This window comes from Heptranchias perlo, chromosome 20 (assembly GCF_035084215.1).
Source record: "Heptranchias perlo isolate sHepPer1 chromosome 20, sHepPer1.hap1, whole genome shotgun sequence".
NCBI classification, from domain to species: domain Eukaryota; kingdom Metazoa; phylum Chordata; class Chondrichthyes; order Hexanchiformes; family Hexanchidae; genus Heptranchias; species Heptranchias perlo.
In genome coordinates, this window is record NC_090344.1 from 21,072,423 (window position 1) to 21,144,511 (window position 72,089).

The 72,089-nt window shown below is 43.3% G+C and overlaps 12 non-coding genes across 12 annotated transcripts; 8 read left to right on the forward strand and 4 right to left on the reverse strand.

Annotated features, from left to right (window-relative positions):
* The first annotated feature begins 5,027 nt into the window (after positions 1 to 5,027).
* On the forward strand, positions 5,028 to 5,101 carry trnat-agu (transfer RNA threonine (anticodon AGU)). Its single transcript has one exon. It is a non-coding gene; the product is annotated as a tRNA-Thr (tRNA).
* A 2,932-nt stretch (positions 5,102 to 8,033) lies between these two features.
* On the reverse strand, positions 8,034 to 8,115 carry trnal-caa (transfer RNA leucine (anticodon CAA)). The gene has a single exon. It is a non-coding gene; the product is annotated as a tRNA-Leu (tRNA).
* Positions 8,116 to 11,945: 3,830 nt separating this feature from the next.
* On the reverse strand, positions 11,946 to 12,030 carry trnak-uuu (transfer RNA lysine (anticodon UUU)). The gene is given in 2 exon segments: positions 11,946 to 11,981; positions 11,994 to 12,030. It is a non-coding gene; the product is annotated as a tRNA-Lys (tRNA).
* Positions 12,031 to 21,264: 9,234 nt separating this feature from the next.
* On the reverse strand, positions 21,265 to 21,356 carry trnar-ucu (transfer RNA arginine (anticodon UCU)). The gene is given in 2 exon segments: positions 21,265 to 21,300; positions 21,320 to 21,356. It is a non-coding gene; the product is annotated as a tRNA-Arg (tRNA).
* Positions 21,357 to 26,407: 5,051 nt separating this feature from the next.
* trnaf-gaa (transfer RNA phenylalanine (anticodon GAA)) lies at positions 26,408 to 26,480 on the forward strand. The gene has a single exon. It is a non-coding gene; the product is annotated as a tRNA-Phe (tRNA).
* Positions 26,481 to 28,790: 2,310 nt separating this feature from the next.
* On the forward strand, positions 28,791 to 28,863 carry trnaf-gaa (transfer RNA phenylalanine (anticodon GAA)). The gene has a single exon. It is a non-coding gene; the product is annotated as a tRNA-Phe (tRNA).
* A 1,677-nt stretch (positions 28,864 to 30,540) lies between these two features.
* On the forward strand, positions 30,541 to 30,613 carry trnaf-gaa (transfer RNA phenylalanine (anticodon GAA)). Its single transcript has one exon. It is a non-coding gene; the product is annotated as a tRNA-Phe (tRNA).
* Positions 30,614 to 31,545: 932 nt separating this feature from the next.
* Positions 31,546 to 31,618, forward strand: trnaf-gaa (transfer RNA phenylalanine (anticodon GAA)). Its single transcript has one exon. It is a non-coding gene; the product is annotated as a tRNA-Phe (tRNA).
* Positions 31,619 to 46,922: 15,304 nt separating this feature from the next.
* trnac-gca (transfer RNA cysteine (anticodon GCA)) lies at positions 46,923 to 46,994 on the reverse strand. Its single transcript has one exon. It is a non-coding gene; the product is annotated as a tRNA-Cys (tRNA).
* Positions 46,995 to 57,473: 10,479 nt separating this feature from the next.
* Positions 57,474 to 57,545, forward strand: trnac-gca (transfer RNA cysteine (anticodon GCA)). The gene has a single exon. It is a non-coding gene; the product is annotated as a tRNA-Cys (tRNA).
* Positions 57,546 to 61,323: 3,778 nt separating this feature from the next.
* On the forward strand, positions 61,324 to 61,395 carry trnac-gca (transfer RNA cysteine (anticodon GCA)). The gene has a single exon. It is a non-coding gene; the product is annotated as a tRNA-Cys (tRNA).
* Positions 61,396 to 65,259: 3,864 nt separating this feature from the next.
* trnac-gca (transfer RNA cysteine (anticodon GCA)) lies at positions 65,260 to 65,331 on the forward strand. The gene has a single exon. It is a non-coding gene; the product is annotated as a tRNA-Cys (tRNA).
* Positions 65,332 to 72,089: the final 6,758 nt, after the last annotated feature.

Genomic DNA, 72,089 nt, shown 5'->3' on the forward strand with positions numbered 1-72,089 from the left:
CTCAAAGCTGCACATTGCGACTGAATTCAGTTGATTTGTGAGAGATCATTAAAGGACCCTGCAGCGCTGCCTCGGTTAATAACTACAGTTCTAAACTACATTGCAGCCGCGGAAACAATCACTTCAGTTTTTCAATGTTCGATGTTCCCCAGCTCCCGGATTGAGTGAGGCCACGACAGCAACAACATTCAGGCAGCCTGTCCCGCCCCACTCTCTCGAATCACAAGTTGCTGGCGGAAAGCAGCAAATGCCGCTTCAAACAGCGCAATACCGCCCATCCCTGGGAAACAAAACAGCACAGAAGCTTTGACAGCACATCGCAGGCAGCGTCTGTCCCGCAATTGTTGCTCCGCTGCAAAGACAGAACTTGCCAGTTGTTTCAAAATTCACAGCCTGAACAGGGGCTGCAACCCTGGACCCTCAGATCACCACCCACTTTAAAATTCTGAAGTTCTACCGACTGAGCTAACCAGGCTCGCTTTCGAGCAGTTTCCATTATATAGATTCATAGTAGAACTCTGAATTATTCCTCGTCGAAATCGAAACATGGTGAAGATCCCTTTTTAAAATTCTCAGTAACGTGTTGAGGAGAATCCTTGTTCCTGTTGAACATGATGTAAGAAACATGGACAGTGAACTCGTGAGTTTACAATTCTTCTTGTTTGTGCCAAATGTCTTGTCATTCGTTGTCACCAATTAAAATTACACTTTGCCCAGTGGCCCAAAAGCTGAACTTGTCCCACACGGGAGTTGGAAAAGGCCTCTCTACCTTTAAGCGTATTAACATCTGTAAGCTGAATAATTTCACCCGTGACACAGTGACACCAGGCAGCATATTTCCCTTCTAAATTTTCCCCACACGAAACTTCCAACCAATGATTATCGGCTGAACGAAAAGAAGAATTGTGTGTTTGGTTCTTTAGATTTGAAGATCCCGCACTGGCCCCTTTGCCATATAAGCTGCCGCTAAAAGCCCCCTCTCCACCGATAAACAAGTAAACTCACACCTGCTGTTGCAAGACGGTAGGCCAGAGGAACCCAAGTGCCCACATGGGAAAACTAACAAATAGATGCGTTACGGAACATACCAGTTGAACCGTAAACTCCGTTCAAAATGTTCGGAGTGAAAGGTTCGACTGTTGAAGGTGAGGCTTAAACTTACAACCTGGGCATTTCGGGACCGATTGCCCCACAACAACGACTCTCAATGATACGGCGACGGAGGATCAATGCTCCCGTCAAACACCTTCATCCTCGGTCTCTCAATTATCGCTTGGTGATCTTTCACAAACAGAAGCCTCCAATCAGGATGCACTTCGTCAAATATCCGCAAATGAACTTTAAAAGCCGTGGAATCTGAAACAAAACCCCAAAAGATAAGATCATTTATTCATATTATTATTAACTGAAGGATATTTTTTTCATGGTACTTTAAGAACGATTTGGGCAAAGTGGGAGCTGAAACTAAGAAACTCTCTATGGGCTGTCGTGACTGAAGAGATGGGCGTGATTTCATTTGAAAACTGAGGCACGGAAGTTTCTGATGGAGAAGTGTGACAGAAGATTGTGGTTAGTGGCAGTTGCCGGGGAGATCTAGAGGAGAGGGAGAAAAGTCAAAGTCACAGCTGTGGCAGTTCAAGTGCTCTGCTTAGCTATAATATTTAAATGTACAATACAGGTAAAAACAATTTGGTATCGGTTATCAAAAATATTTAAAAAAAACACGGGTCCAAACGCGGATTTGTGAAGAGGGAACGGATTTAACGGGCAGACCGAAATCATTCCACATGAATCTGAAGCGTCTTGCGGAAAACGGCAGTGCGAACTGTTATGATCGTGTCATGACTTGAAAGACCCTCCAATTACCGACAGTATATTTGAACGAGTTGTGCAGCAAAACCGTGATTGAAGCCGCTTTGCATTCGTCAAACGTGTAGGTTACGATATTGGGGTAGATAAGGGTCGATTTCATTTTTTTGAAATCTCACCATGTGACCCGAAAATCGACTGTAAAATCGAGTTTTCCTTGTGAGTCGTGAATTGAAGGGAAAGACGCATCAAACAGATCAGGGAAATGAAGAGCAGAATACGTGGATGAAACTTGCACGAGTGAAAATCCCTGTTTTCGGAAGACTCAGTCCCCAGTGGTGGAGAGGATTGATATTTCGAGCTGTTATTCACCAGCCTCAACTTCAGTAATTTCCTGTTTGCTGACAATGAGATGAGACGAAATGAACAGGTCTAACGAGCCGGTCTGTAACACAGGACAATGATTCAGTGCAGCTCGTTACCCAGTCACTGGCCTCCGTTATAGCCGCTCCTGTCAGTAACACAGAAAGAGAAATTGTAAATCTGTAACAGAAAGCGATAATGTATAACACTTTATATCAACCTTCAGTTTTTCCCTCTTTCCGGCTTTTAGAGCAATCTCTTTCACAGTTTGTGAAGCCCGAAACAGTCTCTGGGATTTGCTGATTCAGAATTTCAGTGGAAATTGGGACCTTCACTGAGTATCGGAACAAATATACACGCTGAGGTTTCGGGGTTGTTACTGGTTTATTTATATCAGTGAGTGACCGATTTTAAACTAGGTGACGGTCTAAACCTAAGGTAAGAGTATGGGATAGACAAGAGATTCTTCAATGTATCAGGTTAAATTACACTGATTCCACCAACACTGTACATCACATCCCTGAAACACTGTTACCTGTTACTATATAAAACTGGTGAGGGTGGAAATGGGAAATAAATGAATAAAACTCCATTGTATCAAACTTAATTCTGATCATTATTATTATACAAACATTGTAAAGCCTAGTCCTTAAAAACGACCAATAAAAAACCAGTCGCCAGACCCTGAGGCGCTGTGCCCATGGTGTGATTTGCACCCGCTTCTGACTGACTTGGGACCAGACACACTCACGTCAAAAGTAAACGGATGGAGCCGGATTCATATGAGAAAAATGAGGACCGACCTCCGCGGGTCTCCCAGAGTGCGGGAGGCGGAGTAACAGCAGCAGACAGAGTGATCTCTCTGAACCAGCCGCTGCCGCCGGAGAGAAGCGAGTCCCGTTCCGAGCCGTGTCTGCCAGGTGTCTGCCGACCCTCTCTTCACTGAAGGGGAGCGATTCAACACCAACTCATACACACACCATTGGATCATTTAATCACCTTCAACACCTAAATTACTTCAACACTTAATCTTCTATGCACAAGGAAATTCAAGCCTTGTCCACGCAACCTGGCCCGTGATCATTCTGGTCTTTCTGCGCTGCACCCCCTGCAAGGCCAATATATCCTTCCTGGGGTCAGGTGCCCAGGACTGAATGCCGTACTCTAAATGTGGTCTCAACATAGTTGATATAATTGTAACATAACTTCCACCCCTTTGAATTCCAGCTCCCTTGAGATAAAGGCCGACATTCCATTCGCCTTTTAAAAATATTTTTGCCCTGTTTGCCAACTCTTCGTGATTTCCCTCAATATCACTGCTCACCCACTGTTCCTAGCTGCTCACCATTTCGAAAATACTCTGATTTATCTTGCTTTGGGCCAAAGTGGATGGCCTCACATTTCCCCATATTGAAACTTTGAACAGTCTGGGGCTCTTTTTTTATAGAAAATAGAAGGCTGAGGGTGACCTGATATTGGACTTTAAGATTATGCAAGGATTTGAGAGGTCAGATGTAGATTAGGCGTTTGTACTTTTGGGAGTGGGGACGTCAAAACTTAGGGCCATGAATATAATAGTCATCAATAAATCAAATATCGCATTCAAGAGGAACATATGTATCCAGAGAGTCGTTAGAATGTGCAACTCGCTACCACAAGAGTAGTTAAGACAAGTAGCATGGAGACATTTACGGGGAAGCTAGACAAACAGCCATTAACCCGACTCTCTGTCTCCTACCTCCAAACCAACTCCCGCCCCATGTCAATGGGCTGCTTTGAATTCCACATGTTCTCATTTCTGTGAACAGTCTCTGATGCTAAACCTTAACGAATGCCTCTGGAAGGCAATATACACATAACACCCATAGACACTCCATTATTTACTACGTTAGTTACATTTTCAAAAAGTTCAACTAGTTTCGTTAGACTTGACTTACACTTTACAAATCCATGCTGGCTCTCTCTGATCAATTCATGTTTATCCAAGTGCTCAGTTATTCTTTCCCGAATGACAGATACTGGTAACTTCCCCACAAGAGACGTCAGACTAATAGGTCTATAATTTCCTGCGTTATCTCTCCTACCCTTCGTATATAATGGAATGACATTAGAATTTTTAAATCCGTGGAGCAATTCCTGAATCAAGAGAGTTTTGAAAGATCATGACTAAAGCATGTACAATTTCCTCACCGATTCATTTTAATCCCCTGGGGTGGTAAACATCATGTCCTGGAGATTTGTTTATCTTTAGTCTAATTATTTTCTCCATTACCATTATTTTACTTACACTGAATCTCCTTGATTTATTTTCAGTTTTCCTCTGTCTGTGGTATATTGTCCTCATGCCTTTCTGTCAGTATCAGCAAGTCTGCCATTTCCTGATTTTCAATTACAATATCACCTCCATCTGTCTTTAAGGGGCCCACATTACTCTTAGTCACCCTTCTTTCTCTTAATATACGTGTAAAAACCTTCAAAGTTGTCCTTAATTTCAGTCACAAGTTTTTCTCGTTTTCCCTCTTTGCACCTTTTATGATTTTTTTTTAGTTTCAGCATCACAATAAACAACACTTCGCTGTGAAATTTGCTTAATTAGATCTTCAGTGTCAGAGCGAGAATTGCCCATCACTAATTTATTTAAAGTAACAAACAAACACAAGCACACATATGCATTCGTTTATCAAAGCACTGATGGACACAGAAAGATAAACACAACTTGAAATGCAGGCAGTATCGGGATTCACAGGTAAACTGGCAAGCGAAATCGATAAAGAGAAAACAGTCTGAACCCACAACAGAATGTGACGTGTAGCTGATAGATATTAATGAAGAGGTGGGAAACAGTCCCATGAATTGGCACCGTGGCTTAGTTGGTTAAAGCGCTTGTCTAGTAAACAGGAGATTCTGGGTTCAACTCCCAGCGGTGCCTTTTTTTGTAATTCATGGCGTTCAGTGAATTTGAGAAGCACACAGTGCTGGATTTTGTTCAGGAGCCAACACGGAACTGATCAGCAAGTCTCTTCAGAAATGCCTTTTCATCATACGGACAGCCCTCTCAGAGAATGTGTCCGTGACACGTTCTTGTTTCTGCGCTCGTTAAGGTCGCGGTATAATTATTGATTCGATGGTTCATACCCCGGAGAAACCCTAATTTAGCCCTAGATTTCGGATCTTGAGCTGCGGTTCAAACTTTTGCAAAGTGGGAAAAGGAGTCCCCAAATCACTCCACCTGAATCTCAAGCGCTTTCGGAAGAAGTTCAGTTCAAACAATCAGGACTTTAAAGGCACCTCAATGACCTGCACCTTCATTGAACGAGCTTTGCTTACAATTGCATTCGACCCTGAAACCGCTCTGGGCTTTCATCTCACTGAAGCAGAGTGTGGCCACTTTGTATCTGTGAGCATGTCGATGACGAGGTTAGCTTTGGTATTGGTCGCTTTCAATTTTTAAGATCTCTCCAAGCTCAGGAAAAAGAAACCGAGAATCGAATTGTCCCTGTCAGTGATGAAGTGAAGGGATTGGTGCTCCAAGCGGATCTGGAAATTGCGCAGTGCGGTCGCTCAGGAATTCCAAATCCACCAGCCAGCTACTCGGCGATCATATTAACTAAGCTTTACTCTGGCCCAGTGTCACCGCGCTGAAATCGAGTATTTCTCCGGCACGTTTTTCTTAACTTCATAGTTGCTGGTTTAAGAGTGAAGACCGGCTCGTTGGATTTTCATTCTTGCAAGCTTCAACTATTGATTTTGCAAAAGTGAACTGACATTAACAGCTGTCATATAGGCTGTTGCCCCCTCAAGGTTTATCTCAGTGAATTACGCATTTAGCAAAGGGCTTTTCCGTCTGTTTCGGTGATGCGAAAGTTTGATGTTTGAGTCCTTATTTTCTTTTTCCTCAGGATTCATCGCCTCAAAATTCCAGGGTTTCAATGTGTGTTTTGTCTGCAAGAAAATGTACCGTGATCATTGCCAGCTGAGCAGGGCTGATAGTCCGCCATTTACCCTGCGGTCGGAAATCAGGCACATGAATCATAAAAAGGAATGGAACATTGGCTTTACGGAAATCACAATTCATCTTGAGGGACAAGCCCCCGAAAGGCCCGAAGGGAGGCCGCACGAGCTGCAGGAGAGACGGTTCGTTGTGACATAGAGATTTCTGTGATGAGCGAGACCAGACTCTTTCTATGTTCAGAGAAGAAATTTCACACCCTTTATTTTGGAAAAGCAAAACGGTGGAGATTTTTGTCATCGCCCGATGCCACTCCTGTTGTACCAGATGTTCCTGTTGCGTTACTTCCATCTTGATTGTAGAACCGGTTCGGGCGGTCCTGTGATAAACGGCGACAATTGCCTGTTAATTTGAAATTTAACAACGGCTGCACTGAGCTTATAATCGCACTCTTAAGATTCAGTCTATAAAATGATGAAATTTCATCGCATGCAAAGCACAACAATCTTATTAAAGTTTTGACTGTCTCTCGGTAATCAGGTCAGTATCTCCTTCAGTCTGAAATAGAAAGTTATCCGTTGATTAATGATGATTAAAACAGTCATTCAATTACGAACAGGGTTTAATTCGCTTCATGTGGTTAATTTAATACGTTCATAACTCTTGTTGAAGTTAATTCCCTGATTGGGAATGGAACCACGCGGCGTTGGGTGCACTGAAATTTAACCACCAGTCCATCGGGGAGCACCCAGGATTGCGCATGAGATAAAGTGGAACTGATGAAATTTATTTTTCTTTCACTCTTCCGTGATTCATTCAGCTCTGTGTTTTTTCTCAGACCTCTAATCTCTCCCTTCTTTTCAGCTTCTGATTGCGGATATTCCTGTCGTTAAATATGAATAATATAGAATATCTCACATCCCCGGTATATTTGCTCCTTCACTGGACAGTTCTGTACAAAATCAAACTGTACGCGTCTCTCCTTCACCCCCGACAGGAGCAGCAGGAAATGCCACTTTAAACTGCCAGTTGCTTCAAATGATGCACGATGGACCTGCGTTGCCTTGCCCTTTTTCCATTGATTCGGTGCGTGAATTTTGGAAATGGAAACATGTCCATCAGCAGCTTGTGGGAGTATTTTACCTCACTTTCCATTTCATGTACATGCCGACTGGCACTTGGTGCTGTCATTGCCTGAACATCACCTTCTGTCGCGATAGAAGTTCGAACAGAAAATGCCATTTTGTGCGAGCAGCTTGTCTGCCACAAAAATGACCTGAATTACAAAGGGGCAAGTGGGAAAGGCCGCGTTGGTCTGCTTGTTCGCAGCAAAGAATTTTCATGCGTTTCCTTGCGGTCCAGTGTTTAGGATTCGGCGCTTTCATCACCAAGGCAACGGTTCGATTGGTGTCTGTCTCAACATCCGCATATTATACACTCTACCATTAGTGTACTGTAATCAAATTGCTGATTTTTTCTCTGTGAGGGCGAAGAGACATAAATGTGTGGACATTAGTAACGAATTCATCAGCTGGGTTGCACCTTTGCTTCTCCCCCCGTCTCAGTCTTTCCATCTTTACCCTTCACTGCTGGTGTTCCAGGTTCAATCATCCGTGGCCGTTCAAGGAAGCCTGCCATGTCCATGAGGGGAAAACACAGAGAGTCAGAGACAGAGACAAGGTGAGATCAAAGTATCGGAAGAAATCGTATAAATGTCAAGTTCTGCGAACGGGCAGAATTTAAGATGGAGCTTGGGAGAGATTCCTTCACGTGTCTTGCAATTTTGCAAGAGACCATTGGGGTCCCAATTAAAAGCATGTGCCGTGCTGAAGCATCTCTCTGAGAGAGGGAATGCGATTCGTCAACTCCAGTTCATATTTATTTGTGCAGTAAACATAACTTTAAGAAGTTGCACTGCGAGCAGGATTCGAACCTGCGCGGAAAAACCCAATTAGACTTTGAGTCCAACGCCTTAACCACTCGGCCATCGCAGCCACAAATGTCTGTGATGCACGGCTGTAAATCAGAATGCGTGGGTTTATCACAAGCGATCTGTGATACTGTGTTCTCTCCGACAGGTTTCCCACTCGATCGTTGGAGCTTGTTGACGAGCGGGCATTGCTGTTTTTGTGATGGAAATCCTCCTCTGTCACGTGGTGAGGTTGGGCTTCGATTTCCGCTCAATTCAGGATTATTTTCATTCTCCATTCATAAGATCGCGTGAATTGGGATCTATTTGCACTCTGCTTCAATCTGCTCACCATTCTGAAATATTTTCCTTTCTCCACGTGTGTTGCGTCGAAGCTGGGGAGGAAAATCACATTGCGAATTCCAACGCCTTAATCTTTGGGTCATCGCAGCTGCAAACGACGAAGCCTACACGGCTTCAGATCAGAATGAGGAAAGTTATCACAGGAGATCTATGAGACTGTATGTTCTTGAGGCAGGTTTCCAGCTGGACAGATGCAGCCGACTCCCGTGCGGGCATTGCTGTTTCTGGGGTAAAATTCTCGCCTGCCATGCGGGATATCCGCGATCCTTTACCGGCCAATGGAGGAGCATTTTCATTCTCCATTCGTGATGTCAAGTTAATTGGGATACAGTCACATTCAGTTTCAATCTGAAAACCATCGTGAGACATTTTCCTTTCTCTATGTGTGTTGTCGTCGACAGAACCTTTGCATTATGTCCTCCTCCATGCACTGGAATTAAGTCAATCCTGCCGACTACACCGCTGACAAGACATGAGAAGCCAATTAGTGATTTTGCATTAAAAATGGGAACACCGCAGGGCTCGTCTGGGTTATCTCACATGTCAATCAGCAAATCCCTAGAGTGAGAATCAGAGCCCAAGATCAACGAGCCACTGATAACAGAGGGGTGCAAACAATGCAGAATTCGCTGACACCCACATCCGACAGGTCCATCCATTCACGTTTTCTAATCCAATGTACAGCAATGTCTAGTTGTAGGAACATAGGAACGTCGGAACAGGAGTAGGCCATTCAGCCCATCGTGCCTGCTCCGTCATTTGATCAGATCATGGCTGATCTGTGATCGAGCTCCATATACCTGCCTTTGGCCCATATCCCTTAATGCCTTTGGTTGCCAAAAAGCTATCTATCTCACATTTAAATTTAGCAATTGAGCTAGTATCAATTGCCGTTTGCGGAAGAGAGTTCCAAACGTCTACCACCCTTTTTGTGTCGAAATGTTTTCCAATCTCACTCCGGAAAGGTCTGGCTCTAATTTTTAGACTGTGCCCCCTACTCCTAGAATCGTCAACCAACCGAAATAGTTTCTCTCTATCCACCCTATCTGTTCCCCTTAATGTCTTACAAACTTCGTTCAGATCACCCCTTAACCTTCTAAACTCTAAAGAATACAACCCCAATTTGTGTAATCTCTCCTCGTAACTTAACCCTTCAAGTCCGGGGATTATTCTGTAGCAACACAAGATAAACTGTTTTATGTTCATTCAATGCAGTCGAAACAGTTTTCTAGATCAATATGTCGAAGAACCAACAAGGGAACAGTCTATTTTAGATCTAGTATTGTAAAATGACACAGGGTTAATTAGTAATCTTATAGTAAATGATCCTCTGGGGAAGAATGATCATAATATGATAGAATTTCATATTGAGTTTGATAGTGATGTCGTTGAGTCCGAAACTAGGGTCTTAAATTTAAACAAAACCTATAAGGTAGTTATGAGGGGTGAGTTGGCTGAGGTAGTTTGGGAAATTAGATTAAAAATATGATGGTAGATAAGCAATGGCGAACATTTAAAGAAATAATTCATAATTCTTCAACAAAATAACATTCGCTTGAGGATTAAAAAGAGGCTTACAATGTTACCAAAAAGAGTAGTAAGCCTGAGGATTAGGAGGGTTTTTAGAAATCAGCAAAGCATGACCTAGGAATTGCAAAAATGCGAGAAAATAGAATGAGGGTAAATCAGCAAGAAATATAACAATGGATTGTAAGAGCTTCTGCAAGTACGCAAAAAGGAAGAGATTAGCGAAAATAAACATGGGTCCCTTGGAGTCAAAGACAGGAGAATTAAAAATGGAGAATAAGGAAACGGCAGAGACGTTAAACAAGTATTTTGTGTCTGTCTTCACAGGAGAAGACACAAAAATCATACCAGAATTATTGGGGAACCAAGGTTCTAATAAGAGTGAGGAACCGAAAGCAATTAAGATTAGTCAAGAAAAAGTACTGTCGAAATTAATGGGAAAAAAAGCTGACAAATTCATTGGACCTGATAGCCTACATCCTATGGTTTTAAAAGAGGTGGCTGCAGAGAAAGTGGATGCATTGGTTTTATCTTCCAGAGTTCCCATGATTCTTGAAACATCCCCTTGGATTGGAAGATACCAAATGTAACTCCGCTATTCAAGAAAGGAGGCAGCGAGAAAACAGGGAACTACAGCCCATTTAGCCTGACAATAGTAGCAGGGAAATTGCGAGAATCTATTACTAGGGACTTGTTAACAGGGCACTTAGAAAATCATAATCTGGTTAGGCACATGCGACACGGTTTTATGAAAGGGAAATCGTATTTCAAAACTCTATTCAAAGTTTCGAGGATGTCGATAGCAGGGTCGATAAGGGAGAACCAGTGGATGTAGAACATTTGGATTTTCAAAAGGCATTCGACAAGTTGCCACACAAAGGTTGTTAAACATGATGAGGGCTCATGGGATTGTGGGTAATCTGTTTGGATGGATTGGGGATTTGTTGACGTACAGAAAACGGAAAGTAGGAATAAACAGGTAATTTTCGGGTTGGCAGGTTGCAACTAGTGGGGTGTCGTGAAGATCAGTGCTCGGACCTCAGCTATTTACAATGACCTAGATGAGGGGACCGAGTATAATGTATCCAAGTTTGCTGACGATACAAAACTAGGTGGGAAGGTAAGCCGTGAGGAGGACGCAAAAAGGATGCAAAGTGATACAGACAGGTTAAGTGAGTGGGGTAGAAGTTGGCAAATAAAGTATAAAGTGGGGAAATGTGAGATTATTCACTTTGGTAGGAAGAATAGAAAAGCAGAATATCTTTTAAAAGATGAGAGACTACGAAATGTTGGTATTCATAGGGATTTGTGTGTCCTTGTAAACGGATCACAGAAAGTTAACATGCAGGTGCAGCAAGCAATTCGGAAAGCAAATGGTATGTTGGTCTTTATTGCGAGGTGGTTGGATACCAAAGATAAGGAAGTTTTGCTGCAATTATATAGGGTTTGGTGAGACCACATCTGGTGCACTGTGTACAGTTTTGATCTGTGGAACAATACACTTGCCTTAGAGTGGGTGCAACAAAGGGTCACTAGATTGATTCCTGGGATGGGAGGGGAGATTGAATAGAGTGGGCCGACATTCTCTGCAGTTTACAATAAATGAGGTGATCTCATTGAAACATGTAAAATTCTTGGAGGGCTTGACAGGGTAGATGCTGGGACGCTGTTTCCCCTGACTGGAGAGTACAGAACTAATGGTTATAATCTCAACATAAGGGGCCGGCCATTTAGTACAGAAATTTCTTCACTGAGAGGGTTGTGAGCCATTGGAATTCTCGACCCCAGAGGGCTGTGGATGCTGAGCCATTAAATCGATTCAAAACTGAGTTCGGTCGATTTTTGGACACGAAGGCACTCAAGGGATATGGGGACAGGTCGGGAAAGTGGAGTTGAGGTCGAAGATCAGCGACGACGTTATCAAATGGCGGAGCAGGCGCGAGGGACTGGATGGCCAACTCTTGCTCCTTTCGCTGATGTTGGTCTGCTGGAAAAGCAGAACTTGCCAGCTGTTTTAAATTTTTTAGCCTGAACAGGGACTTGAACCCTGGACCCTCAGATCACTACCTGTTTTAAAAGTCTGATGCTTTACCGACTGAGCTATCCAGGCTCGCTATTAGATGGGTTTCCATCACACAGATACATGGTGGGTCTCTGAATTATCCATGTCGATGCCGAATTAGGGGGAGTATCCCTTTGAAAAAATTTTCAGCAACGTGTTGAGGAGAATCCTTGTTTCTGTTGAACATGATGTAAGAAACATGGGCAGCGAAATCGTGATTTTGCAGTTCTTCTTGGTTGTACAAAATGTCTTGTCATTCGTTAACAGCAATTAAACAAAAACACTTTACCCAATGGCTCAAAAGCTAAACTTGTTCCACACGGGAGCTGGAAAAGGCCTCTCGACATTTCAGCCGATCAACAATTGAAAGCTGAATAATTTCACCCGTTACACCGTGACACCAGGCAGCAAGTTTGCCTCCCGAATTTTCCCTACACGACACTTCAAACCGATCAATACCTGCTTCACGGAAAGAAGAATTGTGTTTTTGGTTCTTTGGATTCAATGATCTCGTGCCGGCCGCTTTACCATTTCAGTTGTCGCCAATTGCCCCCTCTCCTCTGAAAACAAATAAACTCGCACCTGCTATTGCAAGACGGTCGGCCAGAGGAGCCTCAGTGCCCACATGGGGACATGAAGAAGCATTTCTCCAGCGTATAATTATTTTTGAAGTAAGGCGCGCTGACCCATTGCGCCACTGGAGCCGCGCACGGTCTGTGTCACCAGTGCTCGCATCAAACAGCTTCATCCTCCGTCTCTCAATTGTCGCTTCGTGATCTTTCCCACACAGAAGCCTCCAACCAAGAGGCGGTTCGTTAAACATCCGCAGTGACCTTTAAAAGCCGTGGAATCTGAAGCAAAGCCCCAGACGATAAGAACTTTTAATGATATTATTATTATTAACTTAAGGACAATTATTTCCATGCTACTTTGAGGATTTGGGGAAATTGGGAGCTGAAACTAAGAAACTCTCCCTGGGCTGTCGTTGATTGAAGAGATGGGCGTTATTTCATTTGGAAACCGAGACTCTGAACTTTCTGATGGAGAAGTGTGACAGAAGATTGTGGTTAGTGGCAGTTGCCGGGGAGATCCAGAGGAGAGGGAGAAAAGTCAAAGTCACAGCTGTGACAGCTCAAGTGCTCTGCTTATCTGTAATATCTGGAAAGTAATGTAAAATACAGGACAAACCAGTTTGGTCTCGGTTATCAACAATACTAAAAGTCCCCGGTTCAAAGGCGGGACTTTTCGTATTTTTGGTAAAGAGATAACGGATTTAACCGCCAGACCGTAATCATTCCACATGAATCTGAAGCGTCTTCCGGAAAACGGCAGTGCGAACTGTTATGTTCGTGTCATGACTTGAAAGACCCACAATTACCGACAGTATATTTGAACGAGTTTTGCAGCCAAACCGCGATAGAAGCCGCTTTGCATTCGTCAAACGTGTGGGTGACGATATTGGGGGTGATAAGGGTCGATTTCAATTATTTGAAATCTCACCATGTGACCCGAAGATTGACCGCAGAATCGAGTTTTTGCTGTAAGTCCTGAATTGAACGAAAAGGCGCAACAAGCAGGTCGAAGAAATGAAGAGTAGAAAATGTGGATGAAACTTGCACGAGTGAAAATCCCTGTCTGTTGAAAGACTCAGTCTCCAGTGGTGAAGAGCATTGGTATTTCAAGCTGCCTCACAGCTCACACACACACACCATTGGCTCATTTAATCACCTTCAACAACTGAAATACATCAACACTTAATCTTCTATACACAAGGAAATACAAACCTTTTCTATGCAACTTGTCCGCAAAATTTAACCATTTTAGCCCCGGTATAATTCTGGTGAATCTGCGCTGCACCCCCTCCAAGGCCAATATATCCTCCCTGAGGTGTGGTGCAGAGAACTGAATGCAGTATGCGAAATGTGGTCACAACAGAGTTTATATAACTGTAACATAACTTCCACCCCTTTGAATTCCAGCTCCCTTAAGATAAAGACCAATGTTCCATTCGCATTTTTAATTATTTTTTTGCAACTGTCCACTGACTTTTCATGATTTCTGTACTTGGACCCGTAAACATCTTTCCTCCTCCACAGTTCCTAGCTTCTCACCAGTTGGAAAATATTCTCATCTATCTTGCTTTGGTCCAAAGTGGAACAGTCTTCGGCTCTTTTCCATTGAAAATAGAAGGCTGAGGGTGACCGGAAATAGGACTTTAAGATTATGCAAGGGTTTGATAGGTCAGACGTAGGTAAGGCGTTTGCAATTTTGTGTGGCGGAGTCCAAAATTGGTGCCATAAACATAAGATAGTCACAAATTAATCCAATATGGCATTCAAGAGAACCATATTTACAAAGAGGCTCGCTTGAATGTGCAACTCGCTACTGCAAGGAGAAGTTAAGGCGAAAAGCATGGATGCAGTTACGGGGAAGAGAGATAAACACATGGAGGAGAAAGGAATATTAGGGTTTGCTCAAAGGGTTGGACGAAAAGGGGTTGGAGGAGGCTCGTCTGCAGCATAAACACCGGCATAATCTAGTTGGGCCGAATTGTTTGTTTCTGTGATGTACATTCTATGTAATTCTATGTAAGCTCCATCTGCCACAGTTTTACCAACTCACTTCATCTGTCAGTTTCGCTTTGCAACTTTATGCTCCCATCTACACTACTCACCATGTCACCTAACTTGGTGTCGTCGACAAACTTGGATATATGGCTCTATTTCTTCATTTGCCTCATTTATAAACATGGTAAAAAGCTGATGCCTTGGTACAGATCCCTGGGGGACACCACTAATCACAGCCTGTCAATTTGAGCACAGATCCATTATCCCTACTCTCTGTCTCCTACCTCCAAACCAACTCACTACCCGTGTCAATAGGTTGCTTTATTGTCCATGTGCTCTCATTTCTGTTAACAGTCACTTATGTGGTACCTTATCGAATGCCTCTGGAAGTCAATATACATAGAACACCGATAGACAATCCATTATCTACCACGTTATTACATCTTCAAGAAGTTCAACTCGTTTTGTTGGACTTGACTTACACTTTACAAATCCATGCTGGCTTCTCTGATCAATTCATATTTATCCAAGTGCTCAGTCACTCTTCCCAAATAACAGATACTGGTAACTGCCCCACAGCAGATGACAGACGAATAGGTCGATAATTTCCTACTTTATCTCTCCTCCCATTCCTAAATAATGGAATGACATTGGCAATTTTTCAATCCATGGAACAATTCCAGAAACAAGAGAGTTTTGAACGATCATGACTGAAGCATGTACAATTTCCTCACCTACTCCTTTTAATCCCCTGGGATGGTAAACATCAGGTCCTGGAGATTTGTCTATCTTTAATCGAATTATTTTCTCCAATACCATTATTTTACTTAGATTGAATCCCCTTGATTTATTTCTGGGCTCGATTAGGTCGGGGTATAATTCTTGATTCGAGGTTCATACCCCGGAGAAGCCCAAATTTAGCCCTCGACTTTTGATCTTGACGTGCGGTTCAAACTTTTGTAAGGAGGGAAAAGACGTCCCCAAATCACTCCACCTGAATCTCAAGCGCTTTCGGAAGAAGTTCAGTTCAAACAATCAGGACTTTGAAGGCACCTCAATGACCTGCACTTTCATTGAACGAGCTTTGTTTGCAATTGCCTTCCACCTTGAAATCGCTGTGGGCTTTTTTCTCACTGAAGCAAGGACTAGCCGCTTTGTATCTGTGAGCATGTCGGTGACGAGGTTAGCTTTGATTTCGGTCGCTTTCAATTTTGAAGATCTCGTCAAGTTCAGGGAAAAGAAACCGAGAATCGAATTGTCGCTGTAAGTGATGAATTGAATGGATTGGTGCTTCAAGCAGATCAGGAAAATGCGCAGTGCGATCGCTCAGGAGTTCCAAATCCACCCTCTCGCCACTCGGCGATCGTGTTAACTGAGCTTTTCTCTGGCCCAGTGTCACCGCGCTGAAATCGAGTATTTATCTGGCACGTTTCTCTTAACTTCATAGTTGCTGGTTTAAGAGTGAAGACCGGCTCGTTGGATTTTCACTCCTGCAAGCTTCAACCATTCATTTTGGAAAAGTAAACTGACAGTGGAGAGCTGTTATATTGGTCGCTGCAGCCTCAAGGTTTAGCTCAGTGAATTGTTGGTTTAGCAGGTGACCTCTTCACTTGTCTCGATGGTGCTGTTGGTTAGATTGATTCGAGCCCTCATTTTATTTTTCCTGAGGATTCATCGCCTCAAAATTCCAGGGTTTCAATGTGTGTTTTGTCTGCAAGAAAACATACCGTGATCATTGCCGGCTGAGCAGGGCTAATATTCCACCTTTTACACTGTGGACTAAAAATAACCTTGTGATCGCATAGCAGGCAAATGAAAGTTATAAAGGAATGGAACATTGGCTTCACGGAAATCACAATTCACCTTGACAGACAAGGTCCCGAAAGGCGAATTCGCTGTGACATGGAGATTTCTGGAGTGAGCGAGACCAGACTGTTTCTATGTTCAGAGAATAAATGGCGCACGCTTTATGTTAGAAAAGCAAAACGGTGGGGATTTTTGTCCTAGCCCGATGCCTTTCGTGTTGTATCAGATGTCCCTCGTTGCGTTACTTTCATCTTGATCGCATAAACAGTTAGGGCGTTCTTGTGATATATGGTGACAATTGCCTGCTTTGATCAATTTAACAACGGCTGCACCGGATTCCTGGCGTCATAAACACTGAACTTTTAATCCCACTCTTAACATACAGCCTGTAAAATGATGAAATTTCATCACATGCAAAGCACAAAAATCAAAGATTCCTACCACTCGCTTGCCAAAGAATTTTTACTTATATCACCTTTGGTTCTTTTGCCAATCACCTTAAATCTATGCCCTTTGGTTCATGTCCCTTCCGCCAATGGGAACAGTTTCACTCTATCTACTCCGACTAGGCCCTTCATGATTTTGAATATCTCTATCAAATCTACTCTCAGCCTTCTCAGTTCCAAGGTGAACAATCCCAGCTTCTTCAGTCTATCCATGTAATTTAAGTACCTCATCCCTGGAATCATTCTGGTAAATCTCCTCTGCACCCTCTCAAGGCCTTCATATCCTTCCAAAAGTGCACTGCCCAGAACTGGACACAATACTTCATTTGTGGCCGAAATAGTATTTTATAAAGGTTCATCATGACTTCCTTGTTTTTATACTCTATGCCCCTCCTTATAAAGCCCAGGACCCCGTCTGCTTTATAAACCTCTTTCTCAACCTGCCCTGCTACTTTCAACGATTTGTGCACATATACCCCCAGATCGCTCTGTTCCTCTAACCCTTTTAGAATTGTGCCCTCTAGTTTATATTGCCTCTCCTCGTTTTTTCCACCGAAATGCATCACCTCGCATTTTTCAGTGTTAAACTTCATCTGCCACGTGTCCGTCCATGCCACCGGCGTGTCCATATCCTCTTCAAATCTATCCACCTTACTGTTCTCTACCCTTCCAAGTTTTGTGTCATCTGCAAATTTTGATATTGTACCCTTTACTCCCAAGTCCAAGTCATTAATATATATCAAGAAAAGCAGTGGTCCCAGCACCGACCCCTATGGAACACCATTGTCCACCTCCCTCCAGTCCGAAAAACAACCATTCACCACAACTCTCTGTTTCCTGTCATTTTGCCAGTGCTGCATCCATGTTGCTATTGCCCCCTTTATTCCATGGGCTGCAATCTTGACAGCAAGCCTACCACGTGGCACTTCATCAAACGCTTTTTGAAAGTCCATATACACCACGTCAACTGCATTGACCTCATCTACCCTCTCTGTTACCTCATCAAACAACTCTATCAAGTTGGTTAAACACGATTTGCCTTCAACAAATCCGTGCTGGCATTCCCTAATCAATCCACACTCGTCCAAGTGACTGTTAATTCTGTCCCGGGTTATCATTTCCCAAACTTTCCCCATCACCGAGGTTAAATTGACTGGCCTATAGTTGATGGGTTTAACTTGACACCCTTTTTTGAACAAGGTTGTAACATTTGCAATTCTCTAGTCCTCTGGCATCATCCCCATATCTCAGGATGTTTGGAAGATTATGGCCAGTACCTCTGCAATTTCCCCCTTTTATTCCCTCAGCATCCTCGGGTGCATCCCATCTGGACTAGATGACTTATCTATTTTAAGTACAGCAAGGCTTTCCAGTACCTCTTCTTTCTCATTTTTAGCCCATCCAGTATCTTAAGTATATCTTCCTTCATGGAGAATCTGGCAGCATCTTCTTCCTTGGTAAAGAACAATGCACAGTATTCATTTAGTACCTCTGCCATGCCCACTGGTTCTATGAGTAGATCTCCTTTATGGTCCCTAATCGTCCCCATCCCTCCTCTTACTACTCGTTTACTGTTAACATGTCTGTAGAAGACTTTCTGATTCCCTGTTATGTTTTCCGCTATTCTTATGCTCTCTCTTTGTCCCTCTTATTTCCTTTTTCACTTCCCCTCTGAACTTTCTACATTCTCTCTGGCTGGCACTTGTTTTATCAACCTGACACCTGTCATAAGACACTTTTTCCCGCTTCATCTTACTCTCTATCTCTCTTATTGCCCAGGGAGCTCTAACTTTAGTTGCCCTACCTTTCTACCTCTTTGGAATGTACCTTCTCTCTACCCGAATCATCTTTTTAAAAGCCGCCCACTGTCCAATTTTAGTTTTGCCTGACAATCTTTGATTCCAATTTACCGGGGCCAGACCTGTTCTCATCCCATTGAAATTGACCCTCCTCCAATTGAGTATTTTTACTTTAGAGTGGAGAGAGTCCATTCCCATAGCTATTCTAATCCTTATGAAACTGATCGCTGCACCCTCAATGCTCCCCCACAAACACTTGCTCCACTTGGCCCGCCTCATTCCTTTGAACCAAGTCCAGCAATGCCTCCTTCCTCAGTGGGCCAGAAACGTACTGGTCGAGAATGTTATCCTGAACACATTTCAAAAATTCTTCCCCTTCGTTGTGCCTTGTATTATTGTTATCTCTGTCTCCATGAGGATATTTGAAATCCCCGGTTATTAATACTCTATGGCTTTTGCACCTCTCTGTAATTTCCCATTCAAATGTGCTCCTCTTTTCCTTCCCACTAGTTGGTGGCCAATAGAATACACCCAGTAGTGTGATCGCACCTCTATTGTTCCTTAACTCGAACTCAGTACCCGGGAGAAATTCCCTAGTTCCTGGGCACTTTGTATTAAGCAGTAGTTAGCAGCAAATAATGTTTGTAGTGGGACTGAGAAATGCTTAAACAGCCGGCACCCTGAAAAACAGAGCTCCAAGTGTCGGTTTAAATGAAATCCTGAACTGACAGAGCGGAGGCCGGATGGGGATTGAATTAAATCCCAATTCACTGAATCTAAACAAGGTTTTTCTAAGTGAATCTGTCAGGAGTGGGATTCCTGAGCTTGTGTGTGAGCTGAAACTGGATCGGTCCCGTTCTGTAAAGAAAGAATAGCAGGCGGCTCCCAGACAGAGCTCTGGCCGGGACTGGCAGCTCTCCGCAGGTAACGGCTGGATTGGAGAGCGGGGCTCCTGCGCTGTTGCTGCTGCTGCTTCCGCCTCTTCGAGTCACTGTGGCGGTCGGTATCGATCTCCTTCCTATGGATCCGGCTACATGAACTTGCTGTGGACCTCGTGGCGCAACTGTAGCGCGTCTGACTCCAGATCAGAAGGATGCGTGTTCGAGTCACGGCTGGATCATCACATTTTCGCAACGTTTCAGTGTCGCTTTGTTTTCTGGCGGGGCAGTCTTTTTGGGATGGTCTGTTCAATGTATGTAAAATTATATTTATCAGAGAATGAACACACCACAGAAGGAGGTAATTGAACCCATCAATTCCATACCTGCCTTTTGTAAGAGCAATCCCATTCGTCCCTTTCCCCGTGGCCCTGCATTTTCCCCTTCAGGTATTTATCAAATTCCTTTTTGAAAGCCACGATTGAATCTGCTTCCACCACCCTTTCAGGCAGCGCATTCCAGATCAGAACCATTCGCTACGTAAAAAAGATTTTCCTCATGTCGCCTTTCGTTCATTTGCCAATCACCTCAAATCTGTGTCCTCTGGTTCTCGACACTTCCGCCAATGGGAACAGTTTCTCTTTTTTAACTTTATCGAAACCCTTCATGCCTTTGAGCGCTTCTCTCAAATCTCCTCTGAACCTTCTCTGCTCGAAGGAGAACAACCCCAGCACGAGGTAAATGCGGTCAATTAGCTCCAATTTATTGATTTGGGCATAAAACAAAAAGTGAAAGAATGGCAAGGCGTTGTGCGAAGGAAGCTCACTGCTTTCAGACAATAAATCCCAATCGCTGTGTCAGCGCTGGGTTCAAATCCTACTACTGATAGAATTTTTGGTAATGTTAATTTTGACCTGTTCACAGAAAACCCGATTGTGGTGCAATGGAGCAGAGGATGTGAAAGAAGCTGAAAGTGGAAATGCAGATATTAGTTTCATCACAGGGACAGGACACGTTTCCACAGGTAAGGGCCTCAAACACTGAAGATTCTTTCCAGCAGAGTGGGACAGGTGATCAGAGTGACCGGACTCGAGCGGCGCAATCAGTCAGTGCGCGGTCCTTACATGACAGTAAATGATCGGGAAATGGCGAGATTGTTAATTCGAGTCTCAGCTAAGTCAAACAATCATTTTGCTTATGAACATTTCGACCGGAGTTGAAGGTACAATTGGTGTGTTCTAAAATGCATCTACTTATTTGAATTGCCATGTGGTTCCTCCGGACTTCTCTGTTGCAATGTTTAGTATTACTTGTGCAGAGGAGGGAGGCTGCGGTTTTGGAGAAGCAAACTATGATTTTGATCCATCTACAAATCGTGGGATTTAACTGGAGCTTTAAACCAGCGCCTTCGACCGCTCAGCCAGGATGCTTTCCATCCTGCACTGCAGCAGTAGTTTTACAGGAATAGAATTACTGCAAACAAGAATTCTACCCCTCAAGCACCAATGCTCGCACGGCAGCCGGATGCATGTGTCCAGTTAGAAACCTGTCTGAAGGAACATACAGTCTGACAGAGCCGGAAGTCCAGCAGATTGACTTTCGGTCTGAGCAGAGGATGAGCCTCCTCCTTGAGAGTGTTCCGCCAATCCAGCTCAGATTGGGATTAAGAATCATGAATTCGGGTAAGATGAAGTGTTGGGGGCAGTTTCGCGCCCTTGACAGACATGAATGATCCTGTTGCGGTTTTGCTGCAAAATTGCACTTCCCAGCTCCCGAAACTAAAATTCAACTCTGGTGGGACTCGAACCCACAACCTTTGAATATCTCCTGCAATTATTATGTAGAAGTCCAACACGCTATCCATTGCGCCACAGAGTCAGTTATACAATGCTGTGGAGGCGTTCAGGCTGCTCCTGCTTCCGCTTCTCACATTCCGAGAGCCGCGGCGGCAGTCTGCACCGATCGGCCTCCAATGGATCCTGCTTCAGCCGCTTGCAATGGTCCTGGTGCAAGAACAGTCGCGTCTGACTCCAAATCAGTGAGCTGCATGTTTTGAACCAGGTTGAAATCACAGCATTTTCGCTGTGACTCAGGGTCCTGCCGATTGATTTTAGATCGGGACATTGTTTTACTGATGGGATGTTCAGTGTTTGTGCAACAATATCAAAATTAAGTTTGATACATTAATGAGCTTTTTTTCAGTGACTTTCGATTTACATCCTCTCCAGTTTTATGTAGAAACAGTTAACAATATTTAAGGGATGTGGTGTGGAACAAATAGGGGCAGTGGCAGCATGGATGCGAATTGGCTAACTGACGGGAAACAGAGTGTCGTGGGAAACGGTTGTTTTTTGTACTGCAGGGAGGTAGACAGTGGTGTTCCCCAGGGGTCGGTACTAGGATGGCTGCTTTTTTGATATATATTAATGAATTGGACTTGGGTGTACAGGGCACAATTTCAAAGTTTGCAGATAACACAAAACTTAGAAGCGCAGTAAACAGTAAGGAGGATAGTAATAGACTCCTAGATGACATCGACAGTCTGGTGGAATGGACGGACACAAAGCAGATGAAATTTAATGCAGAGAAGTGCGAAATGATACATTTTGGAATGAAGAACGAGGAGAGGCAAAATGAACTAAATGGTACAATTCTAAAGGGGGTGCAGGAACAGAGAGACCTGGTGGTATTTGTGCATAAATCTTTGAAGGTGGCAGGTCAGATTGAGAAAGCGGTTAAAAAGTATACGGGATCCGGGGCTTTATAAATAGAAGCATAGAGTACAAAAGCAAGGAAGTTATGTTAAACCGATATAAAACACTGGTTCGGCCACAACTGGAGCATTGTGTCCAGTTCTGGGCACCACAGTTTAGGAAGGATATGAAGGCCTTAGAGAGGGGGTAGAACAGATGCAGAAAATAGGGTGTAGAAATGGTTCAGGGATGAGGGACTTCAGTTACGTGGATATACTGGAGAAGCTCGGATTTTTCTCCTTCGAACAGAAAAAGTTGAGAGGAGATTTGATTGGAAGTGTTCAAAATCATGACGGGTTTAGATAATGTAAATTGAGAGAAACTGTTCCCATTGGCGGAAGGATCGGGAACCAGAGGACACAGATATAAGGGGATTGGCAAAAGAATCAAAGGCGACACGAGGAAAAAAAATAAGCAGCGAGATGTTCTGATCTGGAATGCGCTGCCTGAAAGGGTGGTGGAAACAGATTCAATCGTGACTCTCAAAAGGGAATTGGATAAATAGTAGAAGGGAAAAAAATTGCTGCCACTGCCCCTATTTGTTCCATTGGCTTCAATTTTGCTGACAAGCTTATTACTGGACTATTCTAATGGTTTCGTGGCTCGCCTCCCATCTTGCACCCTCCATAAAACTGAGCTCATCCAAAACTCTTCTGCCCGTATCCTAACTCTCACCAAGTCCCAAGCTCTTACAAAGAGACGGCACAGACTCGATGGCCCGAATGGCCTCCTTCCCTCCTCGAACGATTCTATGATTTGTCAAGCTCAAATGCTTGCTGCTTCAATGAGAGCTCCGTCTGTACAAAGAACGAACAATTCAGCAGTCCTTTCCTTGTTGGCTCCGGAATTAATACAAATACCGCTCTGCGTTACTCTGTTGTTTAATTCACAAATTAGGTAAATATCAGATAGAACAAAAAGACGCCGCTGGCAATCGAATCTAGGACCTCGTGTGACAAAAAAGGCAATTTGCCCAGCTTTTGCAAATTAAGGAGACTTCATTAAGCTGCAACGACCCCACCTCATCTTCCTGATATCGACCTATCACTGTCTGTTAGCGTTTGAGGCAGTTTGTATTTTTCTATTTCTCTTGTCCATTTCGCTGTGTTTATCGATACGCTGTGTCTCTCGCTGTGTTTACCGATACTCTGTGTCTCTCGCTGTGTTTATCGATACGCTGTGTCTCTCGCTGTGTTTACCGATACTCTGTGTCTCTCGCTGTGTTTACCGATACTCTGTGTCTCTCGCTGTGTTTATCTCTCTGTGTCAATCCGTGGGCTAATTCTGAATGAACAATGAAATAAATGAGGGGTTTTAGACAACTGTCCCTCTGACACTGAGGAACCAATGAGCGAAATTTTACAATAAGATATTGTTTATTGTGAAGCAGCAAAGAAAACATTTCATTTTGAAAGACTGAGGTTCAGTTATGTGCAAACAGAAACTGTGACCACAACGTGTTTGTAACAAGCCGCCTTTCAAGCTGATCTCAGACACACTAACATTGCAGCACGAGGTGCAGGCACCGCACTGATCACCTCCATGTGTATACGGGCATATCAGACACTTCGTTTGATACGAGAGCTTTCCATTCCCCGCCAGCTCCTGGGCACCGAGACATCCGTCAGAAGCAGCATTCACCACCACGACCAATGTCGTGCCCCCTTTGCCAGACTTCAGCAAATTTAATGCTGAAAATACAAAACAGGACGGACAGTATCTGTAAAACAGTTAAACTTTCAGTGTTCAGTCTTTGGTAAGGACGAGAAACATGACTTTGAGTAGATATTAAGTAGGTGACAATAAGAGTGCGCTGTTGTTTTATAAAGTGTGGGAGTCCATATATGAGTGCGATGATCACAAATGAACTGTGGGGGTGTATATATGAGTGTGATATTTATACATGATCTGTGGGTGTGTATATCTGAGTGCGATATTTATATATGAACTTTGGGTGTGTATATATGAGTGTGATGTTTATAAAAGAACACTGGGAGTGTGAAATGAGTGCGATGTTTATATATGAACTGTGAGTGTGCATATATGAGTGTGATGTTTATATATGAACTCTGGGTGTGTATATATGAGTGTGATGTTTATATATGAACTGTGGGTGTGTATATATGAGTGCGATGTTTATATATGAACTGTGGGAGTGTATATATGAGTGCGATGTTTATAATATTTAGAGGATGCCAACTCTGGATCCATTGGCCTATCTGATACCTCCTGAGCCCACCTTACCCTCTTTGATTCTCCCTGAGCTCCTCATCTTCTCTGATATCCTCAGAGAGTCCATTATCCTATTTGAACCTTGTCAGCGCCCTTTACACTCTCTGATACCCGCTGAGTGCCCCTCACCCACTGAAACGCCCTGAGCGTCCTTACACTCTCTGATACCCTCTGGCAGTCCTTCCCCTCTGTGAGATCTCAATATACTCTCTGATATCCTCTGACCGTCCCTCACCCTCTCTGAGCCCCACTGCACTCTCTGATGCCCTCTGACTGTCCCTTCCCCTCTCTGAGATCCCATTGCCAAAATCGATCGCCACTCAGAAGCCATTAGACGTCCTGATGCCTTCTCAGAACACGTTACGGTCCCTGCTATCAAAGTATGGTGTAAATTCACAGGTGGATCCACCGGTCTGTGTTAAGGATGAGATCCAGAGTTTGTTCGGTTGCTGTTGATTCCGCCTGTCCCATCCGAGAGCTCTATCGGCAGTCGGTACCGATCTCTCTCCAATATACTGGGTGTGGATATATGAATGCGTTGTTGTTTTATAAAAAGTGTGAGTGTATCTATGAGTATGATATTTGTATGAACTGTGGATTTGTACATATGAGTGTGATATTCAAATATGAACTGTGGGTGTGTATATATGAGTGTGATGTTTTTATATGAACTGTGGGTGTGTATATATGAGTGCGATGTTTTTATATGAACTGTGGGTGTGTATATATGAGTGCGATCTTTATATATGAACTGTGGGTGTGTATATATTAGTGCGATGTTTTTATATGAACTGTGGGTGTGTATATATGAGTGCGATCTTTATATATGAACTGTGGGTGTGTATATATGAGTGCGATCTTTATATATGAACTGTGGGTGTGTATATATGAGTGCGATCTTTATATATGAACTGTGGGTGTGTATATATGAGCGCGATGTTTTTATATGAACTGTGGGTGTGTATATATGAGTGCAATCTTTATATATGAACTGTGGGTGTGTATATATGAGTGCGATGTTTGTATATGAACTGTGGGTGTGTATATATGAGTGTGATGTTTTTATATGAACTGTGGGTGTGTATACATGAGTGCGATGTTTATAATATTAAGAGGATTCCAACTCTGGATCCATTCGCCGATCTGATAGCTCCTGAGCCCACCTTACCCTCTTTGATTCTCCCTGAGTTCCATATCTTCTCTGATACGCTCAGAGAGTCCATTATCCTCTTTGAAATTTGTCCTTTACACTCTCTGATACCCGCTGAGTGCCCCTCACCCACTGATACGCACTGAGCGTACTTACACTCTTTGAAACCCTCTGGCAGTCCTTCAGCTCTGTGAGATCTCAATATACTCTCTGATACCCTCTGACTGTCCCTTACCCTCTCTGACCCCCATTACTCTCTCTGATGCCCTCTGGCTGTCCCTTCCCCTCTCTGCGATCCCCTTGCCCAAATGGATCGTCACTAAGAAGACATTAGACGTCCTGATGCCGTCTCAAAACCCGTTACCGTCCTTGCTATCAAAGTACGGTGTAACTTCACAGGTGGATCTACCGGTCTGTGTTAAGGATGAGATCCAGAGTTTGTTCGGTTGCTGTTGCTTCCGCCTGTCCCATCCGAGAGCTCTATCGGCAGTCGGTACCGATCTCCCTTCAATGAACTGGATGTGGATGTATGAATGCGTTGTGGTTTTATAAACTGTGGGTGTGTATCGATGAGTGTGATATTTATATGAACTGTGGGTGTGTATATATGAGTGCGATCTTTATATATGAACTGTGGGTGTGTATATATGAGTGCGATCTTTATATATGAGCTGTGGGTGTGTATATATGAGTGAGATTTTTTATATGAATTGCGGAATTAACAGGAGGGGAAAAGCCTCCTGGGGTTATATTTTCTTCCAAGACAATGACATAAAGTAAACTGCTGTACAGGGGCCGAAATAGCTCAGTTGGGAGAGCATTAGACTGAAGATCGAAAGGTCCTTCGTTCAATCCCGAGTTTCGGCTGTTTTTGGTTATTTAGTTTCTTCTTCCTTGCTTCGATTCTCGCATTTATTTACAGTAACATTTGATACCAGCCACTGAAGGATTGGGGATGTAATCGAGTGGCATCAATGATGGGAAATATTTATGGCGTCTATATTTGGCTTTGATTTCTCTCATACCTTCTGCCTTTTTCTCTTGGTTTTTTCACTCTCGCTGCCGCTAACATTGCAGCACCAGGTGTCGGCACCGCGCTGATGATCTTCATGTGAATCCGCGCCTTTCAGACACTTCGTGTGACACAAGTACGTTCCAATCCCGGCCTGTTCCGAGACACTGACTCCTCCGTCGAAGCAGCTTTCACCACCAGAACCGATATCGCGCTCCCTTTGCCGTACTTCAGCAAATTTAAAGCTGAAAATAAATAACAGGACGGACAGTATCTGGAAAGCAGTTAAACTTTCAGTGTTCAGATTTGAATGAGAACTATAAACAGGGCTTTGGGTAGATATTAAGTGCGTGTGTAGTAAGAGTGCGCTGTTGTTTTATAAAGTGTGGGAGTCTATATATGAATTCGATGTTCACACATGAACTGTGGGTGTGTATATATGAGTGCGATGTTCACATATGAACTGTGGGTGTGTATATATGAGTGCGATGTTTGTATATGAACTGTGGGTATGTATATATGAGTGCGATGTTTATATATGAACTGTGGGTATGTATATATGAGTGCGATGTTTATATATGAACTGTGGGTGTGTATATATGAGCGTGATGTTTATATATGAACTGTGGGTGTGTATATATGAGTGCGATGTTTATATATGAACTGTGGGTGTGTATATATGAGCGTGATGTTTATATATTAACAATCGGAGTTCATATATGAGTGCAATATTTATATATGATCTGCCGGAGTGCATACATAGGTGCGATGTTTATATATGAACAATGGGAGTGTATGCATGAGTGCGATGTTTATAATATTAAGAGGATGCCATCTCTGGATCCATTCGCCTATCTGATACCTTCTGAGCCCACCTTACCCTCTTTGATTCTCCCTGAGCTTCTCATCTTCTCTGATACCCTCAGAGAGTCCATTATCCTATTTGAACCTTGTCAGCGCCCTTTACACTCTCTGATACCCGCTGAGTGCCACTCACCCACTGAAACGCCCTGAGCGTCCTTACACTCTCCGATACCCTCTGTCAGTCCTTCCCCTCTGTGAGATCTCAATATACTCTCTGATACCCTCTGACTGTCCCTTACCATCTCTGAGCCCCATTACACTCTCTGATGCCCTCTGACTGTCCCTTACCCTCTCTGAGCCCCATTACACTCTCTGATGCCCTCTGACTGTCCCTTACCCTCTCTGAGCCCCATTACACTCTCTGATGCCCTCTGACTGTCCCTTACCCTCTCCGAGCCCCATTACACTCTCTGATGCCCTCTGACTCTCCCTTCCCCTCTCTGAGATCCCCTTGCCCAAATGGATCGCCACACCGAAGCCATTAGACGTCCTGGTGCCTTCTCAGAACCCGTTACCGTCCTTGCTATCAAAGTACGGTGTAACTTCACAGGTGGATCTACCGGTCTGTGTTAAGGATGAGATCCAGAGTTTGTTCGGTTGCTGTTGCTTCCGCCTGTCGCATCCGAGAGCTCTATCGGCAGTCGGTACCGATCTCCCTCCAATAAACTGGGTGTGGATGTATGAATGCGTTGTGGTTTTATAAACTGTGGGAGTGCATCGATGAGTGTGATATTTATATGAACTGTGGGTGTGGATATATGAGTGCGATCTTTTTATATGAGCTGTGGGTGTGTATATATGAGTGCGATGTTTATATATGAACTGTGGGTGTGTATATATGAGTGTGATGTTTATATATGAACTGTGGGTGTGTGTATATGAGTGTGATGTTTATATATGAACTGTGGGTGTGTATATGAGTGTGATGTTTATATATGAACTGTGGGTGTGTATATATGAGTGCGATGTTTATATATGAACTGTGGGTGTGTGTATATGAGTGTGATGTTTATATATGAACTGTGGGTGTGTATATGAGTGTGATGTTTATATATGAACTGTGGGTGTGTATATATGAGTGTGATATTTATATATGAACTGTGGGTGTGTATATATGAGTGCGATGTTTATATATGAACTGTGGGTGAGTATATATGAGTGTGATGTTTATATATGAACTGTGGGTGTGTGTATATGAGTGCGATTTTTTTTATGAATTGCGGAATGAACAGGAGGGGAAATGCCTCCTGGGGTTATATTTTCTTCCAAGACAATGACATAAAGTAAACTTTTGACAAGGGGTGGAAATAGCTCAGTTGGGAGAGCGTTAGACTGAAGATCTAAAGGTCCTTGGTTCAATCCCGAGTTTCGGCAGTTTTTGGCTATTTAGTTTCTTCTTCCTTGCTTCGATTCTCGCATTTATTTGTGTAACATTTGATACCAGCCACTGAAGGATTGGTGATGGAATCGAGAGGCATCAAGGATGGGAAATATTAATGGCGTCTACATTTGGCTTTGATTTCTCTCACACCTTCTGCCTTTTTCTCTTGGTTTTTTCACTCTCGGTGCCGCTAACATTGCAGCACCAGGTGTCGGCACCGCGCTGATGATCTTCATGTGAATCCGCGCCTTTCAGACACTTCGTGTGACACAAGAACGTTCCAATCCCGGCCAGTTCCAAGACACCGACTCCTCCGTCGAAGCAGCTTTCACCACCAGGACCGATATCGCGCTCCCTTTGCCGTACGTCAGCAAATTTAACGCTGAAAATACAAAACAGGACGGACAGTATCTGGAAAGCAGTTAAGCTTTCAGTGTTCAGATTTGAATGAGAACTATAAACAGGGCTTTGGGTAGATATTAGGTGCGTGTGTAGTAAGAGTGCGCTGTTGTTTTATAAAGTGTGGGAGTCTATATATGAATTCGATGTTCACACATGAACTGTGGTGGTGTAAAAATGAGTGTGATGTTTATATATTAACTATGGGAGTGTATATATGAGTGTGATGTTTATATATGAACTGTGGGTGTGTCTATATGAGTGCGATGTTTATATATGAACCGTGGGTGTGTATATATGAGTGCAAAATTTATATATGATCTGCGGGAGTGCATACATGAGTGCGATGTTTTTTATGAACAATGGGAGTGTATACATGAGTGCGATGTTTATAATATTTAGAGGATGCCAACTCTGGATCCATTCGCCTATCTGACACCTCCTGAGCCCAACTTACCCTCTTTGATTCTCCCTGAGCTCCTCATCTTCTCTCAGAGCGTCCATTATCCTCTTTGAACCTTGTCAGCGCCCTTTACACTCTCTGATACCCGCTGAGTGCCCCTCACCCACTGATATGCCCTGAGCGTCCTTACACTCTCTGATACCCTCTGGCAGTCCTTCCCATCTGTGAGATCTCAATATACTCTCTGATACCCTCTGACTGTCTCTTACCCTCTCTGAGCCCCATTACAATCTCTGATGCCCTCTGACTGTCCCTTCCCCTCTCTGAGATCCCCTTGCCCAAATGGATCGCCACTCAGAAGCCATTAGACGTCCTGATGCCTTCTCAGAACCCGTTACCGTCCTTGCTATCAAAGTACGGTGTAACTTCACAGGGGGATCGACCGGTCTGTGTTGAGGATGAGATCCAGAGTTTGATCGGTTGCTGTTGCTTCCGCCTGTCCCATCCGAGAGCTCTATCGGCAGTCGGTACCGATCTCCCTTCAATGAACTGGGTGTGGATGTATGAATGCATTGTGGTTTTATAAGCTGTGGTTGTGTTTGGATGAGTGTGATATTTATATGAACTGTGGGTGTATATACATGAGTGCCATCTTTATATATGAGTTGTGGGTGTGTTTATATCTGTGCGATGTTTATATATGAACTGTGGGTTTGTGTATATGAGTGTGATGTTTATATATGAACTGTGGGTGTGCATATATGAGTGCGATTTTTTATATGAATTGCGGAATGAACAGGAGGGGAAATGCCTCCTGGGGTTATATTTTCTTCCAAGACAATGACATAAAGTAAATTTTTGACAAGGGGCCGAAATAGCTCAGTTGGGAGAGCGTTAGACTGAAGATCTAAAGGTCCTTGGTTCAATCCCGAGTTTCGGCAGTTTTTGGTTATTTAGTTTCTCCTTCCTTGCTTCGATTCTCGCATTTAATTACAGTAACATTTTATACCAGCCACTGAAGAATTGGTGATGGAATCGAGAGGCATCAAGGATGGGAAATATTTATGGCGTCTATATTTGGCTTTGATTTCTCTCATGCCTTCTGCTTTTTTCTCTTGGTTTTTTCACTCTCGGTGCCGCTGACATTGCAGCACCAGGTGTCGGCACCGCGCTGATGATCTTCATGTGAATCCGCGCCTTTCAGACACTTCGTGTGACACAAGAACGTTCCAATCCCGGCCAGTTCCAAGACACTGACTCCTCCGTCGAAGCAGCTTTCACCACCAGGACCGATATCGCGCTCCCTTTGCCGTACTTCAGCAAATTTATCGCTGAAAACACAGAACAGTTCGGACAGTATCTGGAAAACAGTTAAACTTTCAGTGTTCAGATTTTAATGAGAACTATAAAAAGGGCTTTGGGTAGATATTAAGTGCGTGTGTAGTAAGAGTGCGCTGTTGTTTTATAAAGTGTGGGAGTCAATATATGAATTCGCTGTTCACACATGAACTGTGGGTGTGTATATATGAGTGCGATGTTTATATATGAACTGTGGGTGTCTGTATATGAGTGCGATGTTTATATATGAACTGTGGGTGTGTATATGTGAGTGCGATGTTTATATATGAACTGTGGGTGTGCATATATGAATGAGATGTTTATATATGAACTGTGGGTGTGTATATATGAGTGCGATGTTTTCTATATGAACTGTGGGTGTGTATATATGAGTGCGATGTTTATATATGAACTGTGGGTGTGCATATATGAGTGCGATTTTTTATATGAATTGCGGAATGAACAGGAGGGGAAATGCCTCCTGGGGTTATATTTTCTTCCAAGACAATGACATAAAGTAAATTTTTGACAAGGGGCCGAAATAGCTCAGTTGGGAGAGCGTTAGACTGAAGATCTAAAGGTCCTTGGTTCAATCCCGAGTTTCGGCAGTTTTTGGTTATTTAGTTTCTCCTTCCTTGCTTCGATTCTCGCATTTAATTACAGTAACATTTTATACCAGCCACTGAAGAATTGGTGATGGAATCGAGAGGCATCAAGGATGGGAAATATTTATGGCGTCTATATTTGGCTTTGATTTCTCTCATGCCTTCTGCTTTTTTCTCTTGTTTTTTTCATTCTCGGTGCCGCTGACATTGCAGCACCAGGTGTCGGCACCGCGCTGATGATCTTCATGTGAATCCGCGCCTTTCAGACACTTCGTGTGACACAAGTACGTTCCAATCCCGGCCAGTTCCAAGACACTGACTCCTCCGTCGAAGCAGCTTTCACCACCAGGACCGATATCGCGCTCCCTTTGCCGTACTTCAGCAAATTTATCGCTGAAAACACAGAACAGTTCGGACAGTATCTGGAAAACAGTTAAACTTTCAGTGTTCAGATTTTAATGAGAACTATAAAAAGGGCTTTGGGTAGATATTAAGTGCGTGTGTAGTAAGAGTGCGCTGTTGTTTTATAAAGTGTGGGAGTCAATATATGAATTCGCTGTTCACACATGAACTGTGGGTGTGTATATATGAGTGCGATGTTTATATATGAACTGTGGGTGTCTGTATATGAGTGCGATGTTTATATATGAACTGTGGGTGTGTATATGTGAGTGCGATGTTTATATATGGACTGTGGGTGTGTATATATGAGTGCGATGTTTATATATGAACTGTGGGTGTGTATATATGAGTGCGATGTTTATATATGAACTGTGGGTGTGTATATATGAGTGCGATGTTTATATATGAACTGTGGGTGTGTATATATGAGTGCGATGTTTATATATGAACTGTGGGTGTGTATATATGAGTGCGATGTTTATATATGAACTGTGGGTGTGCATATATGAATGAGATGTTTATATATGAACTGTGGGTGTGTATATATGAGTGCGATGTTTTCTATATGAACTGTGGGTGTGTATATATGAGTGCGATGTTCACATATGAACTGTGGGTGTGTATATATGAGTGTTCTGTTTATATATGAACTGTGGGTGTGTATATATGAGTGTGATGTTTATATATGAACTGTGGGTGTGTATATATGAGTGCGATGTTTATATATGAACTTTCGGTGTGTATATATGAGTGCGATGTTTATGTATGAACTGTGGGTGTGTATATATGAGTGCGATGTTTATATATGAACTTTCGGTGTGTATATATGAGTGCGATGTTTATATATGAACAATGGGAGTGCATGTATGAGTGCAATATTTATATATGATCTGCGGGAGTGCATACATGAGTGCGTTGTTTATTTCTGAACTGTGGGTGTGTATATATGAGAGTTATGTTTGTATATGAACTGTCGCTGTGTATCTATGGGTGCGATGTTTTTATATGAATTTCGGAATGAACAGGAGGGTGATGGAATACAGAGGCATCAAGGAATAGAAATATTTCTATCGTCTGTATTTGGCTTTTATTTCTCTGTTGCCTTCTGCCTTTTTCTCTTGGTTTTCTCACTCTCGGTGCCGGGTGACTATTTGATTTGATGCATTTGTCCTGAACTGATGCCTTTTCCACATCTCGCGGCGGTCAGAGCCGCTCTGTCTTTCTGTTGCTGCTGATGATCATTAATGGGAACAGGCCGCGAGTTAAGCGTTTTCTGCAAACCGGACAAAGATAAATAAAAAGAAAGACGTGTTTCTCCGGCCAAGGGGTAAAGTTACAATGGATGTAATTCAAAGGACTGTCCCCGTGAATTTGTCTGTGTTTTTTTTCGTAAAGCTTCGATTTTAAAAGTTACAAAAACCCGAAATAAATAAAGTAAATTACAAGAATTGAATCCGTGATCATGACATTACGGTACATTTTAAGCGAATGAGTTAACCGGCCGTACTAAGGGTACATTCGGCTGTTTAATTAATTTTTGTATCTGTCTGTTGGTTGGTCGCGGTTTCTGTACTTGGACCCTTAAATCTCTCTGATTCACCACTGTTCCTAGTTTCTCACCATTTAGAAAATACTCTGATTTATCTTTCTTAGATTTGAAGTGGATGACCTCGCTCGCTCCGACATTGAACTCTATTTGCCACAGTTTTGCCCACTCACTTAATCTATCAATTCCCACTTTTCACCTTCCTGCTTCGATCTGTATTGATTATTGCGCCAGAAGAAGGCTGCGTGTTCAAACCCCGGGGTCACCGTTGATTTAGAACTGATAGGATTCTGGATCGTTCGGGAATGAATGTTTTATCTGCTTTTTCACAAATAGAAGGACCTTGCTGTAAAGTCTGCTTCCCGAGTTCTCAAATTTCAGGAAGGCACCTCATTCTGCTCTTGACTTTTGATCTTGACCGAGGATCAAACTTTTGCGAAGAGGGAAACGAAGTCCCCAAATTGCTCCACCAGAATCTCAAACGCTTTGGTAAGAAGTTCAGTGTGAACAATCAGGACTTTAAAGTCACCTCAATGACCTGCACTTTCTTTTCGTGAGGTTTGTTCGCCTTTGCATTCGACCGTGAAATCGCTCTCGGTTTTCATCTCACTGAAGTGAAGAGTGTGACCGCCTTGTATCTGTCAGAGTGGAAGTGACGAGTTTGGGGTCGGTATGAGTCGCTTTCAACTTTTGAAATCTCACCAAGCACCAGAGAGAACAAACTTAGAATCAAACTGTCCCTGTCAGTGATGAATTGAAGGGAATATCGCTCCAAGCAGATCTGGACAACTCGCAGTGCAGCCGCACAGGAGTTCCAAATCCACCCTCTCGCCACTCGGCAATCGCATGAACTGAACTTTACTCTGACCCAGTGTCACTGCGCTGAAATCGAGTATGTCTCGGCCACAGTTTTCTTAATATCACAGTTACTGGTTTAATGGTGAAAACTGCCGTCCGCTGTAAGTGCAGGAGACAACTTTGTTGACACCGTGTCGTTTCACAGACCTGCTCGTTGGACCTGCTCATTTCATCTCATCTCATTTTCCGCAAACCTGAATGTTACTGGACCAGAGAATGGCGAATCACAGCTCGAGAAATCAATCCTCCCAACCACGAGGAGACTGAGTCTTCCAACAGACAGGTCCTTCATGACAAGGTGAGTTTCATGTTCAGAAATAATAGAGCACAGATTTTCACTCAGGCAAGCTTCACACCCTTTATTTTGGAAAATTACACTGATAGTAGAGAGATGTTATATTGATCGCTGCAACCTGAATTTTTAGCTGGTTGAAATAATGGTTCAGTAGCAACCGACCTGTGTCTCTGTGGCGCAATTGGTTTGCGCGTTTGACAATTAATTAAAAGATTGGCAGCTCGAGCCCACCCACGGACATTAGGGCAACTTTTACCTTAAGACTCATTGTCATGCTTTTTCTGGTTTCGAATGTGTGTTTTGGCTGCTTTGAAATTGCACGGTTTGGATGGCCAGCTGAGCACGGCCGATATTCCACCATTTAACCTGTGATTGGTTTCACGGAAATCAGAATTCTCCTTGTCAGACAAGGTCCGAAGGTTGGAGGAGAGCCGCTTCAGTCTGACACGGACATTTCTGCAGTGTGTGTCACTTGACTGTTTCCATAATGAATGTCACTCCCTTCATTTTGGAAACGGAACATTGTATTCACATTCCGAAGGGTTTCAGTTCATTACCTTGCAAAACTGTGGCAGATGGAATTCAATGTGGGAAAGTGTGAGGCCAGCCGCTTTGGACCAAAGGAAGGTCGTTCAGAGTTTTTTTTCTCTCTAAACGGTGAAAAGCTCGGAACTGTAAATGAGCAGAAATATTTGGGGGCCCAAATCACGAAAATCTAGTTCACAGGTACAAAAAATCTTGAAAAAGGCTAATGGAACACAAAGGGGTGAACGTTATGTTGCAGCTGTGCAGACTTCTGAATAGAATCCATTTAGAGTACTCTGCTCTGTTCTGGGCACTGCACCTCACGAAGGATATATTGGCCTTGAAATGGGTGCAAAGCAGATTCACCAGAATTATACCAGGCTAAAATAATTTAATTATGAGGACAGATTACACAGATTAGACTTGTATTCCCTTAGACATAGAGGATTAACGGGTTGTCCAATTGAGGTGTTCAAGATGATCACAGGGGTTCATAGTACAGACAGAGATAATTTTTTTCGTCTTCTGGGGGAGTCAAGATCAAGGGGGCATAGCTGTAAAATTAGATCTATGCAGATCAGCGGGGATGCCAGAAAGTACTTCCTCACACAAAGGGTAGTGGAAATCTGGAACTCTCCCACCAAAAAGCTGTTGAGGCTGGGGATCAATTGAAAATTTAAAAACTGAGATTGATATATTTTTGTTAGGCAAAGGCACTAAGGGTTATGTAGCCAAGGCAGGTAGCTGGAGTTAAGATGCAGATCAACCATCATCTGATTGAATGGCGGAATAAGTTCGAAGGGCTGAATGGCCTACTCCTGTTCTTATACCCCCGTGATGCGATGCTTGCAGGATGGTGTAGAAGCGTTTCTTGTTAATTTCATGGTTAGGATTCGGTATCAATGCGGATATCTGGGTTTGATTCCCGGTCAAGGAATATGAATTTGTTGCTGCTGGTACCAACCGAAGTCCATCTACTGAGTGGAAAGCTCGATCTTGATTAATCACAGCCTTCTCAACACCACTGGTGCTTTAACAGTCAGAAACTCATTATTCTTTAGTCTTATACCGATACATAACGCACTTGCGTGATTTGCCAACTTTTTTAAAGTCATGACGATGCTCAAAGTCAGCGTGACGTTATATTGTCATTTCTGTCAAGACTTGCAAGATTTGGAACCAATCCTGCTACATGACACTTCAAATATTGTCAGTCTTTAAATGGAGCTCATGATGGCAGAACAAGAACTGTTATCATTAACCTTTCCTGTATCTTCTTCCATTGCATCTCCTCAGTAGCCCCAGGTTATCACAGCACGGCTTTCTTCAAATCGAATTCCATTGTGAAAAATGCACCAGTTGAAAGCGAAGCAACGTGTGCAACGATTGGAAGGAGATTGCGATTGGGGATAATGGGTTTGGAGCAGTGAGAACAGCTCTTGGGAATCAAGATGTTCAGTATCTGAAAGGAGCACGGTGATTAGATCTTTGCATCTATTTATCCTGGCATTCACAAAATTCAACGTCTGTCAATGCTCAGCATATTTCTTTCCCTCTGCCTGAATTCCAGGTAAGTCCTGGTTTCAATGGTTACATAGAAATGTGAACAGCCGATCGCCCTAATCATTTGAGCAACAGAGAATCATACTGGCCCAGAATGTTGCACTTAAATGCTGGGATGCTGGAAGCCTCAGTCCCCAGTTGCAGAGAGGGTTGATTCTTCGAGCTGTTTTTCACCATCCTCCATTTCAGTAATTTCTCATTGGCTTAAAACTTGATGAGCAGGTTCAATGAGCCGGGCTGCAACACAGACCAAAGACTCGGTGCAACTTGTTATCCAATCACTGGGCTCCGTTACAACCGCTCCTGTCAGTAATACACAAAGGGACATTGTAAATCTGTAACAGGAAAAGATAATGTACATCATTTATATTATCCCACAGATTTTCTCTCTTTTTGAAAACAATCTGTTTAACAATTTGTCAAACCCGCATCAGCCTCTGGGATTTGCTGATTGAGAACTGCAATGGAAATTAGGACCTTCACTAAGTATCGGAACAATTATCCCCTTCGAGGTTTCGGGTGGTTATTGGTTTATTTATATCAGCAAGTAACCCATTTCAAACTAGGAGTGGGTCTAAATCTAACGTAAGAGTCTGGATAGGCAGGGGATTCCTCAATGTATTAAGTTAAATTACACTGATTACATACATCCCTTCAATATAATTACTTGATTCTACATAAAACTGGCGAGTGTGTAACTGGAAAATAACAGGAAAATACATTAATGTATCAAATTTAATTATGATAATTACTAGAACAAACTTTGAACAGCCCATACCTTAAACAATGCCCCAATATCAAACCGGTTGCCAGTACTTAGCCGACGGATCAGCGTCGTGATTTGCACACCATCTGACTGACTTGCTATCAGATGCGCTCCGTCAACAGTAAACAGTTGAAGCCAGATCCTTAATAAAAAAGATCAGGACCCACCTCCGCGGAGCACCCAGAGTGCGGGAGGTGGATCAACAGCAGCAGACAGAGTGATCTCCAGAAACCAGTGGCTGACGCCGGAGAGAAGTGTTTCCCGTTCCGAGCCGTGTCTTCCAGCCGCTTGCCGGCCCTCTCCACACTGAAGGGGACCGATTCAGCACCAACTCACACACACTATTTGCTCAGGAAGGCTGTTTCTCGTTATCGGGGTGGACAAGCGGTCTAAGGCACCGCGTTCACATCACGACGTTTTTAATGGGAGCCCAATGGTCTCTTGCAAAATTTCAAAACACGTGAAGGAATCTCTCCCAAGTTCCATCTTAAATTCTGCTCGTACGCAGAACTTGACATTTATAATATTTGTTTCTATACTTTAATCTCTCACTGTCTCTGTCTCTCGACTCTGTGTTTTCTCCTGAGGAACTTTCCAGGCTGCCTTGAACGGCTAAGGCTGATCGAACCTGCAACACCAGCAGAGAACGGTAAGGAAAGAAAGACTGAGACGGTAGGAAAAGTAAATGACCAACCCAGATGATGAATTCGGAGCTAATGTCTACACTGTCAAGACACTTCGCCATCACGGTGAAAACATTAGCAATTTGAGTAAAATATACTTATGGTAAGTGTATAATCTGCGGAAGCCGAAACATACAACAATGTAGCTTTGGAGCAATTAATTCTCGAATGCCATAGTTGATAATCCAAGTCGTACATTCAAACCGAATGTGGTAAAGAGAGGCTCATATTTTCGAATTGAAATAGTTAGTGCAGAACCTGACAATGCTGTTCATCGCAATAGAAAGCGAGATTGGACGAACAGAAGCGGTCTGAAAGGATGGCTTGTCGACTGTGGGTGGCAGTGAAATTTTACATTGGCTGCACTGTTGCCAGAGACTCGTTGGTCTATGGGTATGATTCTCACTTTGGGGGTTTCACTGATTGACATGCAAGAGTTCCCGGGTTGAAGTCCTGGACGAGCCCTGCTGGATCACCATTTTAAGTGAAACTTCAATCAATTGATCCCTGCAAACCTCAAGCTTCAGCTCGGTGAAATAGCGCTTTTGTTTAACATGAGATGCGTGGCGTCTCTCTGGCGTAAACATTTAGCGCGTTAACCGAAAAGTTGGTGGTTCGAGACAACTCAGGGGTGATACAATATCCAGGATTTCAATGCGTGTTTTCGCTGTAAGGAAATGCACACAATGGAATTTGATGAAGAGAGGCGAATATTGTTGACTTGAAATAGTTAGTGTACAACTTGAGATTGCCGTACTTCGGAACAGAAAGTGAGATTAGGGACCAAAAAGGAGATGTATGCACGGAGGGAGAGGGCAACGCAGAGATACTAAATGAGTACTTTGCATCTGCCTTTACCAAAGGAAGAAGATGCTGCAAAAGTCAGGAAAAGAGAGGGTAATTGAGATACTGGATGGAATAAAAATTGATAAAGAGCATGTACTAGAAAGGCTGACTGTACTTAAAGTGGGTAAGTCACCCGGTCCGGATGTGATGCATCCTTGGTTGCTGACGGGAGTAAAGGTGGAAATTGCAGATTTGCTGGCCATAATCTTCCAATCCTCCTGGGGTGATGCCTGACGACGAGACAATCGAAAATGTTACGCCCTATTTCAAAAAAGGGTTTAAGGATAAATCCGGCAACTACAGGCCAGTCAGTTAAACCTCAGTGGTGAGGAAGCTTTTAGAAACGATAATCCGGCACAAAATTAACAGTCACTTGGACAAGTGTGGATTAATGAAGGAAAGTCAGCACGAATTTGTTAAAGGCAAATCGTGTTTAACTAACTTGATTGAGTTTTGTGATGGGGTAACAGAGAGGGTTAATGAGGGCAATGCGATTGATGTTGTGTCTCTGGACTTTCAAAAGGCGTTTGATAAAATGTCATGTAATAGGCTTGTCAGCAAAATTGCAGTCCATGGAATAAAAGCATGGACACGAAATTGGCTCAGTGACAGGAAACAGAGAGTAGTGGGGACTGGAGGGAAGTATACAGTGGTGTTCCCCAGGGATCGGTACGAGGACCACTATCTTTTGATCTATATTAATTACTTGGATTTGGGTGTGCAGGCACAATTTCAAAATTTGCAGATGACTCAAACCTTATAAGTGCAGTAAACAGTGAGGAGGATAATAATAGACTGCAAGAGGACATAAACAGTTTGCTGGAATGGGCAGACACATGGCAGATGAAATGTAACGCAGAGAAGTGCGAAGTGATAATTCTTAGCAGAAGAATGAGGAGAGGCAAAATAAACTAAATGGTACAATTCTAAAGGAATGCAGGAACAGAGAAACCTAGGGGCATATGTGCACAAATCATTGAAGGTGGCAGGACAGGTTGAGAAAGTGGTTAAAAAAGGAACGGGATCCTGTGCTTTATAAATAGAGGCATGGAGTACAAAATCAAGAAAGTTGTGTTGAACCTTTATAAAACACTGGTTCGGCCACAGCTGGAGTATTGTGTCCAATTCTGGACACCGCATTTTAGGAAGGATGTGAAGGCCTTCGGGCGGATGCAGAAAATATTTACCAGAATGGTTCCAGGGATGAGGGACTTCAGTTACGCCGACCCGAGAAGCTGGGGTTGTTCTTCTTAGAACAGAGAAGGTTAAGAGGAGATTTGATAGAAATGTTCAAAATCATGAAGTGTTTAAGTAATGTAAATAAAGAGAGACTGTTTCCATTGGCGGAAGGGTCGAGAACCAGAGGACACAGATGTAAAGTGATTTGCAAAAGAATCAACGGCGAAATGAGTAAAATCTTTTTTTTTAACGCAGCGAGTAGTTATGATCTGGAATGTGCTGCCTGAAACGGTGGTTGAAGCAAATTCAATCGTGAATTTCGAAAAGGAATTGGTTAAATACTTGAAGGAAAAACATGCAGGTCCACGGGGAAAGGGGACTGAGTGGATTGCTCCTACAAAGACCCAGCACAGGATCGATGGGCCAAATGGCCTCCTTCTCTGCTGTAACCATTCTATAATTCTATGATTGGATGGATAGAAGAGGTCTGAAATGATGGGCGATCGGTTGTGCGTAGCAGGGAAATTTTACACTGGTTGTCTGGCAATGTTACTGACGGCTCGTTGGTTTAGGATTGTGGTTATCCCTTTCCGCCTTTTACTGATTGAAATGCGAGAGGTCATGTGTTCAAATCCCAGACGAGCCCTGCTGTGTTATCATTTTTTGTGGAAATTCACTGATGTGTTTCTCACATCTTGTCAGCGTTGCAGAAGGCGGGATTGAATTAATTCTAGAGCATGTTTGAGGTCCACAGGACAGAAGGCAGATGCTTTGTCGATGCAACAGACATGGAGAAAGAAATGTCTCACAGCGGTGACCAGATTGAAACTGAAGGTTAATTTAACCCAACTCAGGCGATCTCATGAGTGCAGATTGAAAATGCTCCTGAATTGGCCGGGAATCGAACCCAGCCCCTCGCGTGGCAGACGAGAATTCTACCACTGAAACAGCAATGCGGTTGATGTGGTGTATATAGACTTTCGAAAGACGTTTGATAAAGTGCCATGTAATAGGCTTGTCAGAAAAATTTAAGCTCATGGAATAAAGGGAACAGTGGCAACATCGATACAAAATTGACTAAGTGACAGGAAACAGAGAGTAGTGGTGAACGATTGTTTTTGGACTGGAGGAAGGTACACTGGTGTTTCCCAGTGGTCGGTACTCGGACCACTGCCTTTCTTGATATATATTAATGACTTGGACTTGGGTGTACATGGCATAATCTCAAAATTTGAAGATGACACTAAACTTGGAAGGGTAGTTAACAGTGAGGAGGACAGTGATAGACTTCAGGGGGACACAGAAAGGAAGGTTGCATGGGTGGACACGCGGCAGATGAAATTTAATACAAAGAAGTGCAAAGTGATACATTTTGTCAGGAAGAAACAGGAGAGGCAATGTAAACTAGAGGACACAATTTTAAAGGTGGCGCGGGAACAGAAAAACCTGGGGTTGTGTGAACTCAAATCTTTGAAGGTGGCAGGAGAGGTTGAGAAAGCGGTTAAAAAAGCATACGGGATCCTGTGCTTTAAAAATAGAGGCATAGAATACGAAAGCAAGGAAGTTGTGCTGAAACTTTATGAAACACTGGTTCAGCCACAACTGAAATATTTTTTCCAACACTGGACACCGCGCTTTAGGAAGGACGTGAAGGCCTTAGAGAGGATGCAGAAGAGATTTACGAGAATGGTGCCAGGGACGAGGGACATCAGTTACGTGGATAGACTGGAGAAGCTGGGGTTTTTCTCCTTGGAACAGAGAAGGTTGAGAGGATATTTGATAGAAGAATTCAAAATCATGAAGGGTCTACATGAAGTAAATAACGTGAAACTGTTCCCATTGGCGGAAGGGTCAAGAACCAGAGGACAGAGATTTAGTTGATTGGCAAAAGAACCAATGGTGACATGGGAAACAATTTTTTTTACGCAACGAGTGTTTAGAATCTGGAATGAAAAGAATCTTCATCAGTTATTCTGGGAGTGGAAACATTTTCTCTGTGTCTAAAAATTTCATTATCTTAAAGATCTTTATCAGGTCACCCCTCAGCCTTCTCTTTTCTCGGGAAAAGAGCCCCAGCCTGTTTAATATTTCCTGATAAATATATCCTCTCTGTTCTGGTATCATCCTTGTGAACGTTATTGCAACACCTCCATTGCCTCGATATCCTTTTTATAATATTGTGTATATTTTATAATTTTATGTATTATGTACAGACAAGGATGCACAAACAATTGTTCTTTCATTATTGGCCCGATTGTTCTTCTGTTTAGAGGAATATATTTCTCCTGAACTCTATTGGTCACCGTTTCAAATATTTACCTCTCCTGTTCTGTCTCTTTGCCTGTCAAAATTTATTACAGGTTATCTTCCCCAGTTCCATTCTCATCCCCTCAAAATGAGCTTTGTTCCAATCTATTATTTTGATCCTTGTTTTAAAACTGTCTTTCTCAATCTTTTACGGTGGAGGGATTGAGCGAGCGAGTGAGTGTGTGAGGGAGTGGATGAGTGTGTGAGTGAATTAGTGAGTGAGTCTGTAAGTGAGAGAGTGTGCAAGTGAGTGAGTCCGTGAATGAGAGTGAATGCATCAATGAGTGTGTGAGTGAATGAATGTGTGAGTTTGTGAATGAGTGACTATGTGAATGGGTGAGTGAGTGAATGAGTAAGTGAGTGATTGAGTGAGTGTGTGATAGAGGCAGGGAGGGCCTGCAGGATCGATTAAATGTAAAAAGGGAGACAGGCAGGCAAGAGAGGCATCGTTGCTGGATTTAGTAATGGGACATAAACCGGAACAGATAAGAGAATTAATCGGAAGGAAAGATGTCGGCACCAGCAATCATAACATAATAAGGATTAAAAGAATGATGGAGGAAGAGGGCCACAATTCTGTCATCAGCAATTTCTGCTTGCATTTGACGACCAAAGATGGCCTTTCAGCATTTTCCACTTTCATTTCCTGGAGAATTCACAATTTGGACACTCACAGCCTCTTATTGCATGGCCAGAATGTGAATTCTGCATTTTACACACTTTTCCATTCGGTAAGACCCACTTCTGTTCCGCAACCTATAACTGAATGTATTGACTTAACACATGTTACAGTCACTTCACACACTGTCTCCTCCTGTCCACACTTGCCCAATGCGTCCTAGATGATTATTTATTCTATTGATGTGATATTCTGTACTGTTACATATATGGCACTGAAAGCATGATCTTGTGAAAATGCACATTGAACCTCGTGTTTCTTGTGTTGACTGCATGATCTAAAGAGCTTGGGTCAGAGCACAGTGAGAGAGCATTTGATTGGAGCTGGAGAAGCCTCTGGTTGAAATTCAGGTGTCGGTTTGGTTGGTGCTTCTCGTTCGTGTTCCGTGGTGAGGAAGTGCTCACTGAAGCTTAGTGACAAGACTTTCCGTGTTGGATTGTGCACCGCATCTGTACACAGTCGTGTGACTCACTCCACTCATGAAACATTTCAGATTGACAGAGTTATTTTTCTCCAAGAATAACTGATGAAGCTTCTTTTCAGCATGGCGATATCACACACAAGGTACTGAGCTCCATTACCCTGTGTGTGCCAAACATCGTTATAGCTGTGGGGGTGTAGCTCAGTGGTAAAGCATTTAACTGTACATTAAGAGGATTTTGCTTCAAATCGAGGCGCCCCCTCCACCTTTTAAGTGTTTCCTGTTGGGAGTCGCACTGTCAGTCCCCCTTCGTGCAGCTTCAGGATTGTCATTTATATTGAGTCTACAGTCGGCCATTTGGCCCAATTGTTCTATGCCAGCGTTCATGCTCCACACGAGCCTCTTCACTCCCTCGTTCATCTAACCCTATCCACATACCCTTCCATTCCTTTCTCCTTCATGTGCTTATCTAGTTTCCACTTAAATGCATCCATGTTATCTGCCTCAACTATTCCGTGTGGTAGCGAGTTCCACATTCTTACAACTGTTTGAGTAAGGAAGTTTCTCTTGAATTCCTTATTGGATTTATTAGTGACTATCTGACATTGATAACCTCCAGTTTTGGACTCCCCACAAATGGAAACATTTTCTCTATTTTTACCCTGTCAAACCCTTTCATTATCTGAAAGACCTCTGTCAGGTCACCCACCGATCGTCTCTTTTCCAGAGAAAAGAGCCGCAGCTTATTTAAACTTTCCTGATAGATGTATGTTCTTAGTTTTGGTATCATCCTAGTAAATATTTTTTGCACCTTCTCCAATGCCTCTATATCCTTTGTATAATATGTAGAATAGATCGATACACAGTGTGGTCTTAACAAAGTTCCTTACAAGTTTAACGTAACTTCCCTAATTTTCAATCCTATCACTCAAGAAATGAACCCCAGTGCTTGGTTTGCCTTTTTAAGGCCATTTTAACCTCTGTTGCTGCTTTTATTAATTTGAGAATCTATATCCCCAGATCCCTTTATTCCGCCACTCCATTTAGACTCTTATTAACCAAGCAATATGTGGCCTCCTTATTCTTCCTACCACAATGCACCACCTCACCCTTATTTACATTGGAATTCAATTGCCAATTTCACGCCCATTCTACAAGATTATTAATGTCTTCTTGCAATTTAACTCATTCTTCCTTTGCATTAACTGCACTCCCCAGTATCGCAATGTCTGCAAATTTTGAAATTGTACTATTGATTTCCGAGTGGAAGAACAGTGGTCCCAGCACCGATCCCTGTGGAAGATCACTTCCCACTTTTTGCGAGTCTGAGTAACTACCTTTAACCCCTACTCTCTGTTTTCTGTTTTGTGGACAGCATGCTATGCATTCTGCTACCTGTCCCCTGACTCCACACGCCCTGATCTTAATCATGCGTCTACAATGTGTTAACATATTGAAGGCCGATTGTAAATCCAAATATATTACATCTACTGCTTTACTCTTGTCCACTCTTTCTGTTACTTGGTCAAATGATTCAATAAGTTTGGTCAAGCGTGACGTTCCCTTTTGATATCCGTGCTCGCTACACTTTATTATGATTCAGTTTTCTAGATATTTTTCTCTTTCATCTTTGAGTAATGATTCAATTATTTTTTTTCCCACCAACATTGAACTAACTGGTTGAACTAACTTGTTCGATCCCCCTTTTTGTTTTCAGAATAACATTACCTGTCCGCCAGTCCTCTGACACTATTCCCTTTTCTAGTCAATGTATTTATATTTGCAATATTGCCTCTGCTGTCTCTTCCCTAACTACTTTTGATATGTACTGATCCACTTTCTCCAGACTGGAGGTTTTATCTTCTCTAAGTTTGATTAGTTTATCAATTAACTCCCCCTTTCATTCTTAAATATCTTTACACCTTTTCTGATCTCTTCTTCTAATGTCCTGCCCACCTTGTTAGTCTCCTCTGGTAAATACTGAGGCAAAGTAAGTATTCAATATTTCTGCCACTTCACTGTCATTATCTGTGAGTTTATCTTGTGTATCCCTTAGTGGCTCAATTAATTTGATAAGTACCCTTTTGTTATTGATGTGTCTGCAGAATAATTTATTATTTCTTTTTATATTCCTTGAGAATTAATTTCCTAGTTTCTCATTGCTTTCTGAATTGTTTTTTGACAACCTTCCTAACCTTTTGCCCCAGAGACTGACACCTCCCTGAAAGTGCGAAGGCTCCCCCAGAGTCTGACTCCTTCCCCAGAGTCTGACTCCTCCTCCAGAGCCTGACCGCTCCCCCAGAGCCTGACTCCACCCTCAGAGTCTGACTTCGCACCCAGAGACCGGACTCCGCCCCCAGAGACCTGACTCCCCCGCACAGTTTCTGACACCTCCCCAATGTCTCACTCCTCCTCCATAGTCTGACTCCTCCCCCAGAGCCTGACTCCGCCCCCAGAGTCTGACCCCTCCCCCAGACACTGTCTCCTCCCCCAGAGGCTGACTCCTCCTCCAGAGCCTGATTCCTCCACCAAAGCCGGACTCCTCCAGAATTTGACTCCTTCCACTGAGCCTGATTCCTCTGCTTGCCTCAGTTTCTTTGACTTTTATCAGGCACTGTACAGACACAGAATCTTACAATCATTAACTGGTTACAGCACAGAAGGAGGCCATTTGGTCCATCGAGCCGGTGCGAGCTCTTTGTAAGAGCAATCCAGTTAGTTCCATTCCCCCGCTCTTTCCTTGTAGTCTTGCAAATTTAAACCCTTCAAGTGTTGATCCAATTCCCTTTTTGAAAGCTGCAATTGAATCTACCTCCACCATCCTATCTGGCAGCACATTCCAGATAAGGAACACTTACTTTAAGATAATTAAAATGTTCCATATGGCGGACAGAGAGAGGAAATGTTTCTATCTTGCGGCGGAGGCCAGAACGAGAGATCATCGATATCAGATGGTCTCTGATGTGTTGAGAATGAGGAACTCGCCAGCACGAGGAGCAGTCGGAGCAAACAGGACAGATTGATCACAGGGGAAGATGGAGGAGCACTGGAGGGGAGGGCGATAGGGTGAGATGAAGTGGGGAGGGAGGAGGCTCGTGTGGAGCTTCAACAGTGGCATGGACCAAACGAGATGAGTGGCCTGTTTCCCTGCTGTCGACTCGACGTAAACATCAATCCTGCTGCTGCACGGAAAGCAGACTGAGTTTGTGGTTCCCAAGATAAGAACTTAAAAGGTAGAGAGAGCATTTGGATTTGAACCAAAGACCTCTTAATCTGCAGTCAAATGCTCTACCACTGAGCTACACCCCCCACCTCTATGATGATTTCTTGCACACACAAGTTAACGGAGCTCAGTACCTGGCCGTCACCAATGTTGATACAACCAACCTGAATAGAAGCTTCATCAGTTATTCTGGGAGACAAATAACTACGGCAATCAGAAATGTTTCATGAACGGAGTGAGTTACACTATTGTGTACAGATGCGATGTACAACCCAACATGGACAGTGTTGTCACTAAACTTCAGTGAAGACATCCTTCCCACAGAACGCAGAACTCGAAGCACCAGACAAACGACAGCTGAATTTCAACGAGACGTTTCTCCAGCTGCAGTCAAATGCTCTCTCACTGTGCTCTGCCCCCAGCTCTTTAGATCATTGCAGTCAACACAAGAAACACCACGTTCAATGTGCAGTTTCTCAACATCATGCTCTCAGTGCCATATATGGAAGTGTACAGAATATCGCACCAATGTAATAAATATTCATCTAGCAGGCATTAGGCAAGTGTGGACAGGAGGAGACAGTGTGTGAAGCGACTGTAACTTACATGAAGTCAGTAAGCTCGTTTGCAGGTTGCGGAACAGAAGCGGGTCTTAATGAATGGAAACGTGTGTAAATTGCAGAATTCACATCCTGGCCATGAAATAAGAGGCTGTGAAAGTTCAAAGTGTGAATCCTCCAGGAATTAAAAGTGGAAAATGCTAAAAAAAAGTATCTTTTCATCCATCAGATGCAAGCAGAAAGTTCTGGTGACAGGGTTGTGGCCGTCTTTCTCAATCATTATTTTAAACCTTATTATGTTATGATCGCTATTACCCAGATGTTTCCCTACCCTGACATTTCTTAACTCCTCCGTTTCACTTCCCATTACGAGATCCAGCAGTGATTCATCTCTTGTCTGCCTGTCTTTGTTTTATCATTTCATCACTCCAGCCTGCTCTCCCTGCCTCACTCTCCCACTCAATCACTCACTCATTCACTTCTTCAATCACACACTCACTCATTCACTCACACACTCATTCACAAACTTCCTCATTCACTCACTTACTCAGTCGTTCATTCGCTCATTCACTAACTCACTCACTCATTCACTCATGCACTCACTCGTTTACTCGCACACTCAATCACTCACACTTTCACTGAATCCCTCACTCGCTCATTCACTCATGCACTCATTCACGCACTCACCCGTTCACTCACACACTCACTCACTCAGTCACTCTCACTCACTCACTCACTCACTCAGTCTCACTCACTCACTCAGTCTCACTCACTCACTCACTTATTTACTCTCACTCACACACTCACTCACACAATCGTTCCACCCGAAGAGATTGAGAAAGACATAATTAAGACAAGGACCAAAGTGATAAATTGGATCAAAGCTCCTTTTGAGGGGATCAGAATGGAACTACGTCAGATAAACTGGAAAACATTTTGACAGACAACGAGATAGAACAGCAGAGGTAAATGTTTAAAACGGAGATCAGGAGAAATATATTCCTCAAAAAAACATGAACAAACTCGTCAATAATGAAACACCATTTGGTTGCCCATCCCAATATGTACACAATACATAAAATAATAAAATTACATAATATTATGAAAAGGTTATAGGGGCGTTGGAGAAGATGCAAAAAAAACGATTTACCAGGATGATACCAGAACTGAGAGGATGTAACTATCAGGAAAGATTGAACAGGCTGGGGCTCTTTTCTCTAGAAAAGAGAAGGCTGTGGGGTGAACAGATAGAGGTCTTTAAGATTATGAAATTGTTAGACATGGAGAAAATGTTTCCACTTATGGGGGAGTACAAAACCATAGGTCATAAATATAAGATCGTCATTAATAAATTCAACAGGGAATCCAGGAGAAACTTCTTTACCCAGAGAGTTGATGAAAAGGCGGAATTCGCAACCATAAGGAATAGTTGAGGCCAGTAGCTTAAATGCATTTAAGGGGAAGCTAGATAAAATAACAAAGGATAAAGTAAAGGCATGGAAGGGTTTGCTGATACGCTTAGATGAAGTAGGGAGGAGGTTGACGTGGAGCATCAATGCCGGCATAGACCAGTTGGGCCAAATGGCCTATTTCGCTGCTGCAGACTCAATGTAATTCAACATAAAGAACATTCCTGCAGCTGCAGGGAAGGCAGACTGAGGGTCTGACTCACAACAGGATGAACTGAAAAAAAAAGGGGGCGTTTGGATTGGAACCATAGACTTCTAGACCTGCAATCAAATGTTCTAATACTGAGCTGCAGCCACAGATCTGCGATGATTTTTTGCACGCACAAGGTAACGGAGCTCAGTACCTGGCCGTCACCAATGTTGATATAACCAACCTGAACAGAAGCTTCATCAGTTATTCTTGGAGACAAACAACTACGGCAATCAGAAATGTTTCATGAATGGAGTGAGTCACACTATTGCGTACAGATGCGATGCACAACCGCACATGGAAACTCTTGTCACTGAGCTTCAGTGAACACATTCTTACCACAGAACGCGGAACTGGAAGCACCAGATAAACGACACCTGAATGTCATCCAAATGTTTCTCCAACTGCAGTCAAATCTCTCTCACTGTGCTCTGACCCCAGCTCTTTCGATCGTTGACGTCTACACAAGCAACACCAGGTTCAATGTGCAGTTTCACAAGATCATGCGATCAGTGCCATATATGTAAGTGTACAGCATATCGCATCAATGTAATAAGAACATAAGATAAGAACATAAGAAATAGGAGCAGGAGTGGGCCATACAGCCCCTCGAGCCTGCTCTGCCATTCAATCAGATCATGGCTGATCTTCGACCACAACTCCACTTTCGCTTTCTATCCCCAAATCCCTTGATTCCCCGAGAGTCCAACAATCTATCCATCTCAGCCTTGAATATACTCAGCGACTGAGCATCCACAGCCCTCTGTGGTAAAGAATTCCAAAGATTCACAATCCTCTGAGCGAAGAAATTCCTCCTCATCTCAGTCTTAAATGACCGACCCCTTATCCTCAGACTATGCCCTCTACTTCTAGACTCTCCAGAAACATCCTCTCAGTAACTATCCTGTTAAGTCCCCCAATAATCTTGTTTGTTTCAATGTGATCACCCGTCAGTCTTTTAAACTCCAGAGAGTACAGGCCCATTCTACTCAATCTCTCCTCATAGGACAACCCTCTCATCCCAGGAATTAATCCAGTGAACCTTCGTTGCACCGCCTCTAAGGCAAGTATATCCTTCCTTAGATGAGGAGAGCAATACTGTAAACAGTACTCCAGGTGAGGTCTCACTAAAGCCCTGTACTATTGCAGCAAGACTTCCTTACTTATTTACTAAAAACCCACTTGCAATAAAGGCCAACATGTAACTTGCTTTCCTAATTGCTTCATAAATAAGCATCCAGCAGGGATTCGGCAAGTGCGGAGAGGAGGAGCTCGTGTGCAAAGCAATGGTAGCACATGTTAAGTCAATACATTCAGTTGCAGGTTACGGAACAGAAATGGGTCTGAACTAAAGTCACCAAACAATGTGCGCAGTGGGGAAAGTAATAAATCAACTTCACCACAAGAGGCTAAAATGACACATTAGTAAGGTGCGTCGATGGATTTGGACTAAGAACGTTTCTGATTTATCGTCAAGTGTTCCACTGCTGATCTAAACCCACACAGGACAATATCCACTGTTACAGCCTTGTTCAAAAAAGGGTGTATGGATAAACCCGGCACCTACAGGCCAGTGAGTTCAACCGCAGTGGTGAAGAAGCTTTTCGAAAGAATAATCCAGGACGGAATTAGTAGTCACTTGGACAAATGTGGATTAATAAATGAAAACCAGCACGGATTTGTTGAAGGCAAATCGTGTTTAACTAACTTAGAATAAAATCATAGAAATGTTACATCAGGGAAGGGGGCCATTTAACCCATCAATTCCGTGCCAGCTCCATGCAAGAGGAATCCAGCAAGTCCCAATCTCGGTCGCCCTGCACATTTTTTCGTTTCAAGTACTTATCCAGTTCCCTTTTGAAGGCCATGATTGAATCTGTCTCCATCAGCCCCTAGTGCATTGCATTCCAGATCCTAACCACTCGCTGTGTAAAAAAGTGTCCTCATGTATTATGGACCGACGAGGATCCACAAACAAGTGTTCTTTTATTATTGGCCCGATTGTTCTTCTGTTTAGAGGAATATATTGCTACTGAACTCTATTGGTCTCCGTTTTAAATATTTGCCTCTCCTGTTATATCTCTTTGTCCGTCAACATTTATTGCAGTTTATCTTCCCTAGTTCCATTCTCATCCGCTCAAAATGAGCTTTGTTCTAATCTATCACTTTGGTCCTTGTCTTACTTCTGTCTTTCTCAATCTTTTACAATGGAGGAATTGAGGGAGGGAGTGACTGTGTGAGGATGTGAATGAGTGAGTTAGTTAGTGAATGAGTGAGTGAGTCTGTAAGTGAGAGAGTGTGAACGTGAGTGAGTCTGTGAATGAGTGAGTGAGTGATTGAGTGAGTGTGAGATAGGGGCTGGGACGGCTGGCAGTATCAACGAAATCACAAAAGGGAGACAGGCAGACAAGAGAGGCATCATTTCTGGATCTAGTCATGGCAAATAAAACGGATGAGATGAGAAACGTAATCGCAGGGGAACAAATCGGCACTAGCGATCATAACATAATAGGGATAAAAAGAATGAAAGAGGAAGAGGGCCAGAAGTCAGTCATCAGCACTTGCTGCCTCCATTTTACGGCCAAAGATAGCCTTTCAGCATTTTCCACTTTTATTTCATGGACAATTCACACTTTGGACACTCACAGCTTCTTATTTCATGGCCAGGATATGAATTCTGCAATTTACACGCTTTTCCATTCATTAAGACACATTTCTGTTCCGTAACCTGTAACTGAATATTTTGACTTAACACATGTTACAGTCACTTCACACACTATCTCCTCCTGTCTACACTTGCCTAATGCCTGCTGGATGCGTATTTATTACACTGATGCGATATTCTGTAAAGTTACATATATGGCACTGAGAAACTGCAGATTGAACCTCGTGTTTATTGTGTCAACTGCAACGATCTAAAGAGCTTGGGAGAGAGAACAGTGAGAGAGCATTTAACCGCAGCTGGAGAAACCTCTGGTTCAAATTCAGGTGTCGTTTTGCTGTTGCTTCATATCCACGTTCTGTGGTCAGGATGTGTTCAATGAAGCTTAGTGACAAGGCTTTCCATGTTGGGTTGTGCATCGCATCTGTACACAATAGTGTGACTCTTTTCATTCATGAAACATTTCTGATTGCCGTAGTTATTTGTCTCCCAGAATAACTGATGCCGTTTCATTTCAGCATGGCGATATCAATATTGATGATGACCAGGTACTGACGTCCATTACCTTGTGAGAGCAAAATAACCGGATAGGTGTGGGGTTTTAGCTCGGTCGTATAGCATTTGACTAGCGATCAAGCTACTTTTGATTCAACTTCAGGCGCCCCCTCTATCTTTAAAATGTTATCTCTAGAGAGTCATACAGTAAGTCTGTTCCCGCAGCTGCAGGTTTGTTATTTACGTTGAGTTGCATTGAGTCCACAGCAGGCCATTTGGCTCAAGTGTTCTGTGCCAGCATCCAGACTCGTTCATCTAAAACTCTCCATCGACCCTTCCATTCCTTTCTCCTTCTTGTGCTAATCTGGTTTCCCCTTAAATGCATCGAAGTTATTTAACTCAACTATTCCATGTGGAAGCCTTTTTAACATTCTTGCAACCCTTTGGGTAAGAACGTTTCTCCTGAATTCCTTATTGGATTCATTAGTGATTATCTGATATTGATAACCTCCAGTAATGGACTCTCCACAAGTGGAGACATTTTCTCTACCTTTACCCTATCTTATGTATCCCCGAGTGGTCCTAATAATCTGGCAAGTATACTTTTGTCATTGATGTGTCTGTAGAATAATTTACTATTTCCTTTTATATTCCTTAAGAATTAATTTCCTAGTTTCTCATCGCTTTCTGAATTGTTTTTTGACATCCTTCCAAACCTCTTCCTATTCCCTTTTACCCCAAACCTCTTCCTATTCCCTTTTGCCTGACCAATCCCCCAGAGTCTGACCCCGCCCTCGGCGTCTGACTCCTAACGCAGAGACTGGACTGCTAACCAAGAGTCGGACCCCGCTCCTAGCGTCTGACGCCTGCCCCAGAGTCTAACCCCTCCATAGAGTCTGACTCCACCCACAGAGTCGAACTCCTCCACCAGAGCCTGAAAACTCATCCAGAGCCTGAGTCCTCCTCCAGACACTGACTCTTCCCCCAGAGTCTGACTCCTCCCAATGCCTCAGTTTCTTTGACTTTGATCAGTCACTGTGCAGACGTAGAATTATAGAATCAACGATTGGTTACAGCACAGAAGGAAGCCATTTGGCCCATCGAGCCCGTGCCGGCTCTTTGTAAGGGCAATGCAGTTAGTCCCATTGCCCCGCTCTTTCCCCGTCGCCCTGCAATTTTAATCCCTTCAAGTGTTTATCCAATTACCTTTCTGAAAGCTGCAATTGAATCTGCATCCACTGTCCGAATGAGGCAGCGCATTCCAGATCATAAACACTTTCCTTAAAATAGGGATGGAGGAAATGTTTCCATCATGTGGGGAAGACCAGAACGAGAGGTCATCGCTGTAAGATGGTCACCAGTGAGGTGAGAATGTGGAACTCACCACCAGGAGGAGAAGTCGGAGCAAAAAGGACAGATGGGTGAAAGGGAAGATGGATGAGCACAGGATGGGGGACAGTGACGGAAGGGGAGTGTGATTGGGTGAGATGAAGTGGGGAGGGAGGATGCTCGTGTGGAGCATCAACAGCGGCATTGACCAAAGGAGATGAGTGGCCTGCTTCCCTGCTGTAGACTCGATAAAAACATCAATTCTGTTGTTGCAGGGAAGGACGGACTGAGTGTCTGATTCCCGAGATAAGAATTTAAAAGGAGGAAAATGGATTTGAACCAGAGACCTCTTTATCTGCAGTTAAATGCTCGGTGATGATTTCATGCACACACAAGGTAACGGAGCTCAGTATCTGGCAGTCACCAATGTTGATATAACCAACCTGAACAGAAGCTTCATAAGTTATTCTGGGAGACAAATAACTATGACAATCAGAATGTTTCCTGAATGGGGTGAGTCACACTATTGTGTATAGGTGCGATGCACAACCCAACATGGAAAGCCTTGTCACTAAGCTTCAGTGAACCCATCCTTACCACAGAACGCGGAACAAGAAGCACCAGCCAAACGAAACCTGAATTTCAACCAGAGGTTTCTCCAGCTGCAGTCAAATGTAATCTCACTGTGCTCTGCCCCAGCGGCCAACACAAGAAACAGCAGGTTCAATGTGCAGTTTCACAATATCATGCTCTGTCTGCCATATATGGAAGTGTACTGAATATTGCATCAATGTAATAAATAATCGTCCAGCAGGTATTAGGAAAATGTGGACAGAATGAGATAGTGTGCGAAGTGACTGTAAGTTGTTTTAAGTCAATACATTCGATTGCAGGTTGCGGAACAGAAGTAGGCCTCAATGAATGGAAAAGTGTGTAACATGCAGAATTCACAACCTGGCCATGAAATAGGAGGCTGTGAGTGTCCAAAGTGTGAATCCTCCAGGAAAAGAAAGTGGAAAATTCTGAAAAGTCTGATTTTTTCCGTCAGATGGAGGCAAAAATTGGTGGCGACAGGCTTGTGGCCGTCTTTCTCAATCATTATTCGAAACTTAGTTATGTTATGATCGCTATTGCCTAGATGTTCCCCGAAACTGACATTTCTCATCTCCTCCGTTTCACTTCCCATTACTAGATGCAGCAGTGATTCCTCTCTTGTCTGCCTGTCTCTGTTTTATCATTTCATCGCTTCAGCCTGCTCTCCCAGCCTCCCTCTCGCAGTCAATCACTCAAACACTCACTCATTCACACACTAACTCATTCATTCTCTCACTCCCACAATCCCTCTATCCGAAGAGATTGAGAAAGTCATTAGTAAGACAAAGTAATAGATTGGAACAAAGCTAATTTTCAGCGGATGAGATTGGAACTACGTTAAATAAACTGTAAAACATTTTGACAGACAAAGAGATGGAACAGCAGAGGCAAATATTGAAAACGGAGATCAATAGAGTTTAGCAGAAATATATTCCTCAAAAAACAAACTAGTCAATATTGAAACACCATTTGGTTGCCCATCCCCATCTGTAGACAATACATAAAATAATAAAATTACACAAAATTATAAAAAGGATATCGAGGCATTGGAGAAGGTGCGTAAAAGATTTACTGGGATGATACCAGAACTGAGATGAGACATCTATCAGGAAAGATTGAACAGGCTGGGGCTCCTTTCTCTAGAAAAGAGAAGGCTTAGGGGTGACCTGATAGAGGTCTTTAAGATGATAAACATTTTAGACACAGAGAAAATTTTTCCACTTGTTGGGGAGTCCAAAAGCATAGGTCATCAATATAAGCTCGTCACTGATAAATCCAACAGGGAATTCAGGAGAAACTTATTTTCCCAGCGCGCGGTGAGAACGTGGAACTCGCTACCACAAGGAATAGTTGAGGGGAATATTGTAGATGCATTTTAGTGGAAGCTGGATTATCATATGGGGGAGAAATGAATCGAAGGATATGATGATAGGGTCAGATGAAGTCGGGAGGGAGGAGGCTATTGTGGAGCATCAATGTCAGCATAGACCAGTTGGGCCGAGTGGCCTGTTTCTCTGCTGTCGACTCAATTTTGCTCAACATAAACAACAAACCTGCAGCTGCAGGGAAGGTAGACCGACGGAATGACTCCCAACAGGATGCAGTTAAAAAAGGGAGAGCGGATATCTGGATTTGCACCAACGACATCATGATTTGGAGTTAAATGCTCTACCACTGAGCTACACCCCCACATCTGTGATGATTTCTTGCTCACAAAACGTAACGGAGCTCAGTACCTGGCAGTCAGCAATGTTAATATAACCAACCTGAAAAGAAGCTTCATCAGTTTGTATGTGCACCAAATCATCACAGATGTCAAGGTGTGGCTCAGTGTTAGAGCATATAACTGCAGATTACAAGATTTTCGGTTCAAATCCAAACGCCTCCTTGCACGTTTAACTTCTTACCTTGGGAACCGTGCACTCAGTCTGCCTTCACTGCAGCAGTAAAATTGTTGTTTACATCGAGTCGACAGCAGGGAAACAGGCCCACTCGTTTGGTTTCTGCCATCGTTGATGCTCCACACAAGCATCCTCCCACCCGACTTCATCTCACGCGATCTCCCTCCCCTTCCGTTCTTTTCTCCCTCGTCTGCTGCTCCGGCGAAGAAACATAGAAAATAGGAGCATATTCGGCCCTTCGAGCCTGCTCTGCCATTCAATATGACCATGGCTGATCCTCTATCTCAATACCATATTCCCGCTCTCTCCACATACCCCTTGATGCCTTCAGTGTCTTGAAATCGATCTCTCTCATTCTTCAATATATTCAGTGATTTGGCCTCCACAGCCTTCTGTGGTAGAGAATTCCACAGGTTTCCCACCGTCTGAGTGAAGAAATTTCTCCTCATCTCAGTCCTAATTGTCCTACCCCGGACCTGTGACCCCTTGTTCTGGACCACTCGGCCAGCGGAAAAATCCTCCCAGTATCCAATCTGTCTAGTCCTGTCAGAATTTTTTTGTTTCAATGAGATCAGCTCTCATTCTTCTAAATTCGAGTGAATACAGGCCGAGTCAACCCAATCTCTCCTCTTCAGGGTCAGGCCCTGAGGGCGGAGTCAGATACAGGGGCGGGTTCACTTTCTGGGGGAAGAGTCAGATTATCGGGTCGGGGTGGGTGTCTGGCTCTGAGGCAGGATTAAAGCTCTGGGGAAGAGTCAGGCTCTGGGGGAACAGTCAGACTCGGGGGAGGGGACCGAATCTGAGGGAGGAGTAAGGATCTGGGGAGGAGTTAGACTCTGAGGGAGGAGTAAGGCTCTGGGAAGGAGTTAGACTCTGAGAGAGGAGTAAGGCTCTGAGGGAGGACTCAGACGCTGTGGAGGTGTCCGGCTCTTTGGGCGGAGTCAGTCATTGGGGGAGGAGTCAGTCATTTGGGGAGGAGTCAGGCTCTGGGACAGGCGTCAGACTCGGTGTCGGGTCAGACTCTGGGGGAGGTGGCAGATTCTGGGGCAAGGTTCAGACTCTGGGGGAGGAGTCCGACTCTGGAGGTAGGGTCAGACTCTAGGGGATGGGTCAGACTCTGGGGCAGAGGTCAAAGGGTGGGGGAGGGGTTCCGACACTGAGTGCCGTGTCAGATTCTGAGGGCGGAGGCAGACTCGAAGGGAAGAGTTAGATTCTGAGGGACGGGTCAGGCTCTGGAGGTGGAGTCATATTCTTGCCTATCAGAATAACTCATGAAGGTTCTTTTCAGAATGGTGCGATCAATGTTGATGATGGCCAGGTGCTAGAATCCATTGACTTGTGTGTGCTAACGCCTTACGCAGATGTGGGGGTGTAGCTCAGCGGTAGAGCATTTGACTGCAGATTAAGAGGTGTTTGGTTCAAATCAAAGCGCCCCCTTTATCTTTTAATTGTTCCCTGTCGGAAGTCATGCAGTCAGTCTGTTCCTGCAGCTGCAGGATTGTTATTGACATTGAGTCCACAGTTGGCCATTTTGCCCACTTGTTCGATGCCAGCGTCCATTCTCCACACAGGCCCTCTTCCTCCCTCGTTCATCTCACCCTTCCATTCCCGTCCCCTCTCCACTTTGAGGGAGTGCCAGAGAGAGATTAATCACCTTCTTAAATATTTCCCAATCCTGTTCTATCTCTTTGTCAACTTTTTTCAACTTCCCCAGTTCTATTCTAATCCGTTCAAAATTAGTTTGTTTCAAATCAATTACTTTGTTATTTGTCTTACTTAAGTATTTCTAAATATTTTACTGAGGAGGGATTGAGGGAGGGAGTGAGTGTGTGAGTGAGTCAGGGAGGGAGGAAGTGAGCGAGGGAGGGAGGGAGTGAGTGAGTTCGTGAGCGTTTGAGTGAATGAATGAGTGAAAGCGAGAGGGTGACGGATAGAGCAGGCAGGAACGATGTAATGATAAAAGGGAGACAGGTGGGCAAGAGAGGAATCACTGCTTGATCCAATAATGGAAAATGAAACGGTGCAGGTAAGAGAAGTAAGTGTAGGAGAATAGCCAGGCACCAGCGGCAAGATTTAAAATAATGATTGAGAAACACAGCCACAAGCCTGTGGCCAGCAATTTCTATTCGAATCCGGAGGGTCAAACAGAGGCTTTTGAGCATTGTCCACTTTGGACATTCACGGTCTCTTATTTCATGGTTAGGATGTGAATTCTGCAATTTAGACACTTTTCCATTTGATAAACCAACTTCTCTTCCGTAACCTGTAACTGAATATTTTGACTTAACACATGTTACAGTCGCATCACACACCATCTCCTCCTGTCCACACTTGCCTAATACCTGCTGGAAGCTTATTTATTACACTGATGCGATATTCTGTACACTTACATATATGGCACTGAGAGCATGATCTTGTGAAACTGCACATTGAACCTGTTGTTTCTTGTGTTGACTGTAACGATCGACAGAGCTAGGGGCAGAGCAGAGTGAGAGAGCACTTGACAGCTGCTGGAGAAAAATCTGGTTGAAATTCAGGTGTCGTTTGTCTGGTGCTTCCAGACAAACGTTCTGTGGTAAGGATGTGTTCACTGAAGTCTGAGGTAGAGAGTGAGTGTGTGAGTGAGTGAGTGAGGGAGGGAGTGAGGGAAGGAGGGAATGAGGGATGGATCGAGTGAGTGATTTAGCGTGTTCGTGAGTGTGCAAGTGAATGAATGAGTGAGAGCGAGAGGGAGGCAGGGAGAGCAGGCAGGAGTGATAAAACTACAAATAAGAGACAGGCAGACAAGAGAGGAATCACTGCTGGATCTAGTAATGGGGAATGAAACGGAGGAGATCGGAGAAGTAAGTGTAGGCGAATATCGAGGCACTAGTGATAAGGTTTAAAATAATAATTGAGAAAGACGGCCACAAGCCTATTGCCAGCACTCTCTGCGAGCATCCGCGGGTCAAATAGAGGCTTTCAGCATTTTCCACCTTTATTTCCTGGCGACGTCACACTTTCGACACTCACAGCTTCTTATTTCATGGCCAGGATGCAATTTACACACTTTCCCTTTCGTTAAGTCCCACTTCTGTTCCGTAACCTTTAAATGAATCTATTGACTTAACAAATATTACAGTACTTCACACACTATCTCCTCCTGTCCGCTCTTGCCAAATGCCTGCTGGATGTTTATTTATTACATTGATTCGATATTCTGTACACTTACATATATGGCACTGAGAGCATGATCTTGTGAAACTGCACATTGAACCTGTTGTTTCTTGTGTTGACTGTAACGATCTGCAGAGCTAGGGCAGAGCACAGTGAGAGAGCACTTGACAGCTGCTGGAGAAACATCTGGTTGAAATTCAGGTGTCGTTTGTCTGGTGCTTCCAGTTCCGCGTTCTGTGGTAAGGATGTGTTCACTGAAGTTTAGTGACAAGGCTTTCCATGTTGGGTTGTGCATCGCATCTGTGCACAATAGTGTGACTCACTCCGATCATGAATCATTTCTGATTGCTGTAATTATTTGTGTCCCAGAATAACTGATGAAGCTTCTTTTCAGATTGGTTCTCACTTCAGTGATGACTGCCAGGGACTGAACTCCGTTGCATTACTTCATCCGTGGACGATATCAGTGGGTGCATTGCTTAATTGCAGTGTTTCATTGTAAATCAAGAGATCGCTCGTTTAAATCCCGATACTCCCTCTTCTTTCTAAATGATTTTGTGATTCATACAGTAAGTCTGAATTCCCTGTAGCAGCAGGATTGTTGTTTACATTGAAGCTTCAGCAGAGAAACAGGTTAGCTATCTCGATTGGTCAATTCCGGTATTTATGCACCACATGAGTCACCTCCTGCCCTATTTCATCTCGTTCCATCAGCCATACATTCCTTTCTCTTTCATCTCTTCATCGAGCTTCCCTTTTAAAGCATCTATGCCATTTGCCTCAATTATTCCTTTTGGTGGCGAGTTCCACATTCTTACCGCCCTTTGGGTAAAGAAGATTCTCCTGAATTCCCTCACAAATGGAAACGTTTTTTCTGCGTCTACCCTATCGAACCCTTTCATAATCTTAAAGACCTCTATCAGGTCCCCCTCAGTCTTCCCTTTTCCAGAGAAAAGAGCTCCAACCTGTTTAGTCCTCCTGAGAAGTATATGCTCCGAGTTCTATTATCATCCTTGTGAATCTTTGTTTCAGCTTTGCCAATTCCTCTTTATTCTTCTTAAAATCTGGAGACCAGAATTGTTCACGTTACTCCAAGTGTGGTTTCCTTTTTCAGTTCACCTCTGAACTTTCCATTCTCAGCCTGGTTCTCAGCCTGTATTATCAACCTGACATCTGCCATACGGCCACTTCCTCTGCTTCATTTTATTCTCTATCTCCTTCGTCATCCAGAGAGCTCTGGCTTTAGTTGCCCTACCTTTTCCTCTTGTGGGAATGTTCACAGACTGTACCCGAACAATCTCCTCTTCAAAAGCCGCCCATTGCTCGATTACAGTTTTGATTCCATTTTACCAGGGCCGGATCAGTTCTCAATCCTCTGTAATTGACCCTCTTCCAATTAAGTGTTTTTACTCTAGATTAATCCTTATCCTTTTCCATTGTTATTCTAATCCTTATGATACTCTGTTCGCTGTTCCCGAAATGCTCCCCTAAGGACACTTGCTCCACATTAACTATCTCAATCCCTGCAACCAGGTCCAGCATTGCCTCCGAACTAATAGGTTACAGTTGCTTCACACACTAGCTCCTCCTGCCACACTTGCCAAATGCCTGCTGGATGCATCTTTATTATATTCTGTATACTTACAGAAATGACACTGATAGCATGAACTTGGAAAATCACGCATTGAACCTGGCACTGCATTTGTTGACTGCAAGTATCTAAAGAGCTGGGGGCAGAGCACAGTTGCAGAGGATTTAAAGCAGCTGAAGACCTCTGCTTGAAATTCTGATGTTGTTTGGCTGGTGCGTCGAGTTCCGCGTTCTGTGGTGAGGATGAATTCAATGAAGCCGAGAGACAAGGCGTTCCAAGTTGGGTTGTGCATCGCATCTGTACACAATAGTGTGACTCACGCCGTTCATGATTCATTTCTGATTGGTGTATTTATTTGTCTCCCAGAATAACTAATGAAGCTTCTTCTCATGTTGGGAATATCAACATTGGTGACTGCCAGCTACTGAGCTCCATTGCATAGTGCGTGCAAGAATGGTCAACAGATGTGGGGGTGTAGCTCAGTGGTAGAGCATTTGACTGCAGATCAAGAGGTCTCTGGTTCGAATCCAGGCGCCCCCTTGCACATTCTAAGTGCTTGTTTTGGGGACTCAGAAAATCAGCAATCTGTCGCTGTCGTTGTTTCGATTGAGTTTGCCGCACAGATCCAGGCCTTTTGACCCAACGGGTCTGTGCCAGCCTTCATGCTTCACACAACACACCTCCCTCCCGACTTCATTTGCCCCCATCCGCACACTCTTCCATTCCTTTCGCCCCGTGTGTTTATCTCGTTTGCCATTTCATGTATCGATCTTATTTGCCTCAACTGCTCCTTCAGGTCGCGAATTCCACATTCTTGCAACTCTTTGGTAAAGAAGTTTCCCATGAATTCTCTATTGGATTTATTAGTGACTATCTTATAACCGATAGTTTTAGAGTCCCCGACGAGTGGAAACATTTTCTCGACGTCTACCCAATCAAACCCTTTCATTATCCAAAGACCTCCATCATGTCAGCCATCAGCCTGTTGAATCTATCCTGACAGGTATTATCTTTCAGTTCTGGCATCATCATTATTTTCACCTTCGCCAATTCCTCGATATCCTTTTGATAATAGGGAGACCAGAAGTGTTCACAGTGATCCAAGTGTGGTTTAACCAAGGATCTCGGACTACAGGTACACAAATCACTAAAAGTGGCGACGACATAAATAAAAACAAGCCAAGCACTGGGGTTCATTTCCAGGGGGATAGAATTGAAAAGCGGAGAAGTTATGTTAAGCATGTATAGTCTCCCTGATAAACACTGAGACAAAGTAACTATTCAATATTCCAGCCATTTCACTGTTATTACCTCTGAGTATATCTTGTGTATCCCTTGTTAGCCCTATCCCTATCCTGATGTTATTGACGTTTCAGTGCAATAATTGACTATTTCTTGATAATTTAATTTTGTATTTCCTTTCTCCTTTCCTGATTGCTTGTTGACATCCTTCCTAACGTCTTCATGTTCCCCTTTATCATCCTTTCCTTTATTGTCCATGCAGTTAGAATATGCATTTGTTCAATTACTATTTTACCTTATCTCTATCTCTTTATTCATCCACAATGTTTCATTATTGAATATTTGTTGCTTTTTTTTTTAGAGGAATGAATTTCTCTTGAAATCTATTGATCACCGTTTCAAATATTTCCCAAAACCTGTTCTATATCTTTGTCAAGATTTTTCCGAGTTCACCTTCCCAGGTTCCAATCTCACCCCCTCAAAAATAGTTTGTTTCCAATCTATTAATTTGGCCTTTGTCTTACTTATGTCTCTCTCAATCTTTTACGGTGGAGGGATTGAGGTAGGGATTTTGTGTGTGAGTGAGTGAGGGAGTGATGGAGGGAGTGAGGGAAGGAGGGAATGAGGGATGGATAGAGTGAGTGAATTAGCGTGTTCGTGAGTGTGCGAGTGACTGAATGAGTGAGAGCGAGAGGGAGGTATGGAGAGCAGGCAGGAGTGATAAAATTACAAAAGAGAGACAGGCAGACAAGAGAGGAATCACTGCTGGATCTAGTAATGGGGAATGAAACGGAGGAGATAGGAGAAGTAAGTGTAGGCGAATATCGAGGCACTAGTGATAAGGTTTAAAATAATAATTGAGAAAGACGGCCACACGCAAATTCCCAGCACTCTCTGCGAGCATCCGCGGGTCAAATAGAGGCTTTCAGCATTTTCCACTTTTATTTCCTGGCGACGTCACACTTTCGACACTCACAGCTTCTTATTTCATGGCCAGGATGCAATTTACACACTTTCCCTTTCGTTAAGTCCCACTTCTGTTCCGTATCCTGTAAATGAATCTATTGACTTAACAAATATTACAGTCACTTCACACACTATCTCCTGCTGTCCGCTCGTGCCAAATGCCTGCTGGATGTTTATTTATTACATTGATTCGATATTCTGTACACTTACATATATGGCACTGAGAGCATGATCTTGTGAAACTGCACATTGAACCTGTTGTTTCTTATGTTAACTGTAACGATCTACAGACCTCGGGGCAGAGCACAGTGAGAGAGCACTTGATAGCTGCTGGAGAAACATCTGGTTGAAATTCAGGTGTCGTTTGTCTGGTGCTTCCAGTTCCACGTTCTGTGGTTAGGATGTGTTCACTGAAGTTTAGTGACAAGGCTTTCCATGTTGGCTTGTGCAACGCATCTGTACACAATAATGTGACTCAATCCGTTCATGAATCATTTCTGATTGCTGTAATTATTTGTCTCCCAGAATAACTGATGAAGCTTCTTTTCAGATTGGTTCTTTCAACAGTGATGACTGCCAGGTACTGAACTCTGTTGCATTCCCTTGTCTGTGGACGATGTCAGTGGGTGCATTGCTTAATTGCAGTGTTTAATTATAAATCAAGCGATCACTGGTTTAAATCCCGATACTCCCTCTTCTTTCTAAATGATTTTGTGATTCATACAGTAAGTCTGAATTCCCTGTAGCAGCAGGATTGTTGTTTACATTGAAGCTTCCGCAGAGAAACAGGTTAGCTATCTCGATTGGTCACTACCGGTATTTATGCACCACATGAGTCTCCTCCTGCCCAATTTCATCTCGTTCTATCTGCCATACATTCCTTTCTCTTTCATCTCTTCATCGGGCTTCCCCTTTAAAGCATCTATGCCATTTGCCTCAATTATTCCTTTTGGTGGCGAGTTCCACATTCTTACCGCCCTTTGGGTAAAGAAGATTCTCTTGAATTCCCTCACAAATGGAACCGTTTTTTTCTTGGCCACCCAATCGAATCCTTTCAAAATCTTAAAGACCTCTATCAGGTCACCCCTCAGTCTTCCCTTTTCTAGAGAAAAGAGCTTCAACCTGTTTAGTCCTCCTGAGAAGTATATGCTCCGAGTTCTATAATCATCCTTGTGAATCTTTTTTTCAGCTTTGCCAATTCCTCTTTATTCTTCTTATAATCTGTCGACCAGAATTGTTCACGTTACTCCAAGTGTGGTTTCCTTTTTCAGTTCACCTCTGAACTTTCCATTCTCAGCCTGTTTCTGACTTGTATTATCAACCTGACATCTGCCATACGTCCACTTCCTCTGCTTCATTTTATTCTCTATCTCCTACGTCATCCAGAGAGCTCTGGCTTTCGTTGCTTCTTGTGGGAATGTACACAGACTGCACCCGAAAAACCTCCTCTTCAAAAGCCGCCCATTGCTCGATTACAGTTTTGATTCCATTTTACCAGGGCCGGATCAGTTCTCAATCCTCTGTAATTGACCCTCTTCCAATTAAGTGTTTTTACTCCAGATTACTCCTTCTCCTTTTCCATTGCTATTCTAAACCTTATGATACTCTGTTCGCTATTCCCTAAATGCTCCCCCAAGGACACTTGCTCCACATTAACTATCTCATTCCCTAGAACCAGATCCATCATTGCCTCCTAACTACAGTTGCTTCACACACTAGCTCCTCCTGCCACACTTGCCACATGCCTGCTGGATGCATCTTTATTATATTCTGTGCACTTACATATATAGCACTGATAGCATGATCTTGGAAAACCACGCATTGAACCTGGCACTGCCTTTGTTGGCTGCAAGTATCCAAAGCGATGGGGGCAGAGCACATTGACAGAGGATTTGAAGCAGCTGAAGACCTCTGCTTGAAATTCTGATGTTGTTTGGCTGGTGGTTCGAGTTCCGCGTTCTGTGGTGAGGATGTATTCACTGAAGCCGAGAGACAAGGCGTTCCAAGTTGGGTCGTGCATCGCATCTGTACACAATAATGTGACTCACTCCATTCATGAAACATTTCTGATTGCCGTAATTATTTGTCTCCCAGAATAACTCATGAAGCTTCTTATCATATTGGTAATATCAACATTGGTCACAGCCAGCTACTGAGCTCCATTACATTGTGCGTGCAAGAGTGGTCAACAGATGTGGGGGTGTAGCTCAGTGGTAGAGCATTTGACTGCAGATCAAGAGGTCTCTGGTTCGAATCCAGGCGCCCCCTTGCACGTTCCAAGTGCTTCTTTTGGTGACTCAGAAAATCAGCAATATGTCGCTGTCGTTGTTTTTGTTGAGTTTGCCGCACAGATCCAGGCCTTTTGACCCAACGGGTCTGTGCCAGTCTTCATGCTTCACACAAGACACCTCCCTCCCGACTTCATTTGCCCCCATCCGCACACTCTTCCATTCCTTTCGCCCCGTGTGTTTATCTCGTTTGCCATTTCATGTATCGATGTTATTTGCCTCAACTGCTCCTTAAGGTAGCGAATTCCACATTCTTGCAACTCTTTGGTAAAGAAGTTTCCCATGAATTCTCTATTGGATTTATTAGTGACTATCTTATAACCGATAGTTTTAGAGTCCCCTACGAGTGGAAACATTTTCTCTCCATCGACCCAATCAAATCCTTTCATTTTCCAAAGACCTCCATCATGTCAGCCATCCGCCTGTTAAATCTATCCTGACAGGTATTATCGTTCATTTCTGGCATCATCATTATTTTCACCTTCGCCAATTCCTCGATATCCTTTTTATAATAGGGAGACCAGAAGTGTTCACAGTGCTCCAAGTGTGGTTTAACCAAGGATCTCGGACTACAGGTACACAAATCACTAAAAGTGGCGACGACATAAATAAAAACAAGCCAAGCACTGGGGTTCATTTCCAGGGGGATAGAATTGAAAAGCGGAGAAGTTATGTTAAGCATGTATAGTCTCCCTGATAAATACTGAGGCAAAGTAACTATTCAATATTCCAGCCATTTCACTGTTGTTACCTCTGAGTATATCTTGTGTATCCCTTGTTGGCCCTTTCCCTATCCTGATGTTATTGACGTTTCAGTGGAATAATTGACTATTTCTTGATAATTTAATCTTGTATTTCCTTTCTGCTTTCCTGATTGCTTTTTGACATCCTTCCTCACATCTTCATTTCCCCTTTATCATCCTTTCCTTTATTGTCCATGTGATTCGAAGATGCCTTTGTTTAATTTCAATTTTACCCTTATCTCTTTATTCATCCACAATGTTTCATTATTGACTATTTGTTGTTTTCTTTAGAGGAATATAGTTCTCTTCAACTCTATTGATCACCGTTTCAAATATTTCACAAAACCTGTTCTCCATCTGTGTCAAGATTTTTTCCAAGTTCACCTTCCGAGGTTCCAATCTCACCCCATCAAAAATAATTTGTTTCCAATCTATTAATTTGGTCTTTGTCTTACTTATGTCTCTCTCAATCTTTTACGGTGGAGGGATTGAGGTAGGGTGTTAGTGTGTGAGTGAGTGAGGGAGGGATGGAGGGAGTGAGGGAAGGAGGGAATGAGGGATGGATAGATTGAGTGAATTAGCGTGTTCGTGATTGTGCGAGTGACTGAATGAGTGAGAGCGAGAGGGAGGTATGGAGAGCAGACAGGAGTGATAAAATTACAAAAGAGAGACAGGCAGACAAGAGAGGAATCACTGCTGGATCTAGTAATGGGAAATGAAACGGAGGAGATCGAAGTAAGTGTAGCCGAATATCGAGTCAGAAGTGATAAGGTTTAAAATAATAATTGAGAAAGACGGCCACACGCCTATTGCCAGCACTCTCTGCGAGCATCCGCGGGCCAAATAGAAGCTTTCAGCATTTTCCACTTTTATTTCCTGGCGACGTCACACTTTCGACACTCACAGCTTCATATTTCATGGCCAGGATGCAATTTACACACTTTCCCTTTCGTTAAGTCCCACTTCTGTTCCGTAACCTGTAAATGAATCTATTGACTTAACAAATATTACAGTCACTTCACACACTATCTCCTCCTGTCCGCTCTTGCAAATGCCTGCTGGATGTTTATTTATTACATTGATTCGATATTCAGTACACTTGAATATATGGCACTGATAGCATGATCTTGTGAAACTGCACATTGAACCTGGTGTTTCTTGTGTTGACTGTAACGATGTAAAGAGCGGGGTCAGAGCAGAGTGAGAGAGCATTTGACTGCAGCTGGCGAAAAGTCTGGTTGAAATTCAGGTGTCGTTTGTCTGGAGCTTCATGTTCCGTGTTCTCTGGTAAGGATGTGTTCACTGAAGCTTAGTGACAATGCTTTCCATATTGGGTTGTGCATCGCATCTGTACACAATAGTGTCACTCACTCTATTCATGAAACATTACTGATTGCCCGAGTGATTTGTCTCCCTGAATAACTGATAAAGCTTCTTTTCATGTTGGTTTTTCAACATTGATCACTGCCAAGTACTGAGCTCCGTTACCTTGTGTGTGTAAGAAGCGGGGCTGGTTGTGGGGGTGTAGTTCAGTGGCAGACCATTTGACTTCAGATTATGAGGTATTTGGTTCAAATCCAGGTACCCCTTTGCATTGTAAATGCTTATCTTGGGATGCGTAGGGTAAGTGTACCCTCCCTGCAGAAACTGGATTGTTGCTTATGTTCTGTTACGTTATGCCGTCAGCAGTTGAGAAGTCCACTCATCTCGATTGTTCCATCCTGATGTTTCCGCTCCACATGAGCCTCCTCCCTCCGTACTTCATCTCACCCGATCACCCTGCCCTTTACTTTCTCTGCTTATCTTGCTTCCCCTTAAAAGCATCTATGCCATTCGCCTGAACTATTCCTTTTGTTGGGAGTTTCACATTCTTACCAAACTTTCAGTAAAGATGTTTCTCTTCAATTCCGATTGGATTTATTCGTGACTAGCTCATATTTATGACCTCTCGTTTTGGTCTCCCTCACAAATGGAAACTGTCTGACGACGTCTACCCTACCAAACCCTTTAATTATCTTAAAGATCTCTATCAGGTCATCCCCCAGTCTTCTCTTTTCGAGAGAAAAGAGCTCCAACCTGTTGAGCCTTTCCTGATAAGTGTTTCCTGATAAGTCCGAGTTCTATTATCATCCTTGTGAATCTTTTTTGCTGCTTTGCCAATTCCTCTCTAATATTCTTATAATCTGGAGACCAGAACTTTTCACATTACTTCAAGTGTGGTCCAACCAAGGTTCTATTCCTGCTTATCATCTGGTTTTCAATTGTATCCCTTAGTGGTCTCAGCCCGGATCCCTGTGGAATACCACTTCTCATCTTTTGTCAGTCTGGGTAAATACCCTTACCCTTACTCTCTGTTTTCTGTTTTGTAGCCAGCTTGCTATCCATTCTGATACTTGTCCACTGACTCCACATCCTCAGACCTTAGATATGAGTTGAAAATGCTGAACCTTATCGAAGGCTTTTTGAAAATCCAAATTTATTACGACTGCTACATCAGCCATGTCTATTCTTTCTGTTACTTCTTCAAAGAATTCAATAAGATTGCTCAAGCATGACCTTCCTTTCTGAAATCCGTGCTGTCTATTATTTATTATAATTTAGTTTTCTAGATATTTTTTCTGTTGCATCATAGAATAATCATTCCATTATCTACACTAACACCGATTATAAACTCACTGTTTTGTTGCTCCCTGGGCTTGTTCTATCTCCCTTGTTTTATTTTAGGAATAGGATTGCTGTCCATCAGACCTCTAACAATATTCCCTTTTCTAATGAATGTTTACACATATGAAAGAATATCTCTGCTGTCTCTTCCCTAATGTCTATTAACATGCGCGGCTGCAATCGATCCTGACTGGGGGTCCTTTCCTCTCTAAGTTTGATTAGTTTATCAATTATCTTTTATGTTTTGTAGTGAAATTGCAGTTAAGGAGGAGGAGTGTGAAACATTGGATGGAATAAACATGTTGAGAGAAGAAGTATTAAGGAGATTAGCATCTTTGAATGTAGATAAATCCCCAGGGCCGGATGAAATGTATCCCAGGCTGTTAAAAGAAGCAAGGGAGGAAATAACAGAGACTCTGAACATCATCTTCCAATCCTCCCTGGATAAGGCGTGGTGCTGGAGAATTGGAGGACTGCTAGTGTCTTACCGTTATTTAAAAAGGGAGATAAGGATAGACCGAGTTATTATCGGCCAATCAGTTTTACCTCGGTGGTGGGAACATTTTTGGAATCAATTCTGAGTGACACGTTAAACCATCACGTAGAAAGGAACGGGTTAATGAAGGACAGTCAAGATGGATTTATAAGGGAAGATCGTGACTGACTGACTTGATTGCATTTTTTGAGGAGGTAACAAGGATTGTCAATGACGGCAGTGCATTTGATGTCGTCCACAAGGATTCTCGCAATGGTCGACGGGAGTTTTTATGACTGGAAGGCTATTTGCAGTCAGGTTCCGCATGGCTCACTATTAGGTCCCTTGCTTTTCTTGGTATATATTAATGATTTTAACTTAAATGTACGGGCATGATAAAGAAGTTTGCTGAGGATACAAAAATTGACGGTCAATTTTTGTATTCTCTGCCAGCTTCTTTATCATGCCCCCTAAATTTAAGTTAAAATCATGAATATATAGTGAGGAGGAAACCTGTAGACTGCAGGAAGATATCAACGGACTGATCAGGTGGGCAGAAAATTGACAAATTGAATTCAATCCGGACAGGTGTGAGGTGATGCATTTGGGGAGGGCAAACAAGGCAATGGAATACAAAATAAATGGAATGATACTGAGAGGTAGAGGACGTGAGGGACCTTGGAGTACATTTGCTTTCTTCGCCGAGGCATAGAATATAAGAGCAGGGACGTTATGCTCGAGCGGTATAAAACACTGGTTATATCACAGCTTAAGTACTGCATACAGTTCTGATCACCACATTACAGGAAACAATGTAATTGTACTGGAGAGGATACAAAGGAGAGTGGACGAATGAGTGAATGAGTGAGTGAATGAGTGAGTGAGTGATTGAGTGAGTGAGCGAATGAGTGCGTGAGTAAGTGAGTGAATGAGTGAGTGAGCGAATGAGTGCGTGAGTAAGTGAGTGAGTGAGTGATTGAGTGAGTGAATGGGTGAGTGAGTGAGTGAATAAGTGAGTGAGTGGATGAATGAGTGATTGCGAGAGGGAAGCAGGGAGAGAAGACAGGAGCGATGAAATGACAAAAGGGAGACAGGCAGACAAGAGAGGAATTACTGCTGGATCTCGTAATGGGAAGTGAAATGGAACAGATAAGAGAAGTAAACGTTGGGGAACATCTAGGCACGAGCGATCACAACATAATAAGGTTTATAAATATCATTGCGAAAGACGGTCACACTTCTGTCGCCTGCACTTTCTGACTGCATTTGACGGCCAAAAGTAGTTTATGGAGAATTTTCCACTTTTGTTTCCCGGAAATTACACACTTTGGGCACTCACAGCCTCTTATTTCATGGCTAGGATGTAAATTCTGTAATTTACAAAGTTTTCCATTCGTAAAGACCCATTTCTGTTCCGTAACCAGCAATTGGATGTATTGACTTAACATATAGAATCATAGAAAGGTTACAGCACAGAAGGAGACCATTCGGCCCATCGGGCGGGGGCCGGCTCCCTGCAAGTGCAACCCAGTGACACTCCCTCATCCTATCCCCGTAGCCCTGCAATTTTTTCCCTTCAAGTACTTATCCAGTTCCCTTTTGAAGGCCATTATTGAATCTGCCTCCACGACCTCCTCGAGCAATGCATTCCAGATTCTAACAACTCAATGCGTAAAACAGTTTCTCTCTATCTACTCTGCAAGAAACCTCATGGTTTTGAAGACCTCCATCAAATTTCGTCTCAACCTTCTCTGCTCTGAGGAGAACAACCTCAGCTTCTCCAGTCTATGCACGTAACTGAAGTCCCACATCCCTGAAATCATTCCAGTAAATATTTTCTGCACCCTCTCTAAGGCCTTCACATCCTTCCCAAAGCGTGGTGCCCAGAATTTGACACAATACTCCAGTTGAGGCCAAACCACTGTTTGACAAAGGTGAAGCCCTGAGAGGGGGTGCAGAAAAAAATTACTAGCATAATTCCAGGAATGAGGGACTTTAGTTACATGGATCGACTGGAGAATATGGGGTTGCTCTCCTTGGAACAGAGACGGTTTTGTCGAGTTTTGATCGAGGTATTCAAATCATGAAGGATCTCGACATGGAAGAAGGAGAGAAACTGTTCACATTGGCGGAAGGGTTAAGAACCAGAGGACATAGATTTAAGGTGATTGGCAAAATAACCAAAGGTGACATGAGGAAAAACTTTTTCACGCAGTGAGAGGTTCGGATTTGGAATGCACTGCCCGAGGATGTGATGGAGGCAGATTCAATCATGGCCTTGAAAGGAGAGCTGGATAAGTACTTGAAAGGAAAAAAATGCAGGGCTTCGGGGAAAGGCAAGGGAGTGTTTCTAGCTGGATCGCTCTTGCAGAGAGCCAGCACGGACTCGATGGGACAAATGGCCTCTTTCCGTGCTGTAACCTTTCGATGATTCAACTTTATGTGTTGGAGGCGATTCAAAGGGAACAGAGCGTGCCGTAAATCGACACACCTCTCAGTATCCTCGCAAGCAACGTAGTTTAAGAGCAATTAATCCTGAAACGTCTCACTTGATAACTCAAGTCGTACACTCGAAACCAATTTGGTAAAGGAAGACTAATATTGGGGACTGGAAATAGTTAGTGTACAACTTGATATTGCTGTACACTGGAATAGAAAATGAGATTGGATGGACAGAAGTGGTCTGAAAGGAAGGCCGATCGGCTGTGGGACGCAATGAACTTTTACACTGGCTGCACAATTAAGCGAACAGCGGCTCGTTGGTCCAGGGGTATGATTCCTGCTTCTGGCGTTTCATTGAATAATATGCAAGAGGTCCCGGGTTCAAATCCCGGACGAGCCCTCCTGTGTTGCTCC